This window comes from Ciconia boyciana, chromosome 3, assembly GCF_034638445.1.
Source record: "Ciconia boyciana chromosome 3, ASM3463844v1, whole genome shotgun sequence".
In the NCBI taxonomy this organism is placed as follows: domain Eukaryota; kingdom Metazoa; phylum Chordata; class Aves; order Ciconiiformes; family Ciconiidae; genus Ciconia; species Ciconia boyciana.
Genome location: NC_132936.1, coordinates 96,258,294 through 96,330,382, shown reverse-complemented (window position 1 = coordinate 96,330,382; position 72,089 = coordinate 96,258,294). Strand labels below are relative to the sequence as shown.

The 72,089-nt window shown below is 41.0% G+C and overlaps 1 protein-coding gene across 1 annotated transcript; it reads left to right on the top strand.

Annotated features, from left to right (window-relative positions):
- Positions 1 to 24,266: 24,266 nt before the first annotated feature.
- Positions 24,267 to 66,212, top strand: LRFN2 (leucine rich repeat and fibronectin type III domain containing 2). Its single transcript, XM_072858209.1, has 2 exons — positions 24,267 to 25,639; positions 65,294 to 66,212. The coding sequence occupies exons 1-2, from the start codon at positions 24,267 to 24,269 to the stop codon at positions 66,210 to 66,212; spliced, it is 2,292 nt and encodes a 763-aa protein (XP_072714310.1).
- Positions 66,213 to 72,089: the final 5,877 nt, after the last annotated feature.

Here is a 72,089-nt window from a genome sequence, read left to right as displayed (position 1 = left end):
CACAGGCATATTACTTCCTGCAGATCAGTGGAAGAGGTAATTTGAGACCTCCAGAACTACTTGAATGAAACTAGCCCAAAGATTAAAACCTCACTCCTGGAGAAAATTCTGTGCCTCCTCCTATACTGACCTAAGTGTTACTGTACTAACATTTATTTTAATGGATAAAGATTGTACTTCAGGGCAGCTGGCTGACATTTGCTCATCCTCTGGGGGAAAGTAGAGTCAATTATGAAGGATTTGGCCTTTTTCTACTTGTTTTATCTCCCAGTAGGGGATAGAGGATCCCTTTGCATCTGAAGTGGACAGTACTGTTGACTAACATTAGAGAGGAGCCACAGTTCTTTTCCCTAGTAACTTCAGGAGACTTAAATGTAAAGGTCAGAGCTTTCCTTTTATGTTGAATTTCTGTTGCTTTTCAGTGGACTCTTGAAGGATTCAGTGGCCAGTTCCTATTCGTTAATACTTAAGTCAAATATACACACCTCCTGCTTCTTTTCTCAAGGTCAGGCAGTTATATTCAGGGAGTTACACAAGGAAATTCTACAAAGCCCATTTTTATATTAGAACACTCTCCTGCAGCTGCTCTCTCTGTTCACTAAGCTCCCTGAAGCAGAAAGCCACTCCTAGTAAAGTTGTGGGCAACAGTATAAACACTTCAAATTAAAATTAATTTCAACTTTTGCAATTAAAACTGGCATGTGGACCTGCAACTTTTTAAGATGGAAGGTGAGGCAGGTAAAAAGCCACTATTAGTGTTGCTACTGTAAGAAAGTAAAAAATGTATATCCTGGGGAAATGCCTGTTTACCTTTTACTTCCCTTTACTAGGACAAAACAGTCAGATCTGGATTCATCCTGTCTAACTTCTGGCAGCTGAGAGCATAGTAGTCACTTGAGCCTACATCTGTTGTCAAAGGATGGAGATAAACAACTCCACATGATAATTCAGTTTTGAGGTATGATGAAAAGACGATCTCATTCCACTGACCGCTGAGAGTGACCTTAGACTTACCGTACGCTCAACCTGACTTCCTCAAAAAAGTCCCAAGAGTTAGATGGAGTTATACAGGTTAAAGTCAACTGAAGTTTCACCTGGTGACAAGTTTAAAACAAATTGTTTTGTTTCTAGATATGCAGTTGCTTTGAGTAAATGAGCTGGGGGAAAGATAAGAGAATGTTTTAGTTCTGAACATGAATTCCAGTCTTCCGTTTGCATTAGAGATGCTCCCCATTATCTGCACTTGAAAAATAGGATGGGTGGGGAGAAAAAGAGAAAGAGAAACCAAACATTTAAACAAAAACACGCAGGAAGTTGGATTTGGAATAAAATGTAAAGGAAAACCATTGTGAACTTTCACTGAATTACTGAAAACTGATAAACAAACCATTATTTTTATTAAAAGTATTATGATTCTTCCAGTCAGACAGCTATGTTTTATTTAAAACTGCAGGAACAGAGCTGACCAATCTTTAAAAAAGGTGAGAACTCATAAAGTAAAGAACTAATAATAATAAAGGCCTGGTGTTCAGTAATCTGAAACCACAACACAAATACTAATTTTTGAGATGTTGCAATACATCAGTCAGTCAGAATCAATACTGGTGGCATATGAGGACAAAACAAATGTAGCTGCAGGTCCATCACAGGAGGAATGAAGAGATGGTTTGTGAAAGTGGGAAACTGAGGAGGTGATGTATTTTAGGCAGGTATCAGATGTGCTGGGGATTAGAGCTATGGAGAGATGGCAGATACTGTGAGGCACTGCCGTGGGACTGGTGTCTGCCCCTTCTGTCAGACTCAGTGATAACGTGGAGCAATGCTGGTCCTAGTGTACCAACAAGCGGTGACAATGTCCAGTCTGTCTAGGGAGAGGACAGGGTGTTTTCCTGACCCTTTGCCCCCACCATGACCACTAGAAACGTGGCACTGTCCACGTCAGAGACTGCTGCCAGACCCTGAAATAGGCCAGCAAAGCTCTCACAGTGCCTGCAGGCTCAAGAGGACTGTTACGGCTCACACTTCTGTATTTACCATGTCCTCCTTTCTTTTAAAAGCTATGAAGTCATATCCGAGATGATGTACTTTCATGCTAGGTGGCTTATGGATGTGAAAGCCCATATCAAATAGAATTGATCGAAGTAACTGGAGAAACCAAACCTGGCAGCAGCTTGTCTCTTGGGTGCATTTTGTCATCAAGTGCTCACAGAGAGTTACACACTTAGCTGGCCCCACCTAAGAGAGAGGCTTTGCGAGGTATTCTGTCATGCAGTGATAGAGACGGTGGTAAATAGCATTAATGGTGAGTGACAGTCATGCCCTATTTTCTCCATATCACCCAGCTGTGAGTCGGTTGCCTTCATTAGGTGAAAGTTTCTTTGGACTTTGCATAAGGCTGAATTTTGGACTGAATTATGCGGTGCATAGTCAGGGGGCAGGGATCTATACCTGTTGAGGCAAATGGACTGGAAATTTTGGGTTATGCACATACACAGAAAAGAACAAAAATAAAAGGAATGAGCATCTGTGCAATCTGGCACACACAGGATTCATACAACTAGACATAATCCATAGAACAACTGCGAGGGGAAGGGTATACTTCAGTAAATAAGCTACTTTGTTAAAAATGTAAATGACACTAGAGCTATAGAATGAGTGCCAGCATTCCAGCTTAGTCGGGACGATGACAGGAAAGTATGATTGACAATTCTTTTTCTGCAGTTTAAATTATTTTTTCAATATCCAAAATATAAAGCCCTGGGCTGTAGAAAGTGTTTATTAAACCTAAAAATGAGCAATTCAAACATTTGCATGAGCCATAGTACAGTGATAAATGAGGAAGAATTGAAATAAAAGCAGTACCAGTGGTGGTAGTAGTATTTTCAGAAAGGCTGAAAAAGGGCATTGCTTCTATGATCTTAAATATAGGGATTGTTATGATAGATAAACACTTGAAAAGTCATAGTGTGAAAGTGTAGGTGGTAGAGCTGACAGGATTAAATCAGTATTTGACCCTGGACCTATGAGATATACCATAGAAAGTCTAAATAACTGATGTGATTCTTCTATGTGTGTACATAACTGTGGGTGCAATTCCCTGTGCAAATAGCTTACAAATGCTTTGAGATATTCCATGATTACTGCCACTAAATAATGTGAGCTGTGATCATTATTAATCATTATTGTATTACTGTTGTAATAAAGCTCTAGAAATAGACACATCAGATGTAAATCAGCACAGCTCTGTTGACTTTTAATTTGGTCATGCCAATGTGCATCACTGAGGAGTAGTTCAGTATTTGGACATAGATATAAGGGCAGCCTCCTACACATAGAGGAAATGTGTTTATCTTTTACCTGAGATATATTAGTATATCACCTTTTCCCTCACCATTTTTAAAATGTGTACAATGAAAAAGATATTTACCAGTAAAATACCAAGCATTAAGTTAATATAAACTCAAAAATTAACAGGTGGTAAAAGTGAATTCAGAGTAATCCTGGTGGTTTTTCATTAGATTTCATCATATCAGCTTTTCCTGCCTGATGAGTTGGTGCTCTGTAAAGCTAAGATAACTGAAGCATGAGATTCTTCTTTGTTACATGAAAAAGCAGTTTTGATTTTCCATGTGAGTGATGTGGTTTGTGCTGTGGTTTTGAGATCATTGATCAGACCTGGTCAGAGAGTTGCTCCTCCTCATATGGGAAGCCTTGCAGGGAGAGGGGTGCTGCGCCAGGAGGGCACTGCCTGGATGGCAGGTGGGACCCCCATGCGCACCAGGGCTGAGCCAGAGCCCCTGAAAGGCTCCGGGGCACCTCCTGCAACAGCATGGCTGTTTCTTTGGTGAGCCCAAGACACCTTCTGAAAGGGTAGAGCTCACAGCTTCCATTTTCTAGCGAATTACAGCTCATCTGTTCGCTTTTTGCTCTACTGAAATTCTCCATGTAGTTTCCGTAACACAAGGTGCTCCCCCAGCTGTAAAGATATGGGGCATTTTGGGTGTTGAGCCCCCACAGGAACAACCACATGTCAGTAAGGGGGCTCAAAGTTATTATTCCTGCATACACAGTATATGCACTGCCTGGGGATCCAGTTCTTCTGGATGAAAAGAGCTATAAATGTAAGGTATTATTAGCACATGGCTTTGTAGTGAGCCACCCTCAGGCCACATTAAGGTTTTTGATGTTTCTCGGTTGCAGCCTCTACAGGGATCTTAACATGATTTCAGAAAATGAAAGAAGAAAAATAAAGAACCTTCAATCTCTTTTTAAATTTCAAATAAAAATGAAAACGCTTGTATTTTGATTTTGATTTCTGTTTGGAGCTGATGTTTTGTTAAGATGCAGGCTGAACATCTTGATTATTCTCTTTTAAAAGTGACCTTGATCTTTTAAAAATGTAAATTAAAACAAAAGATCTGGTGACCTTTTTATTGAGGTCTCCAAAGAGCTGAGAGGAGCCATCCCTGTCTCCTAGTGTTGCAGGAATACCTCCTGCTAGGGAACACAATATCAGACTGCGTTAAAAATGCCCTGTGGGCCATATTGATGAGGGGAAACTCACTCTCCACGGCCTTTTTAACATTCAGCAACAGCGTAACTTGTTTGTTTCCTCTGTGTTGGAAATGTCAACAAATGTCACCCAAGTTCTTTGCTGTCTTTCTTATCTTTTGACATATTATTTGATATGTGTGTGAGAGTGTAGAGTATATTAATAAAGGAGCTTTATTCTCCAGTGAATTGAGTGAGTGTAAGGCTGTACTGAAGAAAGGTTTCTTCTATTAGTTTTGCCATTAGGAAAAAAATAATGCTCTACAAAAGACTCACTGAAGAGAGAGATCCAAAGAAGACCTGTTAGCTCATAGTGGCCTATCCTTCTTTAGCATGGGGTCTCTGTTCATTACTCTAGGATTTTCCTTGCGACAGATTTTGAGTGCTTTGTCCAGACCATTTAAATATGCTTTTTAGCAATGCAACTCCCATTGCGTTCCTGGGAGACTATTTCACAGCCAAGACTTCTGGGATCAAAATTTCGGAAGTCCCTAACTGTCCTTCATACCTAAATAAAAAGTTCATAGATTACTTAGTTCCCCAAAAGTGAGATTCCGAAAGGTTCTCGATGATACCAAGAGCCTGTAGGTGCCTTGGTCGCTTTTGGAAATATGTCTGCAGTTCCTAAACCACTAAGATTCTTTGAAATTGTAGCTTTTGCCTTTAATGAGGCGGCTGATATTCACATTAAATTATCCCTTGAAAACAGTAATTTATTATACACTATAGCACTAGGTACATAATATAATTAGAATAGGTAGAATATGACATTTAACATTTATAAGGCACTTTTTGTACTAGTATAATTATTTAATTAGGGCAGTGCTGAGAGGCCCCCAAAGCAATTGGGTTTATAATTTGCACATACTATGTGAATGCATAGAAAGAAACAATTTCAGCCTAAACTACTTTCAAGTGTGTTGACAGGACAGAAAAACAATGACGGGTGAAAGTCTTTGCTTTCATTGTAAGGACAGAGAAGTCACATAGAAGAATATTAAGAGACTTTCCAAAGGACAAACACCAGTTTTCTGTGACAAAGCAGTGAAATTAAGTTCCTGTGCATGACAAGATCATCTTTCCTTCTCGTCTTCATCTGTTTTATACACACTAAATTCCGATGATTTATATACCTCTGCAATGTGTTAAACAATTCTTTTTCATCTTTAACAGTCAGATGTTTCAACTATTTGTAGACAGTTAGTCATTGCTATATATATTTCATTTTTGTTTTGTTTTTTTAATCCAATCTGTCGTCCTAAAAAAAAATAAATAGTTCTGTTAAAACACCCTGGATCCATCTGCAAAATTGTACCCTGTAAATATTTAAAGACTATGTACCAATGATGTGCTGTCTCCTTAGTGAAATGTGCTCTGACTGCAGTTTTCAGCAGCCAGGGTATGACATGATGGCAAGGTGAAGCTCCAGGCATGCAGCCATGCCACTGGCAGCAGTCCCCAGTCTCCTGCCTTTCTTCCAATTTCCAGCCATGGAAATTTCCATGAAAACCTCACAAAAGCAAGGCTATGAAACGTCAAATACATACCTCATCACTCCAGGATTCCTAATATCAGGTATCAGGAATCTCCTGAAATAAATCAATTCCTGAAGCAGTATAATTTTAAACAATCACTATTATGAGAGGGTGAAAAAACCTCCCAGGAAAAACAGCAAGTCTTGAATAATTCTTCTATGTTCTATTAATTTGTGAACACTTTAAACCACCCTGTTAAAGCCCCATAGTTAACTTTCTCCTTCCTTTTGTACTACAGGAAGGAAAAACTGTTTAAAACTTTATATATGATTGGGAGACTCAGAAAGGGAATCTCATCTGACCTTAATTCCAATGACCAAACTTTGTTAAACTGGTGGAACCAGTACGCATTTTTTTTTTACTGATTATTTTAAATGTAGAACGATGAACAAGTGGTTAAATGCCCAAGACTTAACTCATCCCAGTTACAGCACACCTGCAACTGAGGTATAACTAGAGTCAAGGAGTCCCCAGTTCATTGCAATTTTTTCTCCATGTTTGCTCTGTCAAACCTCTCGTTCAGCTCATTTCTGTACAAAGAGAGTGGAGGCCAGCTTGGTAAAATCAGCCCTGTCATTAAAGAATATTCTCCCCATGCCAACAATCTCTTGCAGAAATGACAACTTCTTACAAGGAACCAATACAAAGATAGTGATCTGGAAATGCTGGAAAACAGTGAGTTAGGCACCTGAAATGAGATGGGACCTTTTGCATTTTCTCCCAGCTCTTTGTGCTTTGATTAATTGTTTGCTTGCATTTTGATAAGCAGCTGCACTGTGTGAGTGTATCCGAACCTTGAGATGCTTGTATTATTTCAGTATATGCATCATATGGGAAGGAGTTTCCAGATGCTTCCTGACTCATATTGGTAAAGAAGTAACTCACACTTTTACCGGATTTTAAGGATGGTAAATTCCTAGAAACCGAAGGCTCCTAAGCAATAGACACTTTATTAAGAGAAGTTAGATTTAATTCATGCTTCAACAAAACAGCTGTGGTTGTCATGTTATGAACAGTTTGACCGAAGAGTTATTTTGGCTGTAAGATGGCTTTGACACAGAGATGTAAGCTTTCTGTATTTGAGATGAAACATGTTGTAAACACTTTGGGCTTGTATGTCACTGCAGCACTGATGTACCCAGTTCCAGAGGTAGCAACAAAACTTGTTTTGCTTTCAGGTCCTCATGTACTGGAGAGCAGTAAAGCAATTCACAGGTATTCCTACAAGCTCCATTGCTGATTTAGGGTGTGCCTTTCTGTTTGCAGGTTTCCCCTGTGGCTCTCCTCTGTCATTTTTCATTACAGTGTCTGACTGTGTTCTTCAGCATGAGCTGTGGTCAAATGGAAGATATGATACTTGAGGGAAACATTTCCATATATCTGAGTATGTTCAGTCTGTTTTCTGAACATGTTTATGTCATCCCTGTATTCTGTGGCTCTTTACATTGTGCCAGACATGCATCTGTGTCTCTGGAGATGGAGCTTTTCTTTAAATGTTGGAATTCCTTAGATTGTATTCACAGGTATTTTATATTCAGTACTTTTTCTGGAAAGACATTAGTTCCAAATGATCTTTACTCTTCACCTATCACCAGAGAAAATGTGCATGTTCAGGCAAGGGGCATTGCTGCAATGAACCACATGCACTGAACCATCAGGCCAGGAGAGACGTGAAGTCGGAACAAGCCAGAGAGATTGAACTGCTTACTTTTCATTCATCTCCGTGCCATAACAAAGCCTTTATCACTGTTCTCTTTCCCTCCTTAGAGTGATGAGCACAAGTCTCCTTTCCTTCTCCTCCCCACCCATTGCACTCCCACTCCTATGACAGGCTTAGGAAAAAGTGAGATGATGACTTCATTTGCTGCCACAATTTATCTAAACTGAAAAAAAAAGAAAAGAGAAAGAAAAAAAAGTAAAATTGTGCAATTTAAGTTGATTTCCAAAGTGGGCAATAATCTCAAAAGAGGGAGTCTAGGATCCTTGCTTCCCTGACCATCATTTGGTTGTAATCATTCTCAGTCATTTTAACAAAGGATTGATTTCTAGCAATGGCTTTTCCATAATTTATCAACCAGTGCAATCTGACCCCTTCTTTGTGTCTGGAATATTGATCCATGAAAGCTGACTCTTCTCAGCTCTGCTTCGTACCTGAACCAGGACTACAAAGTGTGATGGATGGGGGAAATTGTTAGCTTGCCTTCTGGAGAGAGGTATTTGCTATAATAAAAGCTAGTTTGACAGAATCATCTTCACTAGAAATTAATTTCCTTATGAACAGAGTTCATTATTGTAGAATCCACTAGTCTAGTTACTGATCTCAATCATGTTCAAAGTTGTGTATGAAAGAGGTAATGTTGCAGATAGCACAAGGGCAGAAGCTGTTCTGGCTCTGCACTGAGATCAGGAATACCCTTTAGATAAGTAGCATAAAAATATGCAACCAGTTTACACCACAGAATCACAGAATAGTTGAGCTTGGAAGGCACCCCTGGAGATCATTTAGTCCACCCGCCTGCTCAAAGCAGGCTCAAGTAGGACAGGTTGACCAGGACTGTGTCCAGTCAGGTTTTGAACATATCCTAGGATGGAGAGTTCTCAACTTATCTGGACATCGCATTCCAATGTTCAATCACCCTCATGGTAAAAATTTTTTTTCTTATGTTTAAATGAAATTTCCTGTATTTCAGTTTGTGCCTATTCCCTCCTACCCTGTCACTGGATACCACTGAGAAGACTCTGGCTCCATCTTCTTTATTCCCCCCTCATCAGGTATTTGCACACACTGTACACCCCCTGAGCCTTCTCTTCTCCAGGCTGAACAGTCCCAGCTCTCTCACCCTTTCCTCATAGGAGAGATGCTCCAGTCCTTTAATCATCTTCATGGCCCTCCTCTGAACTCTCTCCAGTATGTCCACGTGTCTTTTGCCCTGGGGAGCCCAGGCTTGGACCCAGCACTCCAGAAGTGTCTCACCAGTTGAGTAGAGAGGAAGGAACACCTCCTTCGACCTGCTGGCAACACTCTGCCTACTGCAGCCCAGGGGGCTGTTGGTGTTCTTTGCCACAAAGGCACATTTCAGACTCATGTTCAACTTGGTGTCCACCAAGAATTCCAGGTCATTTTCTGCAAAGCTGCTTTCCAGATAGTTGGCCCTCCTTTGGCACAGCTGGGGGTTCAGGCTGTTGTACCTGCAGAGTCTTGGAGAAGATCTAGTTGATCTCTTTCTCACAATTTGTGATGCTGTGCAGTCTGCTGACCTTCTCAGCAGCTCCATTACCTGGTAAAGCAGACCCTTCACCAGCGTACACATGTGGGCACAGAGCCCATATCCCTTGGCCCCAGTCCCACCATGAGGTCTCAGGCACCCCTGCAGTCCCAGATGTGCAGAGCTGCATCCTCCCTTTGGAGCTCGGCCTGAGGTGAAGTGTCTGATTTACCAGTGGTAGTTGCTCCAGTGGGTGCTGGGACTGTGCCCTTCCATGTGTCACCACCATTGCAGAGCCCTCAGCAGAAGTTCTGGTCTCCCTCTGTGCAGAAACTGCTGTGTCTTTCGGCTGCTTCTGTTCATTGTGTTTGTGGTGCACACCAGCAAAAATGGGGCTTGCAGTTGAATTAACCATGAATTAACCTGTCTTTTTTCTATGTCCCAATATGTCATCACCAGCGTGTTATTAATCCCTTACACTGAACGTTATTTTTTGAGTCTCAGTGCTGTATATTGGGCAACATAATTTGCCTCTTCAGTTGTTGGGGAAAATAAGGCATAGAGGGGGATAGCAGCCAAACAGAGGTTACAGGCTAAATTATCAGCAAAGGAGATCAAACATCTTAACCCTTAGCTCAGTGTCTGCATTATGTTTCACTTCTATTTGCTCCAGTTTAATAACTGTTTGCTGTTACCAAGGAAATGAGAGACTCCTTGGCATCTAGCATGCCCACAGTGCATCCTTACTATTGGTGAGTAAGAAAGGGAGCATGAGTATACTCCAGTACATGTCAAAGATCCAAGAAAAAGCAAGCTATTGAAAAGAGAGAAAGTAAACAAGATTATCTGAATGAAATCAAGAAATACCTTCAGAGGAGGTTTCACTGCTGTGATCGTTTAGGGCTCTCCAGCCAACTCAGAGATTTATGATGATTCTTTGGGCAAATAAGTGTCAAATACTCACTGATGTCCTGGCAATGACACCCTGCAGAGGGCCTGCCACAGATGCTGTGTTATAGATCCCTATTATTATTGTCAGCAGGCACTACTGGGTCCCCCTGTACTGGGAGAACTGAGATGTCCTTCTGACACAGCTCCCAGTTAACATGATGGCGTACATTAGACAGGTTTTTTGCCATTTTCTGGTGCCTTTTTCAAGGAGTCTGTGGCTTAGAGGTCCGTGTCTTGAAATCCTTACTCACATTTTACTTGGGCAAACCTCCCACAGATTCTGAGAATGGAAACTTCAGAATTTAGGCCAGAAAAAGAAGGGGACAGATCAATCTCCAGAATTCAGACAGACAGAACATCCTCCATGAGCCAACACGCATGAGGCAGCATAAGTAGGGAAATATCAAGCAAGAACTGATCTCTGCAGGATGGACAATTCCTTCACCCTTCCCATTTTGAGTAGTTGTTACAAGGATGCGCGTGTGTTTGCAGACCTTGCTGTGAGGGAAATCAGAAGTGGGAGAATGAGTTGGGTGTGTGTTGGGCAGATAAGTTTCATCAGGAAGCCGGGTTGGGCTGGGGTGTTATAAAATATTTCTGAGACTGAAAGGTGTTACGCTGTGAGTTGCTTGGTTGAGGTAAGAGATGTGCTTCTTGTGTCATTTAAACATATGTGGGAAAATCAGTGGGAACTGTGAGACAGTAGGACAGATAATCCAAGAGTTATTTTTTATTTATTTCTGAATTATGATTATCTGATTGTTTTAATCTCTTCTTTTGTATGAACATCCATCTTCTGGGAAGAATTTCTGTGATTTCTCACACCATGGGGTTATAAGTATACAGATAGCATAAGGGAGGTGAGACTACTTTTTCCCTATATTTAAAATTAAAAACTCAACCCAAGCAAAAAATCTTCCATCGACATGAAAGGCAACAACTTGTGATGGTCATGGTGAGGAAGGAAGGACTGTCAAGATCTCTCTGGATTTCAGCACCTCTCACATTAAAGTCCAGGAGGCCAGCACCTCTTCTCTCACGGTAGCAGATATGTCATCCCAGTTTTAGCCTTCTGCTTGGGGGAATGGACGCTGTGGTCCTGAAGCAGCTCTGGGTTTATCCAGAGGCTCAGTTTCCTTGATACTTTCCAGTCAGGGTTAAGCATAACGGTTGTGCTGATCTTATTCAGGCTGTTAGCTTTTGGCAGCAGGCAAGGATAACGTGTTTGTGCTGGCCTACTTAGATCTGACATCATCCTTGGGTAGAACTGGACAAAGTGGATTGAGGCATCCATAGATCCTGTCAAGCACAGAGCTGTATTTAATTAGCTCAATCTAATTCAGAGAGACCTTTGCCACACCTTGTGCTCACTGAACACGCACAGCTCAGTGGCACAGTGTTGTTACTGAGCAGTTGTCACTGAGCTCTGCATTCTTCTGGATCTCCACTAACTGCAGACCTTAACTGCAGACCCTATGGAAACAATTAATAGCAGCAATCACCATGGACATTTTTTCCCCTTTTCTTGGCTGGAATATTGCAGTTTTCCATCCCTGGGGTAAAAAATGGTATTTCAGTTTTCCACAACTTTTTCTGCTGCAGATAGGAAGCTTGTACTGCTCTACTGAAGAATGCGGCTGTTTGTTTGCTTATACAGGGGAGTTTTTAATGTATATCAGACTGGTATTTTATAAACAGAGCTAGCTTCTACCCACTCTGGGTGCCATCAAGGCAGCGTGTTTTACTTTGTAAATGTTCTACAGGACTCTTGTTCTTTCTTGAAAGCACACATCTGCCTTTCTACCTCAAAGCTTGAAACATCTTTCTGATTATTTCCTGAATGGTGGATAACAGGAGGAGAATTTAGGAAGGGAAAGTCCAATAGTGTTGGATGTTGTTTTCATAACAGCTCAACAGAAATTAAATATACAGAACTTTGGGATGTGTTGCATTTTACTGAAAAATGCAATCTATTCTTTGAGGATGCTTATGAATAGTGAAGCAAGTGTGTCTGTTGTAGTATGAGAATACCTCTAATTGTTTCCCCTTGATTTTGTGTTAATGCATCTAGACCTAAGGGCAGGGAAGAGTGTATTGTATCCACTGGAAATAAATCAGTGCAATTAACTGCTGATATATGCAAACTGACCTTGAGAGCTAATACATGACTGCTTCTAATATCAGGAATCTAGTTTAGAACAGGCAGTACAGGGATCTGGCCCTGGATCAATGAAGGAAATGTCTTGAACAAATTGGGACCACAGAGGTCAGTCTTCTGAAAAACATAATTAAATTGGGCCTGAACTGGAAGACTCACACATCAAAGAACTGCAGTGATCAAATGATTAGGGGATGAAGGCAGGCAGGAGGGCAGCAGAAAGGGAGAAAGGAACAGCAAAGAGTGTATGAGACAGCAGCTTTAGAGATGGTGTTTGAGAAGCAGAGAGTGTTTAGAGGCATAAAAAAGGAAATTTAGTCAAAGGCAGATTAAGTAAAAAAACCAAAATGTTTGAAACAAATACCAGGATGTGTTGACACACACTAGAAAGCAAAGAACATGTAAGGAAATGAGGAACAATAAAGCATGCAGAAAGACAATATTAGGAATGCAATGAGAAAATCCTTGGGTAATGGAGCCTGTTGTTTGCAATATAAATTTAAATGCAGCGTAGAGCAGCTGGCCGCTCTTATCTGATAAGACTGTCATTCTGTGAGTAGTTGGTAAGCAGAAACTGCGAAGTGAAGCAGAATATATATTTGAAATATTTGAGGCTTATATGTTTTATTTTATCGCATGTTTTCCCTTCATTTTAATTTTAAGAGACTTGTTCTTTTTTGCTGACTTAGTGCCAGTGAAAGGTGCTATATGGAGAGCCCTGGTGACTGAAGGCTTTTGTTTTCTCATAAATAAATAGCAAGTGTAGCAGAAAAGCAGCAATCCTCTTCTTGCCTTCTACTCACCTTCCTCTAGCCTCACCTGGAAGACTTTCCATCTTTCCTGGGACAAGGACTGCAGACCAGTCAGTGTTTGACAGGAAAATAGCAGTACCTTGTATGGTTTCACGTTCAAAACCTTCAGCCTCATCAGTATGACTGAAGCGTCATGATATACTTGTGCTATTGTTATTTATAAAGTAATAGACTAGGGGTGCTTTTTGTTTACCTTCTATTTGCTTTCATGGTGATGTTTCCCTGTGTACTCATTTGCACTAGTCAAGTTTTCTCCACAGCCAGGAGAGTTAGAAATGTACTCCACTATATAAGAACTTACTGCAGGTGAAAGCTGAGACTCTGAGCTATGGTTAAGTCATTGAAGTAGAAGAATGTGAGATGTCAGGAAAGTGGGGAAAGCTGCTTTCAGGGGCTTCTGTGCTGCAGGTACTCAGGGCAGCAGACAGGGCACCTGGGACTAGAGTCACTTCAGCTGTGCACAGACATCCACAGCCTCTGACTTCTGTTGACTGCCAGCCTTGGGATGATAATGAACCAGTGACTGAGCTAGAGAAAGGGCTGTAAAAGCTGTCTCTTATCTGCAATCTCCCTTTCTGTGCCATGACAACAGACTTCCCCATAAACTGTCTTTACACACACGCACAGTCTCCAGGTACCTTGCAAACAACTGATTAGTAGAAGTCAATAGGTATATTTATCCTTATCTTACAGGGGAGAAGAAAGAAAATTCAAGTGAAACTCATCCAAGGCTAAGTATCAAGGCAGTGTAAAGTAATCCAGGAGTTAGCATTAAGGCCAGATTTCTTCCCCAGAGATGCAGGCTCACAGTCTCTCCTTTCAATGTAATTATGCAAACACAATCCACGGCACAAGATTTGTATTAACAAATTGTACAGTGACATGTCTTATGTGTGGAAACATCACTGTACAAAGAGAAGGTATGAGAGTCAAGAAAACTTGGTTTTCCAGGAGGGACTTGGTGAGTAACCTTGGGCAAGATATTTGAACCAAATTGTGCCTCTTCTTACTCACCTGTAAAAATTAGGTAGTAGTAGTAGTCTCTTCTGTAAAGGCCATTAAGAACCTGATATGAAAGAAGAGGTATTACTACCAAAAGTCCACACCTCCTTTCCCTTTTCTGGCTAGTGACACAGCAGTTTGGAAATATATAACTGTAAAACCAGATGTGACATGGTCTACAACTTTAAAAACCCAATATTCACACAGTAGAAATAATGGGAGTGTTAAGCCCTCCAGAGAAACAGTGAATTATCCTCCTGCATCAGAATTTGAAATTGAGAATGGCTAGAAAGAGAAGATTTAACTGACAAAATCTATTTCTGTCCAAACTAAGTGAAAAAACAAGACATTACAGTACAACATTTACCAGGCTGAAGAAAGAGCCCGGAGGCTGTGGAAGCTGTGTGTTGTGTCATGCAACAACATAGCAGGGGTCACAAGTTTCCTTCTCAGACCTCTACTGATTTCTTACCAAACCATAAGCCAACCACCATGAAAAACCGTTGGGGTTGTATTCCTTATAACAAGGGACCTCTGCTACAGAATGCCCATGCTAACATGTTTAGGAATCCTAATCTGGGACATTCAGCAAAGATTTTTTTTTTTTTAGTGTGGACTTCAGTTTGCCTTGCCCATGTTTCATTGCATCTCCAAATCTTTGCTCGTGACTTTCTGTGCCCAATTAAATTTATGAGAAACATCAGAAAAAGATCTTTTTGTATGTATGCCTTGTTTTTCCTACCAGTGCCTCTTTGAGTGTAGGTTGTACATGAAAGGAAAACTGCAGTCTGTATTGCAAATAAAGAATAATTCCTAAGGGATATTGGACAGCATTTGTCTCTAGGGCTAAATGAAGGGTCAATAAAGAAAAAGAAAGGTAACAAGCCCAGATAAAGAAGAGAATCCCAATTTTAATTATCCTCCTTTTCCTTTGATGTGGAAGGAAATAAGAATATATAAAGGCTTTTATAAGAATTAGGATAAGCTAAGGATAAAGAGCTACCTGAGGAGTTGCTATTATGGCTCAGAGCCAAGGGGAATTTGGATTCAGATGATAAGAACAGGCCTTCAATTGTATTTGCAGAAAGCAATAGGGTCTGTTGATGGACATTTATGTTTTACACTGTAGGTAATATCTCTGAGAGAGCTGCTCCTTAGCACCTGTGCAGCTTCCCTATGTGTTCAAATGAATAAGAGACGGAATAACCAGTAACTTCTCTATTGTGCTGATAAAGCAAAATGCAGGATTGCTGTAAAGACCCAGATAAATAAGTGAACTGGATGGCTAAAAATAGCAAAGGGGCTTGGCTTAGCTGAGTCATGAGTTTGTACATGAAATCTGATGGAGATGGCACGCAGCATTAAAATAAGAGGCAAAGGTAAATGTCGGGGGGCATTAAATAAACAAACAAAAATGAATGGACCTGCAACTCGTCTGGGGGAAAAAAAACAAACCAACCCAAGCCATTTCTAATTAGTGCTGTTGAAAACGCTGTTCTGCATTTCCTGTGTCCCTCTCATTGGGAAATCACCATGCTCCACAGATGTGGCTGCACTGGAAAGCTCTAAGAAACAGGCCAAATAGACCTGTCATTGATGCAACACATCTCCATGCCTAGGGAACGGATTATTTCTTCCCCTGGGCAGAAACCACCAGATAACTGCTGAGCTGCTTTGGGGATTCTCTTACTCCCCACCTGCAGTTTCTCATCAGTTGGCTCAGGCAATTCAGGGACAGTGTCCTGCCCCTGAAGAAAAGTGTTACTGCATGCAGCTGAAGTAAATACAGATGCACATGCACGTATCAAGTGGTGTTACCTAATTCTGTCTGTTTACCAAATGTCTACACTTTGATTTTCTAAATGGCCTTTTTCTCTTCAGTTTGTTTTTGTATGCTTACAATGCTTACAAACTGTCTGCATGTTTAAATTTTGTGCATATTAAAAAACCACACAGGTTGGAAAGCAGTTTTTTGTCCCAACAAATCAGGCAGTTAAAGCCTATGCTTTCCAGTCAGTGAAGGTAGAATAATGAAGTGCATCTATTTTCAAAGGTAAAATCACACTTGTCAACAAAATCTGGCTATGATTATTAAGGTTATAATGTGCCACGCACAAGTTCTGGCTAGAGCTAGATAATTTTTTCTATTTGGCCAGAAGTTTTACCCACTGATATGTATTAGTCCATGGTGACAAAACCTGTTTGTGAGATTATTCAGGTTTCATGAGACCACTTTAGGAAAGGTATTAAATGAAGTATTCAAAATATTTGTTTCTAGTGTTTTTGAGATGTAATGTTTTCATTTTGAAATGATGTGTTTTGTGTAGGTATTTGCCTAAAGTAGCACGATTTTTAATGAACGAGTAAATCAAACATGCCTATTGGATTTACTCCACAGGACTGAATTAATTTAGTTACCACAATCAGCATTCAGGAATTAAAAATTGAACCATAAGCTTCAGGACAGATACAAATGAAACTGACCTTGGCATTGAAAGTAAACATCGTTCTAGAGTAAAAATTTCCATCTTCTGCAGCACAAGAGATTTAGGCTAATTGCTAAGTGAAATTTTAAGCCCATGTTTCTTTTGCTTTATTCTCTGTGTGTGCATGAAGGCTTTTCAGTCCAAGCTTCAAGCGGCATGATGCCAGATCAGACAAGGTCTAGAGATTAGTTATAACGAAGTAGTGGCACCTGTACCCTTTGGGTGGAAACTCTCTTATTTTGTTCGCTAGATCACTAAATAATACTCAGATTTGCACAGTGTGTTTGCAGAAACAGCAGCCCCCACTGTAACAGCAGTGTAGCTATTTTCACAAAACAGTGTTACTCTCTATTGCCAGTTCTTTAAAAAACATCTCAGGAACATGGACCTTCAAGGAGCATTGAAGTGAACTGGAATGGGGCATCCAGGTTCCCTGAACAGTTTCCGAGGTCTGCATCCTCACCAGCTTTTACATCCCTGAGCTGTCTGGAATGCATTTTTCTGTGGAAACTAGTAGAAAGTCTGGCTTCCAAAGGATGTGTGTCCCTGACTGATCTACTCCTGAATTATATTAAGACTGCAGAGTGAGCTTACTGCTTATTAGACACCGGAGAACCTGTACAGCTCAGACCACCTTAACAGCAGAGTGGATTTCCTCTTGTCTAAAAAGGCTGAACTCAGGTTAAAGCCTTTTCAGCAGCCAGGATATTAATAATGTCTCTCTTCCATGTGGATTCTCCGATGCCCAACAAGAGGTGGACTTATGATGCATTATTTTCTTTGCAGGAGTCTAATAACGCTAATGAAGTCTCCCTCCTCTGCTTTCATGAAACTTTATATTCTTGAAATGTGTGAGTAATAAATATTTCTGCATTTCAGATTTTATCTGAAGTGATGAAAATGTCCCAAATGTATTGTGGGGAAGGGCCAGACAGGCAGATGCTCAGAAGTACACAGAATGTGTTCACTAAGTTTTATTTTCTCACAAAATGAATCTCAAAATGTTGACTAATTTTGCACACTTCTTAAAATCGAATGGCTTATAATGATGTCTTCATTTCAGCAAAGCACTAGTAAAAATGAGGTGGGATATAACAGACTTACACTTGGTTTCCTCTTGACTTAAGATCTCTTGCTGCATTTCCTAGGAACTAGGATGTAAGCACATCCTAAGATGTAAGTGGTCTAGGGTCACTAAGGTTATTACACACACATTCTGTCCAGCAACCAGGGGTCCATATGTTTGGCAGAGAAGCTACAAATATATTATGTTTCTCCTGGATCAAAACCACTGTGAAAAATGAAAATCCTCGTGCACACACATATGTGAGCACATACACTTTTCCATTAGTGCTTAAAATGACCTTTCCAAGTGATGTCTATATACTGCAAAAAAGTTACTCTAGGAAGGGAATTTGTTCCATGTATTTCAAGAGCTCACCTAAAGAGCACTTGCTAGTAGTTTAACTATGTCAAACAGAAACAAGGTGCTGATATTTTTGACTGACTCTGAAATTTGTCTGATAAGATTTGGGGTTACTATTGTCTTTCAAGTATTACAGATGTTACACCTTCATATAAGCATCCAATGTTCTTTTTTTGGCCTAAGTAACCTGAAATGTGAAGAGGTGACTAATTCAGGTGTTAACTGTGCTGGAACATTAGCATATGGACTTGTTCTTTTAGGGTGTCTGGGAAGTACTGCTTTTAATGGAAGAAATGAGGTGCCTTAGTAAACTAGGAGACATGAAAGGATGAAAGCACTTACCTGTATTAAAACTGTGAGGCTCCTATGCCAGACACCATCAGTGTTACAGTCCTCTACTTCAGCAGAAAAGCCGCTGTGAGGTCAGAGCTTCCCCTACTAAAATCCCGCAGTGAATAGAGGTTTGCAGTGTGTAAAGTAATGTATGTTCCACCACGCTCATAGCCTGGTGATGCAAGGATGCTCAGGTTGTAAGTGAATCACATCTGACCTGCCTCTGCACCTGACTAGCTACATTGATAATTTGGGCTTTTGATAAATGCATTGTTTCAGTCTTGGGAATGGTAAAGGAACTGGGTAAAGTTAGTACTTTAAAAAAGAAATAACATGACTAGTGTCAGGGAAAGATCAGGAAAGAATTATGAAAAATAAAGAAAAGCTTCCCAAAAATGCACACAAACAGACACAAGTTTTGCCAATGAAAGACTGAAAGAGAGCAGTATCTTCCTGTGTGAGATAGCCCTGCCTAAGAAAATATTAGGTTATTTCCTTAGGGATCTGTTGGATGTATTAAATCAGCCTTCACAGAGTGAGGCCTCTTAAAATTGCCTTTTATGGATTATCTTTACCTCTGTTCTGGATCCAGTTACGACCAGTTCTTTAAAGACTGCAACCATAACAGAAATGTTCTTACATTTAAGACCATTCTATGAGTCAATTTCATTTGGAGGCATACACTTCTTTAGCATAGCTCTTCCTAAATACTACCAAACTAGGACTGCTTCCAGGGCTGGGGAGCACAGAGCAGGTAGGACCCTCAACTGCTTGGAAAGGTGAAGACAAGGGAACAGCACTCAAGTGAAGCAAACTGCATAAATGAACCTCATTATGGTACTGGGATAGTAAAATATTTTTGGTTGCAACCTTGCTATGGCTTCAGTATTCAAGAAAAAGTTGTACAAAGGGCAATAAATTGATTATAATTCACCCAGAGTTCCTTTTTTTTCTCTTACTGTGGAAGCAATATCAGTCAAATTAATATGAGTGAAGCTTAGTAAAGACAGACACAAATACCTGAAGAAGTGTATGCTTGTAAATGTTCCCCCTCTGTGATTTATAAAATGTAAGGTAGCTGGAGAAAGCAAGCACTTCACGTTAGAGCTATTAATTCTTTTCAATAAAACTTGCTCCTAAAAAGGCCTAGCCAAAATCTAAGTTGCACTGTACTTATGCACACCTGATGACAAGCCACTTTACCCCCAAGGAGCGCAGCAACCTAGCAAACACAAAAGACAAAAGCTAAACAAAAGTAGTGTTAGTTATCTTGCGTTGGAGCCTGTAAGCACATAGGTATATAACTGACTTTAAACACCTGAATGGTCTCACAGATGCCTACAAAGCTAGCACTGGCTTAACACCCAACCCATGTTTCAATGTATGTAGTACTGAGGACAGCTTCAGATGCAGAGACATTTATATTCCTTACTGCCATAGTCATTCCTTGGTGAGTTAGGCATAAACTACCTGCACAGATCAGGGAGTACACGAGACCTACCTTTCCCACACAATTTTTGGCAATGCAAGGGATTAAGGAGTATTTTTTGTCCTGACAGGGTCCCATCTCCTTTTGCATATTGTAGATCAAACTGCTTCAGAGAATATACATGAAACTTCACCCATCACTGCAGTCCTTCAAGCTTTGTAACTGGGGGTTAGATTTCCTAGTCATAGAGGTTCACTGAAAACAGAGATAAGAGAAGGTTAAGAAAAGGAAAAGGGAAGCTCCCAGAAAAGAAAATCCAATTCCTCCACAGCACCTGCAAAGCTGAAGAAAAGTACACGAACTCACCCATACAGTCCCTGGAAGTTGGGTCCCAGGGCACTTGGAGACAGTAGAATCAGAGCCGCTATCCATCCACCTCTCCTTTTTTTTGTCTTTCTTTTTTTTTCCCAGCCTGTATGCTGAAGCTACAGCTTATTTGTCTGGCAGTTACCTTGTACTTGGTGCTGTGGTACGCAAAGGTTATTGGAATTTATATGCAAAGCTCAATGAATATAGAATTAAAAAATGCCTCAGAGACATTCCTGAAATGAGATGCCAAATCTCAGAAGCTGTATCTTTATGAGGAAAATTTGAATACAAAACACGAAGGTTTATGACTCTTGCACATATTAATTCATACCAATCCATATTATAAGAGGACTAAAGGGGCTATTTTTAATCTTGGGCTGAGATAGGAACTCTGCCAGATTTACTGACTTGCTGTAGGAAATCTACTTTATCTGGCTGATAGATACCTTCAAAATATAAATCAGAATGGTGAGGTTATCACAAGACTACCATTAGTAGCCCATAAAATGCTTGGTGTTGCAGGTCACAAGAGATTTTGGGAACAAAGTGAGCAAAATGGTCAGCAAAATCAGTCCCTAAACTTGACACTTTATTTTCTGTCTTATATTAAAGTTACCAGGACTAAAATCAAAACATTTTTTATTATACATCCATCCCCTTGGCAACTAGCAATTACCATGACTTTGTGGGAGAGTCTAGATTTTAGAAGATACTATTATAATTGTGCAGACTTGAATTCTTACCTCATCTGTGGCCCAGGTTCTTTGTCTGTCTGGAGAGAAAAAGGAAAAACAGCTGCCCTATGAAAACCCCAGATATTCTCCTTAAGGAGCCCTGCCCACCTCTGTTCTCTCCAATGTCCTGTAGGTAGCCCTATGGGTTTGTACCGTATTTGCTGTGTTATGAACTAGTCACTTCAGGACTACTTTGTAGAGAAACCCAAGGCTCAGAAGCTTGAAATACCAATGCTGGCAACAGACCACAAAGGCTAGAAATTTCCTCTGCAAACAACCAATATTTACATTAATACTTCCAAATGCGTTCAGTAACTGGAATGACAGCTGCCATGGTATTTCCATCCTAGTACGGTTGTTACTGATTTGTCCTCCTGCTGGTAAAAGCACATACTGCGCTTGCTGTGTCTCTTTCATGCACACATGCAAGCACACACAGGCAGATGATGTGCTTTCAAGCCATCCACAGATGGTTTCCCCATCAGGGTTTACTTTGCCATTTAGATCTCCTGCTTCACAGCCTCCTCTCAGTGTTGCAGTCCCTATTTTCTGTAATTAACTTCTGTTCCTCCCCCCATTTTTTTTTTACAAATGCTTTTCACTCTGATGCTTAGAGTCAACTGTCTCCCCAAAGCACTGTGATATTTAACAGCATCCGGAAAAAATGTGGTTAGAGAATTGGGACACTTAAAGGAGACGCTGCTCTTGTAAGTGTGCATTCATATTTTTGAATAGATATTCAGAGGGTGGGAATGTAGATGAGGGAAAAGCTATGAAAGAGCTTATTACTAATTAACTGTATCTATTTCTCCCCCTTTTAAACTGCTTTTTGTTTATCATTTCAGCTGGTAGGGCAATACACTAAATTAAGGCTGCAGAACACAATTATAATTAAGGTTCAGAAAGCCAATTGCCTGTTAGTAAACTACCAATTGATAATAATGTAAAGGATATTTATAGCTCTTTGCTAAGTATGCCGCAGATTTGCATCAATAACATACTTGCTAATTTCCAAACATTTTATTCAGTAGCCTTTTATTTACTATTGAAGGTAAGATTACTCTTCTCAAGTCATCCTTTCTGAAAGCATCTAGCTTTCACGTTGTTTGCAGAGTTCAGCAAACACAGGTGCTTCAAACCTCTCCTCTCCTATGAAATAGTAATAACAGTATATAATTACTAACCACACCATGCAGAAAACCTTACCATAAAGAACATACTATACATAGTTCAGCACTCATAACATCTTGCACTTCTACAGCTCCTTCTTTCTGAGTCACCTCACATATTCTATGAAGGGGAAACCAAACCACCTTACACGGGAGAGGAATTGGCCACCTTTGGGCAGAGCCCCAAACATAGCGCCCTTGTTTCCATTCCTTTCACAGGGAGGTGGAGCAAGACCTGTTTAAAGAGTTTAAAAAAATCACTGAAGTGATATATTTTGTTTTGTGTTTGGTGTGTGTTACTGGGGGCTTAATAACTAACCTTTATGATTTCTTTTAATTATTATAAAACATCTGTGTAACTGTCATTTCAGCTCTGTGATGAAGTGTAAATAATTGCGATGTGACTTTTTTGTGAAATATGTTTCTTGCGTCATATGTTTGCTAAAGTTTGAGTGGCCTCATAGTACTAATTATTGGAGTCATTATGAGATGCTGTGTATTATCCCATCATATGTACAGTAGTAAGAGAACCAGCTTGGGCACAGGTGACTGTCTGCTATCCACTGCGTAGGCACTGGAGGGGCAATTGATGAAGTGTGAGGCTGTCTCATCTCTTCTTGTGCCATGACTGCTCTTGAAATACGGATGCCAAAAGCTGCTAAGTGTATAAGCACCTGCATGATTAAGAAGGGATATGGTGTATACCAAGGACTGAGGACAGTGATGCAAAGTTACATGGTGGGATGATGTAGGTTAAATTGAGGCAAAATGGCCATGTTGGAAATTATAGCCTGAATTGTGCCTGTAGCTACTGTCACAAGTGAGGGGCTTGGAGACTAGGGCACGCCATTTTGGCAAAAAAGCCTGGCAGATCCCTCACAAAAATACAGCTCTTTGTCAGCCTGCCCCTTTCCTCAAAGGGAGAATGAGGGTTAGAAATCAATGATCTGCCCATTCCTCGGCCCTTCTTGATAGCAGGGTCTGGGCAAGGCAGAAACAGAAAGAAAACAATTTTATACATATCCTGCACGTGTGGAAAGAAGGTCAGCGAACTTATGTAAGAAGATATTCCCAAACCTGAAGCAGGGCTGCAACTTCTCCCAGCCACAATTGGCCTTCCGAGTCAGCCTGTAAAGACATTTTGTTTATTCTTCAAAGACACATACCTTACAGCTCAAGCTGGAAAAGCATGTGAGAGCTGAAAAACAAAGGGAGACAATGGTGCAAAGAGAAATAGGCAGGATGCAAGGGAGGACCGCGGACGCAGGTGAGAACCCCACTGTCACTACAACAGAAAGGATTGCAGCGTGTGAGCATGGGGGCATCAGAAAGCTTACCATGAGCCTAAGGTAATACAGGTCTCCCCTGCATCTCTTCTCTTCGGAGCTAGACGATGTCATCCTTCCCATAGGTTGGCTGAGCGCAGGGTGAATCCAGGTGATGATTATGCAAGTGATTTCTGCTTCCTGTGCTGCCTATCATGAATTTTATTACGGGTGGGCAAGTGAACTGACTTGCCCCAGGGCTGGCCAGATAATTACATGGTCATTACTAACCACATTACTGAAGGGTAAATATGCAGTTATTTTTATCCATAAAATCAGCTCTTTCAACCCTAAGACTAATTCCACAGTATTATGCAGCAGTATATAATTACTATAAGACAGCCTTTACCCTCAAAGAAGCAGGCACTATTCCAAATGAAATCTTTCAGAGTTTTAAGTAAGCCATGCAATCTGACCGCAGGATTTGTACTCTACCAGCTACCCAATAAAAATTATAAAACTGTAATGAGAAAATAGGTAGTCACAAGACCCTATTACCAGGCGTAAGCACTAACAATTCCCATCCCATTCAGATTTGGAAAGAAAACCACTTTTTTTTAGAAAGAAATGCATTATGTGGGGAAAGATGTTGCTATAAGACTTAACGTTCCCATCCCAGAATGCTGATCACATCAGGTGTGACTCCTGAGAGGAGACACTGCAAAGTCTCTCTGGAGGTAGATGTTAGGTAAAACATAAGAGGAAAGGTACCTATATCATAACTGCTGATGTTCCTTGTAACTCTTTTCATTTGTTGCAGGTACTGTTGCGTGATTTACCATGGAAAAGTTGCTCTGCAGCATCCTGGTGTTTGGAATGGCTGTCATGGTCAACGCTTGTCCCAAATATTGTGTCTGTCAGAACCTGTCTGAGTCACTGGGGACTTTGTGTCCCTCCAAGGGTCTCCTGTTTGTACCCCTAGACATAGATCGAAGGACTGTGGAACTCCGACTTGGGGGCAACTTTATTATTAATATCAGCCGACAGGATTTTGCCAATATGTCTGGACTTGTTGACCTCACTTTGTCCAGAAACACCATCAGTTACATACAGCCCTACTCTTTCACTGACTTGGAGAGCCTTCGGTCTTTACATCTGGACAGTAACAGGCTGCCTGACATTGGAGAGGATATTTTGAGAGGCTTAATTAACCTTCAGCATTTGATTTTAAACAACAACCAGCTAAGAAGCATCTCTGATGAAGCCTTTGAGGATTTTTTGCTGACATTGGAAGACTTAGACCTTTCCTACAATAACCTTCGAAGCATTCCCTGGGAATCTATAAGGAAGATGATAAACTTGCACCAGCTCAGTTTGGATCATAACCTGATAGATTATATTACAGAGGGGACGTTTGCAGATCTTCAGAAATTGGCCAGATTGGATCTAACATCCAACAGACTTCAGAAGCTCCCCCCCGACCCTATATTTGCCAGATCTCAAGTAATTCCATTAGCCGTTACCCCATTTTCTCCACCTTTGTCTCTCAGCTTTGGGGGCAACCCGCTGCATTGCAACTGTGAGCTACTGTGGTTAAGGCGACTTGACAGAGATGACGATATGGAAACTTGTGCTTCTCCTCCAGGTCTAAAGGGAAGGTACTTCTGGTATGTACGGGAGGAAGAATTTGTTTGTGAGCCTCCTCTTATTACACAACATACTCACAAGTTGCTGGTTTTAGAAGGGCAAACTGCCACACTGAAATGCAAAGCCATTGGGGATCCCACCCCCATAATTCACTGGGTGGCCCCTGATGACCGCCTCATTGGGAACTCTTCGAGGACAGCCGTCTATGACAATGGCACCTTAGATATCCTTATCACCACCTCCAAGGATTACGGGACTTTCACATGCATAGCAGCCAATGCTGCCGGAGAGTCCACCGCAACGATTGAACTCTCAATTGTTCAGCTCCCCCATCTCAGCAACAGCACAGGCCGAGCAGCCCCACCGAAATCCAGGCTTTCGGACATCACCAGCTCCAGCAAGTCTAATCGAGGGGAAACAAAAGGCCCACCAGAAAGGGCTGTCTTGGTGTCAGATGTGACCACTACCTCAGCTTTGGTCAAGTGGACGGTGAGCAAGTCGGCCCCTCGGGTAAAAATGTATCAGCTGCAGTATAATTGCTCGGATGATGAAGTCCTGATCTACAGGTAAATGCAATTGCTATTTTGTCCTCTGATAGTGGCAGTGGGAGGACTCTGATAGTGGCAGGGGGAGGAAAGCAGGATATGAAGTCTTCTACTCTTAGGTCACTGATTTGACTTTGAACTGAGGTAGCACTGCCACTGCCACAGGTAGCATTAGTGGTGTCTGATAAATTTGCATTGTGTCTGTCAGTTTATCTGTTGGTCTGTTCATCACTTTTCTGTCTAAGTCATGCGTTACAAATCTCTGTACTATTCATTCTCTAACAACAACTGTTTTCAGTAAAATTTCCAATTTAGGAAAAAATAGTACCACAGTTGGTAGCCTCCTTACTAGGCTTAACAAAGAAAGAAAAACTTGACAGGCTAGAAGTCAGAAGTTTCCCTTTCCACTTCCTGTAGGTGGGACTGAAACAAACTACTGAGAGAGGAAGCGACGTGGGAGGAAGTTTGTGCTGTCTACCCATAACACAGGCTCTAATTATTCTGCGAGTTGAGATTCGGGGTTGTTAACAAGAGATTTTTCACCTATATAAAAGAGCTCATTTCTTACTTCACTAACATCTGTTTTACACAACTGTAATGGCTGACAACTTTGGAGCATTTAATGTTTTATACTATATTAAATGCAAGAAGAGATTGAGATAATATCAAAAGCAAGCCCTGAATGTTCATTATGCTCCTCCAGTTCCACAACTCCTCCAGCTTTTAATGATGTAAAAAATGAGGCGCTGTTGCAGTGATCCTAACTATAAAAAAGAAAGAAGCAATACATTTTAGGGATTAAAAATGGGTAGGAAAATGCTTAACAGAACAGGAAAACAGTATTACTGCTTTTTCTCTCTATCCTGGAAGAATGATTGATGTACTATGTTCATGCTAATGATGAATCCCTAGAAACCACCCTTTCCTGCCTTTTTATTGCAGAGGCAGCAGTATCAGATGCATTGAGCTGAAGTCTGTCTTTGGATATATGTGAGCTACCAGCAGAAGTTAGAATCTCGGTGAAAAGTAGAATCAAACACATAAACTCCCATAGCTTTACAAGAATCCTGAAGCCAGCGAAGAAAAATTGGATCTGGTAGAAGAATAATGGTATTTGGGTTTTGACTATAATTTGAGAGCAATCTGGCCAAAACATAGTCAAAGCCATTGATTTCCTCGGTAGGCTTGGGGTTACTATCTGCCGGCCTGCAAACTACTCTGTCCTTCTCCTGCTGCCTGCAGAGAGAGCTGAGGCACCAGTCAAGTCATGGTACTCAGCCTCTAGATCCCAGAACAGACCTTGCTATTTTCTTCTTTACCATAGCATAGTTTTCTTTAACCTGAGAAAGTCAAAATGAGAGGTAGTAAATGCTCCTGTGATGTTTTTCACTCACCCTTCTCCTACCATGAAATCTAATTTTAAAGGTGTTTTCAGAACTGAATGTTTAGTTGGCATGGACAAAATTTTGTGCCAGAAATACTTTTAACTCAATCAGTTGTAGAAATAATAAAGTGATTTATTTAACTGCTCCAAACTTAGCCACTCTTTGCCAAAAGAAGAAATATTGACAAGCAAGTCCAAAGAACATTTTTTTAAAAGGATATTTATTCAAATACTGAAAAAATCTAGGGAAATTCAGTTCTATTCACTTCCATTCCTCAATGATAAAAATATGTTGAAATAATCAAATCAATTAGCAGGTGCAAATTATTTGCCTTGCTCTGGCTAATGTACTGTGGAACTGATGTGTTAGCTTTGGGACTTGCAACTGTGTGGAGTTAAGTAGAATGAAAGGATAAGATAAAATTAAGTAATGATAGAGTAATAGGAATACAATGAAAGAAAATATACTAGTGTCAGTTTTTCCTGAGGCTTTTGGCAAAAAACTCAACAATATTTAAGATCTTGAGCCCAGTGGAAGTCTGAAAAAATACTCTGAAGGATGTGTATAGTCATATGACACCATATAGTGAATTTGGTCCAGTGAACAGGAATATCCCTGCAACCAGAAAGAGACATTAGTGGAGGTTGTCAGGTGTTGGAAGTGACTGGATGTGTCCATTTGCTGAGGAGGAGGATGGCCAGGGTAAATAAAAAATGCAGAAGCAAAGATATGCAATCTAGTAGCTGGAGGGGTAAGAATCGGGTGGCGTGGGCAGAAATGAGTGAAAGATGCCACCTTGCCAGCCTGGTCTGGAGGAACAAGTGGCTGTCAAGGTGTCAGGCAACCCTAAATTCTTATCCTGTCCCCACTGCTGCCTCTTAGTGAGGTTTTGGCCCTTTGTTCCTTTACTTGGTTGCGGCTCAGTTTTCCAGAAGCACAGTGAGGACACTGCTATTTCCATAAATCTCCCATTGGGGCTTTTTGAGGATTCATTGATGATGCATAGCTCTTTTCATTCACAGCTCTCAAAAGCACTTCACCAAAGAAAACAAATTTTATTTCTCTACATTTTGCACCAGGGAAAAATGAAGCATAGGAAGATGAAGTGAATTGTCCAGCATCTCAGAGTTAATCAGTGGCACTCATAATATCAAAACCAGCTCTTGTGACTTTCAGCCAGGGAACCACTCAGTCCCTTAGAGTTAATTAACTAAAGCTGTTCTGCTTTAATTGGTCAGATGCATGTCACTGCAATGAGCTTGTAGAAGAACCTAAGGGAAAAGGATTTCTACAGCGTTCTGCTCTATAAAATGCTGTGTATGTGCTAAATGGGATGTGATACTGCTTAGCTGCTAAAATGATGGGCACTTAATATACCTTAAGATACATTGCTATGCCAGGACTGAGGCACACTGGCTGTGCTCAGCTTGAAGGAATCCTGCCTCACTAGTAAGAAATGTTGCGTGCACAAAAGACAAAAGTTTGCTGCGTTCTCTGCTAAGAATTTTTCATGGACAGTGTACTCATAGTGAAAGAGTGAAAGCAGAAGTTCTTCCCTCCCCATTGATATTAACATCTCTCCTGATCATTACCCAGGACACCAGTCCCATTCTCGCTTCCATTCCAGCTGTGGTCTTCCACTTGCAGGAGATGCAGATGGTGCAAAGTGGACCACGATGGGGTGCAAAGGCCCCAGGAAAATTCAAAGGTGTGGGAGATAGTGGCAAGTGTTGTCTGTTGGGCCTCCTGATTTCACTGAGTTGAAATGGTATCAGAATCTGAAGTTTGTCTCTGGATACACCAGTGCCATCATAATGAGGATTAGCAGGAGGAGCACTGTTTGTCTGCTTCCCCCATCTGACCTTCCCTTGTATTTGCTGTCTTAGGGCCATTGCTGAAGCTAGCAGCAGGTTTTTATCTCCTTCAGTGGATTCAGGATGCATGTTTCTGATACTGATGTAATGAGCGTGGTCCTGGATCAGCACTCTGTTTCACACGGTTTCCCAGAGTGAGAAGGAGAAGCTGAAGGGAAGGGAGTGATAGCTTGTGTAAATGTTTCAAACAGGCAGCTTGGTCAATGTCAACTTGCAAAGACGATGACTGCCCCTAACACTGGCAACAAATCAATAACCTGAGGCTGCTCAGAGGTGACATATTACATCATCTTTTCCACATCATTGGCAGAAGGGAATGTTCCCTCTTTAATGGCACATGCACTTAACTCTTAGTGGTATCTCAGAGCTTCCTTTTTGTGCCTTGATCTGTGCTCATACTGAAAAAGATCCTACAACACGGGCCTGTGCTGGAGTCATGTGTCACAGGCGAACACCACTGCTTTACTAATCTCTGTGTTTTCCCAATGAGCTCCTTCTCTCTCTCTGACTTGTCTTTGCACTGTTTTTAGTAATCCTGCTGTCAAGATAATGACATTGTTTCACATGGAACAGAACCAGGATTCCTCTCTTCCTAGGCAAAGTGAGAGGAAAACTTTTTGTTTGTTTGTTCGTTTTTTTAATTATTATTTGCTTTTCTCGTTTTTTTTTCTTGTTTTGTATTTTTTCCCTTTCCTGATTTATGTTGCTTATTCACTCTAACTTTTCCTTCCTCTTTGCTCTCCTTAACTCTCCTATTCATCTTTGTGCCATTCAAACCCATGCTACCCTGAATGGAGAAAAAGGAAATTGTTAGTAATTTTATGAAGCCACATCATGGCCAGCAGGTGCCACAGAGAGAAGATAATAGATTGCTATCTGTATCTTCTGTTCATATACACAGGTTATGAGAGCAGGTCCTTTCAAAGTGGAAATTAATATTTCTCTGAGAACCTCAAGCAATTTTTTTCAACTACTGTCACATAATAAGGTCCCTTGGCTGGCACATGTAGCCATGGTTCATGCTGCTCTGATCCAGAAAACTGGATGTACATGGCCACTGATGGGATGCGCCCATGAGTGCTGAGCGATCTGGCTTGATGTCAGTGCAAGGCCATTAACTTTGAATGATCATGGCACTTGGGAAAGACACCTGAGGGCTGCAGGAAACCAAATATCACTCTTATCTTCAAAACAGCCAAGAAGGAGGACCCAGGGAACTACAGGCCAGTCAGCCTCACCTCAATCCTTGGGAAGGTGATGGAGCAACTAATCCTGGGAATAATTTCCAGGAACATGATGGACAAGAAGGTGATTGGGATTCATCAGCATGGGTTCACAAAGTCATGCTTGACAAACATGATAACTTTTTACGATGAAATAACTAGGTTGGTAGACAAGGCGAGAGCAGTAGATGTCTCTAAGGCTTTCGACACTGTCTCATAAGATTCTTGTAGAGAAGCTGATGAATTATGGGCTGGATGAGCAGTGAGGTGGATTTAAAACTAGCCAAATGGCTTAGCCGGGAGGGTTGTGATCAGTGGCATGAAGCCTAGTTGGAGACCAGTAACTAGCAATATACCCCAAGAGTCAACACTGGTCCACAACATATTTAACATCCGATCCTATTTAAAATCTTCATTAATGACCAGTATGATGGCGCAGAATGTACCCTCAGCAATTTTGCTGATGACACAAAACTGTGAGGAGTGACTGATAAACCAGTGTCATGCTGTCATCCAGAGGGACCTTGACAGGCTGGAGAAATGGGCTGAGAGGAACCCCATGATATTCAACAAAAGGAAATCTCAAGTCTTGCCCCTGAGGAGGAATAATGCCACGCACCTGATATGCTGGGGCCACCTGGCTGGAAAGCAGCTTTGCAGAAAACAACCTGGGGCTCCTGGTGGACACGAGATTGAACAAAAGCCATCAATGTGCCCTTGCCATAGAGAAGGCTAATGGTATCCTGGGCTGCATTAGGAAGAGTGTTGCCAGAAGGTTGAGGAAGGTGATCCTTCCCCTCTACTCAGCACTGGTGAGGCCACACCTGAAGTACGGTGTCCAGTTCTGGCTCCTCAGTACAAGCGAGACATGGGCATACTGGAGAAAGTCCAGCAAAGAGCCACTAAGATGATTAAAGAACAGGAGCACCTCACATATGAGGAAAGGCTGAGAGACCTGTGACTGTTCAGCCTGGAGAAGAGAAAGCTCAGGGGGGAAACTCATCAATGTGTACAAATATCTGAAGGGAGGGTGTAGGAAGACAGGGTGAGGCTTTTTTCAGTGGTGCCCAGTGCCAGGAGAAGAGGCACCATCTGAAGGTGCACAGGAGGTTACATCTGAACATCAGGAAATAGTTTTTTACTGTGATGGTGACTGAGCATTGGCACAGGTGACCCAGAGAGGTGGTGAGTCTCCATTCTTGGAGATATTCAAAAGCCTGGCCATGGTCCTGGGAAACTGGGTCTAAGTGGCCCTGCTTGAGCAGGGAGATGACCTCTTGTCATCTTGAGGTTCCTTATAACCTCAACCATTCTGTGATTCTGTAATCCTGAGTGCCACTCAGGTGAGCACTTCCTTTGACACTGTGAGCTAATCAGTGAAGAAAACATATTTGTAACTGTCCCTCTAGAAAAGTACAATACAATTTGCAAAGCCCAGAGCCAAGTGAATTTGGGTATGTTTAGACAGTTGTGTGGGTTTTAATGCAGCAGCTTTCCCATTCTTTCATCCTTTTCTGTAATATAAATCACCCTTAAACACACACCAATGACAGTAAATGTGTATTGTACCCATCACTTTTAGCCAAGACCAGAAGTTTGTTACAAAATGCACAACTGAATATCACTTCTTATTTGAAGGAAAAGCATGCAGGAAGAGTAAACAATGTCCAACAGAGAAAGGGAAGGAAGAAGACCAGAGGTCTGCAAAGCAACGTCTGCCCTTAGACTCAAGGTTAAAGGAGCAAACACTAGGAGACCTGCTCTATCATAGAAATCCTATCTGCTCCTTGGAAAGTTAAGACTACATTTTTCTCAGTCTAGACTCTCCTTTCAAAAGTGTTTTAGACATTTAAGAGCATCAGACTTATGATCAGTGCAACTTAGGCAGTGGCATACTTAATTCATTTTGAATAAGGGTTTGAACTGAAATATAAAAATCTGGAAACCAGTATCTTTGGGCCTCAGTTTCCTGTCTGTAACCTGGGGTGACAGCACTGCCTTGCCTCATAGGGATAAACACATTAGAAAATATTGTGGAACCAGGAGCCCACATAAATGAATAGGGAGACTGTTGCTTTGAAGTAATTGTGTGGTCTGCAGCAACAGGGATAGTCATGAATGATTAAGATGGAGCATTACATAACTGCAACACTTGAATTCCAGTAAGGCATCTGGGGACAGAGATTGTGTCTTTTTAATGTGTAGAGCACCCTACATGATGTGGGACCAAATTTCAGTTTTGGCCATCGGGCATTGGTGTAATATATAAATTCACCACTATTTCAAAAGATGAATAAATCTGCAAGTGTTTTGTAGAACTTCCCAGGTCATACTGAGCCTGCTGGCTGTGTTTTGAATTAAAGCAATGATGCAGCCACTTAAAAATGTGCATGTGAAGTGCGACACTGCCATTAGATTTATGAGAGATTTAGGTCTGGTTTATTTTGTGGTATTTCATACTAAGAGTGATAAAAACAACTGTACAAATTAAGAATTACTGTAGCACTATAGTCTCCCTAGCTTATAAATTCAGCACTGGAAAAAAAAGTATTTTATATATCTCTGAAAGCTTATTTTTTCTATATATATTTTATGTAGCAGGCAGTCTAAGCATTAAAATATGAATAAATGACTCCACATCTCTGGTCTATTGAAACAATGGAGCCATGGATTTGATTACTTAAACAATATAATAATGATTTACATTTACACAGCTCCTTTGACTGCAAGTGCTTTACAGACTGGCTGAACAGAGATCACTCCACCAACCACTGCTATCCTGTCTCCTCTCAGTTAAGTATTAGCTGCAGTTTGGCAGTCAGGTGATAGTGCAAGTCCATTTTATGAGCAAAAAATAACTTCAGCATTTGCAGTTACGGATAATTTAACCTAGGTAGGAAGTAATTAACTGAGTTTGAATTTCCCACAGCATAGTGGGATAAATATACCCATGCACTCTTCTAATCAATTGCATGTCAATAAGAAAATGCTTTATGACTAAGGTGCTGCAAACTTCAGAAATATCTAAGTCGTGTAAGGATGTTCTCTCAAACAGCAGTGCCACACTGAACAGCAGGTCATGCATCAGAGGAGATGTTGCTGTCTAGATTGCTAATGCTTCTTGCAACGAAAGCCTATTGTGTGGAGGTCTACCAGCTAAAGTCTGAAAACAGAGGAAGCCCTGCCCTGTTGCTGTTAGGGCAAATAATCTCAACATCCTGATGCTGTAGTAAAGCATGATTACATTATTTTCTCTCTGAGGAAAGTTAGAAATGCATAGTTCTGCTAATTTTAGAAAAGGCAGAGGATTAATTTGTTCTGGAAGGCCCGAATATCTATCCTTACTCGTGATTTCAACAGTGGGTTCATACAGATGAAGATTTATGGGGAAATGCCTGCCGCACTTCTACCCCTTTTTCACTTCCACCCTTGTCTCCAACCTGGCTAGGCACTGACCTTCCTCCATGGCTCACAGCTGGTGCAAAAACCCCTCCTCACCCTCAACACATGAGCTGAGCTATTCTAGTTGCATTGTATCCAGGATACAAAAGTTGATTTGGTCAAAGCTTTTATATATTTAAACACTGAATAAGACAAGTATTGGGAGGAAGGACATCACATGAAGACATTAATCATCATGTATTAATCATTTGTATTTGACAGGTTGAGACAGCAACTGTATAAAAATAAAAATGTGCAGTCACAGCCCCCCAAAAAAAAGGTGCAGTCACAGGAAAGCAAAATTTATATAAACAGAGCAGGGGAAAGTTTGACTTAGACTTTTGGTACTTCAGGTCACTTGAGAGTGGTTTACAGCAGTAGTGTGCATTGACTTCTAGAGGACCCTTAGCAAGTGCAGGCTTGCTGAAAGGCATCAGACATAATGAAGAAGATACTTCACAGAAGTACGTATTCTGGGACTGTGGGGCTTTATTTGCTTCTGCTGAAAAAATTTTAATCTGGCCTTTTCTTTTTATTTTTTCTCTCTTAATGGGAGAAGTACAGGGATAAGGGTATTTTAGGGTTGGGGGGTTTTTTTTGTTTGTTTGCTTGTGTTTGTTTTTTTCTTCTTTCTTCTCCCCTTTGCAATATGAGAAGTCTTTGAAAAATAAGAAAGAAAATGCAGTGAAAATGACAAAAATTACATGTATTGCCAGATAATGAAGTAGAAAATAGAAATATAAATTATGAAATAAATATAAATATAATAAAAATATAAAGATATAAAAATAAGCAAGAATTAAAGAAAAGTAGATGTACATCTTAGTATTGTCACTAAAGTTGTCTTAGATTGTTCTGACAACCTGTCATCCACCGGATGCTTGTACAGAAATTGATGAGAAATCCATTGGTCAGAGCCAGTCTAGTCCATCATGAGCAGAGGCAGACCATGCAAACACTACCCAGACCAATATTTGCTTGCTTGATAACTGCCACAGAAAGGCAAAATACTAAACATCCACTTATCCCTACAGGAGATATGTCCCTTTATGTGAGTATATGAGAAGTATGTGAGGACATGTGAGAGGACACTTGGATTACTGCTGCCCAAGCCACACTGCCCCAGCAGAGCAGAGAAGGGCAAGCAGAGAAGGGCAGGACAGCACCTTTTGCTGGCTTGGAGGCATTCCCATTTCCTTCAAAGTTTAACAACTGTCAAATAACATTTAGTGAGGTATGTGGAGAGGTCATATGCTACAGCTCTGCCCCTGAGCTCTGCCTCAGGAGCTGAATACAAAGGCAAAGAGCCTGATTCTCATCTCAGCCCCTGTTGGGAAGTAACCCCACCACAGCCAAGGGTGTTGCACAGGGTGGAAAGGAAATCAGAATCGGTTTTCAGCATAAGACAGCAGTACTCCCATTTTCTCTCTGCTGCTAATTATTTATTTAGCTCATCAAAGGCTCAGAATTTTTACTTGAGGGGAATTTGGGATGAGCTAATGCTTGCCCATAACATCTGCCACATCCTCTCTCTCAGCTGCTCTGAACCCAAATGCCAGGAGCTGTCCCCACCCGTCACTGCAATAATGAGCTACACATCTGATGCCAAAACGAACTATTGAAATAAGATTTTGATTAAGCTTCAGGTGAGTCAACAATTTGATGTCTAAATGAAAAGTTTTAACATATTCAGATTCATACCATTCCTGAATATTAAGAAGCCAGCTCACAGCTGCACAGTTAAAACTATCTTTCCTATTTCAAATGTAGGACAGATTTATAGCAGTTGAGGTGCTGCTTTGTGCAAAAAAACCCTGTTGCCACTTGCTGACTGCTTAACAGTAACAACCTCCCATGTCATTCATAGTGATGCAAAGTAATAATAGTTAGCACTGATAGTTACAAATGTTAACTGATCAAATGCTTGACTGAAGGCTTGACTCAAAGCCCTCAGAAATGAGTAGCCACCACTGACTCTGATGGGCTTTGGTTCAGCCTGAAAATCTTGCCTTTTAGGGATTACCATTATTTTCTAGAGAGGCAGATGGAGGAAGAAGGATGTTAAATATTTTGCTCAAGGTAATTCGGTAAGCCAGTGGAAGAAACAACATGCCTACAGAATCACAGCTGGAAGTAGTTCTGATTTAGCTTTCAATGTGTTCCTAATAAAGTCCTTCCTCACATTTCAAATCTGATAATTTCCCCTCATAATGTCATGATTTGGGGAGAAAATATAGCATTCTTGGTATTGCTACCATTGTTAAATATAGGTTATAAATCTGTTTGACTTGGGAAAGGCATCTTCAATAGTATCAAACTCAGGATCAGGGCTTCACTGTAAGCACGTACCTATACAACAGAAGTGTGTTGTCTCCTTAAAGGAATAGTGAAAACAATGAGGCTTGATTTCCTCCATAGTTTATACATGTAATGCACATTTAAGCACCTAAGATGCTCCACTTGATGTCCAAGTTTTCACTTCTTCAGGTGGTGCCTGCAGCAGGTTCCAAATACTCCTGGTCTCTCCAGTGCTGATCCGTTGAGTTCCAGGTGGTGTCAGAGATCCACTCTACTTCCTTCCTCATTTTGGGTCACAGCTACTGACATCTGGGTTCTTTTAGGAGACATAGAAAAAGTATTAGTGACCACAGAGCATGATAACTACTCCTACCCTTTCTAAATCTGTATCTGAGAACTTCCTCCCTCCCCTCACTTTACCCTTCTTTTTAACTGGGACACCAGCAATCCAGGTAATCTCCAGACTACTAAGAAATCTCCTTCAACAGTGATGACCCTATAGTAAAAGTAGTGGCTGAAAACTACCTGCTTGAAGGAGAGGATGATTTATTTTATCCACAGGTGTTTTGCAAGAGAGTTACAAATAAAAAAGAAAAGCTTAAAAGCATATTGTATTCCTAAAACATATTGAGTTCCTAAAATTTGCCTTGCCAGTTTGAGATCATTCTGCTGAACTTAGCTCCCACTTGATCACGCGCAGGATCCAGGCTGTGGGTAGGTGAAACAGGGTGCCTTGACAGCTCCTGCCTCCCCAGCCATCTGACACCCTACCCGGTACAGCCCCCCTCTGAAGTCACAGGAAGCCTTTTTACCCATTTCAAAGCTGTCTTTGTTTTAGATTTTTGGTAGGAGGTACTTGGAGGAGGGCACCTGCTCCTCCTGCAGCAGGTTCCTAATACTCCTTGTCTCTCCAGCGCTGACCAGTTGAGTTCTGCCTGCAGGCATTGTTTTGGGGTTCGTGCAAGAAATGATGTTTAATTTTTTATGCAGGACTCTTTCCTCTATCAAATAAATGAGACAGGACAAGGAGGATGGCAGGGGGAGAATAACTCAAAGTTACAAACACAGACAAAACCTAGTGCCTTATTTCACTGCCATATCTGCAGACTCCCCTATCTAATTGCTTGTTCCGAATTTCCTATTATACCCTCTCTCTTCCATACCAAGATTTCTGCTTGTATGCTCAGGTTGTTTTCAGAAAAACTGTACTTTTTTGTACAATGATTGCATTGGTTAACCCTGACATATGATAGCAATGATACAGTTTTCTTCCTTAGAGAAATGATTTAAGACTCATCATTTGAACAATATAGAACTGAAAAAGACACAGCACTGGAAAAATAAAAAAGAAGAATATACTGGACTAAATAAAATATATTACAAAGTCTTAATTAGCTTTAGGTCTTATAAGTCTGGTTATTTTTGGATTTGCCTATAATAGGCACATTTTCTGAGCAAAATATATGCACTCAGAGTGAGCCAAAATAATTCTTTTCAGGTGATCCAGTACAAGGTGAATGCAACATTTGTTTCTCATTTAAAGCTATTTTGAGGCTTTAATTGAGATGTTGATGGTAAGTAGCCTTTGTATTAATGCTCTGGTCAGGGAAGGATGAAAGAGGAGGATTTCAGACAAGCTGAGGAACTTAAAACTTGAGGCAGAAATCAGATTCATACTCCATGTAATTTTTTGAGTGTTGTAGGTTTTCAATGAAGGCTTGTACTACAAGGAAGTCATTTATCCTTTCTTTGTTCTTAAAAGAGCACGGGAGAAAGGTAGTTCAAATTTTCAATGGTAAAGAAAGAAAATGTAAAGGTAATGGATGTCTTTGAAAACATGATATGGGTTATTTCATTGTCATATTACCCTTTTTCCCCCAAACTTGTCTTGTTTTACAGTCTAATATGAGGGCAGTACACACATGTACCCTGTAATCCATAATAACCTGTAAACCAAAGGTAAATAATAATAATCTGGGCCAAGCACAAAGGTAATCCAGTCCTAGCTGAGGATAGCAAACTAGTACTTCAATCTAAAGAAATATTGAAACTATAATGCCATTGAGAAATTTCTATGTTTAAAATGAAATGTTCTGATTTTCATAGCAGGGAAAAAGCAGCCCAGCCAGCAGGTTGGTCTGCCCTATTGCCGCAGGCCTGCTGATGTCTCAGAGTCACAGCATGATCACATTAGGTCCCAGAGCATTTGACAAGAATCCCATAAAGTGACGCTGCCCAGAAAGGAAATGGGAATTGGCTTCAGCCTTTGACGGAGGGCACTGTAGAGTGGAAGCAAAATCACCTGTGTGCCACAGCAACAGAGAGCGGTGCACTGGTGCTGGGCAAGAGAGACAGATACCTAGCCTGGCATCCTCAGATGGGAAAGAGCTCGTCCACTAGAGGCTACAGCCATGCTTTAGGGTGGCTGAAAAATCCCTGTAGACAGCAAGGTAAGGCTATACCATAACCTCCTTCTGTTCAGCTGCTCCTGGCTTACAGATTAGTTTATCTGCAGAGATGAACATTTTGAGACAGTCAGCACTACGTGTGAATTTGTGCTGAATTTGCCCATCTGTCCTCCCTCCCCTTCCCCTTGCATCAGTTTGAATTTGCCTAGGTTTAAATTTTGTAATATATTTATTACCTCATAATTTACTTCATTTTGACAAGAAAACAAATAAAAGACCTGTTTGCTCAACCCATAACTTTTTTTATTATTACTATCTATTTGTTTATTTAATCAGCTTGGATTGTGGAAATTGGTTCTTATGTAGATATCCCAAACCATTCTCTGAATTTTTCTCAGAGTGGGGATTGCACAGACAGGAGCTGCCTGATAGACATATGGACAGCTGACAGCATCAAGGCACCCCACCAGCAGCTTTGTCGTCTGGCAGATTGCCTCAGAGAGTCAGGCTTGATGAATCAGTCCTTCTGCCGGTGCTGGGAGGGTGGGGGACGCCTGCACCTCTTCTCCAGAAGGCTGCTGCAGAATGAGAAAGATACACGACAGTGATTGCTGAGCCTCCCTGCGTGTTGTACTGCAGAGTTGGAATGGCAGCATGCCAGTGAACTTGAATCTTGCTAATTTGAGTATGTAGAGGCAGAATTTCAGCTTGATAACTCTGGGGCAAGGATAAGTCACTAGCCTGGTGCCCGCTCTTCTCTCTGCTGCATGCAGAGGTTCATGGCCTGGGAGTGCCACGGAGAAGAATTTGACAGTACTGCCAAGGTTGGGCAATGGGAGAGGGGAAGAGAAATGAAGGTGATTGGCTTGAAACGCCCTGTCTCTCTGTGCCTCTCCCTTTCATCCCTAAAAGGGAGCCAGATGTTCACGTAAGCTGAGCAGGCAATAGAGCCAAGGGGACCTCTGCTTCTCTCCTCCACCTCTTGATCCTTGCAGCCTCCTCTGGTTGCTGTTTCAGTCAATGACATGACAGTGCCTTGCTCTCTGAGCAGGCGGAAGGAGGAACGGCCACCATGGAAGGAGTCACCTTCAGAACAGGGCTCCTCTTGTCCAGGGCATCGTGGCACGCGGGGTGGCTGCTGTCACAGGCTGCTGGCTGAGCAGAGGGCAGTGACAGCTTCATCTTCTCTGGGTAGTGTCAGACAAACTTCCTGCATCCTCAGTGGTACTAGCAATGCTGCAATCTCTCTGCTAGAAAAACAGTGCAGAAGTACCTCTGATAGACGCTTGGTTCTTGTATGATTTCCTGAGGGAGATGAGCCACATCGAGGACACAAGGCTATATGTATGGCTAGTAGTTTAAATTCTATTTTCTTTCTCCAGGGACACTAACGCCTTTTATGAGGTGAAGGACCGTTTGCAAGGGAAAGGATGAAATAAACACTATGAGCAGGATTCACGCTTGTGAAGAGTGTTAACAAAAGCCTGAGGGACTGCAACAGTCCCATTTCATGGCTCAGTACTGCGCCTTTGTACAACACACACAAGTCTATGGGGCCAGATGGGATCCACCCAAGGGTACTGAGGGAGCTGGCAAGGTGCTCACCAAGCCACTTTGAATCCTTTATCAGCAGTCCTGGCTAACCAGGAAGGTCCCAGTTGACTGAAGGTTAGCAAATGTGATGCCCATCTACAAGAAGGGCTGGAAGGAGGATCTGGGGAACTACAGGCCTGTCAGTCTAACCTCGGTGCCGGGGAAGCTGATGGAGTACATCATCTTGAGTGCCATCACGTGGCATGTACAGGACAACCAGATGATCAAGCCCAGTCAGCATGGGTTTATGAAAGGCAGGTCCCGCTTAGCTAACCTGTTCTCCTGCTATGACAAAGTGACCCACTTAGTGGATGAGGGAAAGGCTGTGGATGTTGTCTACCTACACTTTAGTAAAGCCTTTGACACGGTTTCCCACAGCATTCTCCTGGAGAAACTGGCTGCTCAGGGCTTGGACGGGTGTACTCTTCGCTGGGTAAAAAACTGGCTGGATGGCTGGGCCCAAAGAGTGGTGGTGAATGGACTTAAATCCAGTTGGCGGCCAGTCACAAGTGATGTTCCCCAGGGCTCAGTAATGGGGCCGGTTCTGTTTAATATCTTTATCAACGATCTGGACAAGGGGATCGAGTGCACCCTCAGTAAGTTTGCAGATGACACCAAGCTGGGTAGGACGGTTGATCTGCTTGAGGGTAGGAAGGTTCTACAGAGGGATCTGGACAGGCTGGATCGATGGGCCAAGGCAAATTTTATGAGGTTCAACAAGGCTAAGTGCCAGGTCCTGTACTTGGGTCACAACAACCCCATGCAACACTACAGGCTTGGGGAAGAGTGGCTGGAAAGCTGCCTGGCAGAAAAGGACCTGGGGGTGTTGGTTGACAGCCGCCTGAATATGAGCCAGCAGTGTGCCCAGGTGGCCAAGAAAGCCAACAGCATCCTGGCTTGTATCAGGAATAGTGTGGCCAGCAGGACTAGGGAAGTGATCGTGCCCCTGTACTCGGCACTAGTGAGGCTGCACCTCAAATACTGTGTTCAGTTTTGGGCCCCTCACTACAAGAAGGACATTGAGTTTGTGGAGCGCGTCCAAAGAAGAGCAACGAAGCTGGTGAAGGCTCTGGAGAACAGGTCTTCTGAGGAGCGGCTGAGGGAGCTGGGGTTGTTTAGCCTGGAGAAAAGGAGGCTTGGGAGACCTTATCACTCTCTACAACTACCTGAAAGGAGGTTGTAGCAAGGTGGGTGTCGGTCTCTTCTCCCAAGTAACAAGTGATAGGACGAGAGGAAATGGCCTCAAGTTGCACCAGGGAATGTTTAGATTGGCTATTAGGAAAAATTTCTTTACTGAAAGGGGTGTCAAGCATAGGAACAGGCTGCCCAGGGAAGTGGTTGAGTCACCATCCCTGAAAGTGTTTAAAGGACATGTAGATGTGGTGCTTAGGGACATGGTTTAGTGGTGGCCTTGGCAGTGCTAAGTTAACGGTTGGACTTGATGATCTTAAAGGTCTTTTCCAACATAAACAATTATATCATTCTATGATTCTATGAACACCAGGTTGGAGTGTGATGAAGAGGTGGCGAGGCCTTGTGCTATACAAACTCTGCCTAATGGAAACATATGAGGTTTTAGCTGTTTGGGGTTTTTTCCCCACTAAAACATAGTATTATTGTTTGTTTCACCTTTTCTCTTTGTTTTCTCCATCCAGGCTCTCTCATGGTAGATAATTATATTTGCTGTAGTTTAATTAGCTAATTGTGCCAGAGCTGGAGTATTTTTCAGAGTAAATCCTTCTATTTAGTTGTTCTTAAGCAGCTTCCATTTTGTATTTTATTGTGTGGTAACACAGGTGTTTATAACTGGTTTCATTGGGGTTTATGAATATGCTGGTTATCCAAGTGGAGTGAAGGGAATAGCACTTTGGAGGGTAGAGGTGATGTACTCCTGGGAGTAGCACACTGACATAAAACTTCCTCCAAAATTTAGTTGAAAATTTAAATTTAAATTTAAAAAGCCAAATTTAAATTTTGGCTTTAGAGTAGAAAATAATATTATAACTTTACTCCAGAAAAAGTGATTTTAACCTTCATATTTACACCTTTAAAGGACACATTTTATCTAGCAAGTATAAGGCTTTTTGAATTGGGCCTTTGCATCTCCAAACAAAAAAAAAATTCCCTTTTCCTTAGCAGGCTTAGTTTGTCAGTATATAAATCTTGCTCCTGTTGCTAGCTGTACTGTAGGCAAAGATTTAGGTGCTCACTGAGGTAGTGAACTAGAGGTTACAGGTGAATGGAATCAAAGCTGTCTGGTCTTTCTGCTGCAACATAGAATTGTAACGTGTGGTTTTTCCAGTGGTGCCTAACTATGGCAAAGTCCTACAACTTCCTGTCCAAATCCATATAACCTTGTAGAGGTGATGGCCATTCACACTTCTCCATTCCTTGCTATTTCATAGCTGTCCATTTAGAGTCACTAGATGTTGTTCAATTACCAAAGGCGGTATTGAGAAAGTCTTAGTAAGACTTTTTGCTGTCTCACTGTTTTCACTGTGTGTATGTGGGATTGTGCTGTAGACAATTTTCTTCTTTCATCTTTCTTGGCACCCCTTGGATGTGGCTAGTCACAGTAACAATGCCAGGGCTTTGATGAAACATTTAGGAACCTGCATTTATTATGAACTTAATCAGGATTGCGCTCTAGCTCAAGGAGGCGAAGCTGTGACCTTACAGCTGCACGTGGCTGAGAAGTTTCCAGCTTTGCTAGTCATGGGAAACCACGTCCTGACAGTTTTCTGGTCCCCATACCTCCCCAGTTAAGACTGGATTAACACACTTGCCGAGCTTCATGTCCATTAGTTAGTTAAACTGTATATGTCTGCACTAGGTTAAAACCTGTTTTCTACCCCTTTTAATGTGATTTCAGTCCAGAAACTTTCCATGTTTTTAGGGTAGCAAAGGGAGTTCAGGAAAAGCCATAGAAGCAGAGTCCTTCTTCCTACTTAGAGAAAGTCCCTGAGGACTGTTTTCCTGGCTTCTGCCATTTTCCTCTCTTCTGCTTAACCCTGGTTAAGCTTGTTGATGACAGGGAGGCATATACTCAAAAGAGCTACAGACTGCTTTTCAAATCAGGTCACATTTACTAGTTCCCAAACAAGAGGTGTTATCTTGGGGAAGTTTTGAAGCTAGTGCCTCAGTTTACCCAAAGCAAACCTTAAACTGCCGCGTAATGGGACAGAACCACAAAGTAATTGATTACTCCTTACGTTGAACAAGGAGCAGATTTAAAAACTAATTAGAAAAAAAGAAAAAGATCCACACTAGTTGGTCTCACAGTCATTGTAGCAGTGTGCAACATCTGTCTAGCACACCTTCCAACCACCTGCCTCTGCAATGGCTATGAAGAAGCAAACCATATATCAGCTCAGTTTTATTTTCTAGCCCTATTTAAAATGGAACAAACCCTGGAATATCTGTCCCATGGGAAATTCCAATATTGCAACATCTGTTTCTGTCAAGAATCAGGCTGAAAATTCTCAATAACAGTTGCTTTGTTTGTTTATGGAAAGAAAACTTTAAAAGTATTTCATTTGGAAATGTGGAAATGTTGCTATCAATCTCTCTGTGGATGTTACAGCTTTGGGAGTGACAGCCCCATTCCCACCATACATCATGCCCCTTGGGGAGTTGTTGTCCTGGAAGCAAAGCTCCCTAAATTAATCACATTTACTTTGCTTTCTCTCTCCCCTTACCACAGAGGTCTTCCTTCCCTGCATATTGTCCCTGCTTTCAGCCCCTGCAGCAGCAAAGGGATGGTCTGGAGGTACAAGGAGAAAGGCTGGCTGGCTGTGGGGGAGTGGGAAAGGAACAGAGGACGTGATGGAGGAACAGAGCAAGGGCTGGAATCAGAGCATCCCTCACAGGTGCCAGGGAGAGGAAGAGCATTGTGGCTCCCCACAGCTATAGCTTGCATTTTAATTTTTCTGACAAGAGACAAGAAAAAACTGGATCTAGCAGAAACCCCTATTTTAACACTAAAAATGTGTTTCATTTGAGGTATCCGAACAGCTTTGCCATCAGAATACCAAGGTTTTGCTAGATGTATCTACTGTTAGTGCCTGTAAGAGCTTTGAACACGTGGTCTGAGAGACATCCAACTAATGCAAAATACTTGTGCACTTTACTCTAGCTCCCTCAGGGAGGGAATGATTTGGCGTGAGTAATGAATCCCTCTGCCAGACAGAAACCGAACGGTTCTGCCTTACACAGCCGCAGCTGCAGGAGCCGAAAACCTCCGACTGAAGTTCGTGTCCTGGGAGCCATCACATTTTTCAGTTGTTCTCCAACACTGGCAATAGATACCACACTTGTCCCATCCCAGCTGCACCTTCCCCACTAAGGTTTGCACTTAGGTGAAACAATAAGCCCCTCTTACATTTTCAGATGTTTTGCTCAATTTTGAGTGTATGATGTTTTGTCTTTTTCCTTGCAGTGACAGCACAACTTACCAGGTGACACGCATTGCTGTTTATCTGCAGTGCTGTCTCTTACATGTTGTTTTAAAGACACTTGAAAAAGGTAGTGAGCTGCACAACATTTAGCTAAAGGCAGAGGAATGAAGATGGAAGATACAATATGAAAAGGGTGACATGTGAACACATAAAAAGGTACATGAAGGCAGAGGGATCAGTTTGGGGGAAAAAAAAAATCTTTATTTTTTCCTCCCCCTTTCCGTTCCCAAATATGAATTACATGTAACATTGCTTAATGCAATCCTTATTTCTTTTCATTTTGTTCCCCTATGGATTTTTCTACAAATCAAGAGCTGAGTAGAGATTTTCTACAAATCAAGCCACAACAGACCACTTGTCAGGACTGGATCCTCTTTTTCCACTTGTGATTTAATCCATGACCAGACTGAGATTTCTTCAGCTTTATTTTCTATTCAGAATTATCACACTGGAGGTTTTGTGAGACTTTTTGCTAACTAGTGTAATTATGAGAGCTATGACTTTTGACTTTTCTGTGCAGAGATTTTTTTCTTTACATGTTTCTGCTAGGTAAATCCTTTGGGACTGTGTTTTATGATTTGACTGGCTGTTTATCCTTATGTTCTCTCTTCTCACCCCACTATTTTGAGATACCTTTTATGGTAACCAGTATTTTACTAAGCACAGGTAGATGAATATATACTTAGGACACAGTTTCATCAGTCAACATAAGATGTTCCTGATACATGTATCTATCATATACATAATGGCAACTACACTTGAGATAATCACAGGTGGAGGCAACCTGCCATGAGGACTCAGAGATAAGAAATGCAATATTGCTTCCAAGGATGGTTTAACACATACAGTTCTCTAAAAATTCAGTATTTTCTCTACTCCAGCACAAGGGTTACATGAGGTGCTTTCTTTTGCTGTAGAGCAGGCCAGGAATGGAAACAGAACAACCTTTTCTGTGGGTTCCAGTCTTATTTTGCATCCTCAGAAGCTATGGAAATTTCACTGCTGTTCAGTCAGATTTCGATAAGCACCAAAACTTTACAGAGGCTGACTATTCAAAGAAATATTCAAGCTTTTCTTAATTAGGCCATTGCTAATTTTAAATGTCTATAGGTAGAACACAGAAAATTGTAGATCTTTTTCTCCCAAGATGAAAAGTGAAATTACACAACATGTAAGAAAAATATGTAGGAAATAATACTCTATTCCATTAAAATTTTAAAGGTTTTCACTGAAAAACAAGCAGTAAAAAAGAGCTTCCTAAGTTCTGCTTTGGAAATGGATAGCTGAAAAAGCTAAATTTTTTTTCTTGAACTTGTGAACGCTCTTATTAAAAATAAAAGATGCAAATAAAACTACTTCATTTTAATATATTTTTTTTTTAAATAAACCACAGCTTCTGAGAACTATGGAAGACTTTTCTGTTATGACTCCAGACAAGCTCTGTTAAACTTCAAAGCAGAACTTTACGGTGTGTAGCTGAGAGTTCCTACAGTTGGCATTTTGGCAAACTCCTATGCCTTCTGTTTTGTTTATGAAAAAGTTGAGTGTAGTTGACAACCTACACAAACAGACTGCCTGGCTCCCCAGGAGAGGTTTCTGTACCACCTAGCTCCAGCATCTAGTTTAGACAGTGACTGCAGAGGCAGCTCAAGGAGGGTTGCCCTTCCTCCTCTCGCCAGCTCCAGCACACAGAGTGGAGTGACAGCCGCTCTCCCTTTCCCTGGGGCTCGTGTCTCAGATGGACCCATCAGCTGGACTCGCCACAGCCCCAGGCAGCAGGGCTGGCCTCCCACGTTGCCAGGATGGGGGCAAGACTGTCTCTCCATAGTGGTAGGTTTTGAGCTCAGGCCAGCCAGGAGGGTGGAGCTTTTAGTGGCTGAGCCATTTGTAGACAATGCACTAGCCTAAACATAGTCCAGCTCTCTCTGATACATGAATTTGTTCTACAGAGCTATCAGAAATAAAAATTTTCGGTGGCTAAAATCAGCAGATATATCTCCAGATGACGTGACTGATACACTACTCCCACAGGCAGTCCTTTTGAAGCCTGGTTCGTGATGTTATTATAGAGCTGCTTTTGGGATAAGTCATGTGCTTCAGAATGCGCTTCCCAGCACAACTGCAAATGAAACGACTGCTGCAGATGTAGATACTGTGGATAATAAGTGATGTCTGCCTGTCTAACATTTTCTTCCTGCAAAGTGAACAACAGAGAACAGAGTATAGAAAGTGACAATAACCAGCCTTAACTTACTTCTCTGATTTCTCCTTTTGGTGATCTGGTTTCCCCCCTCTTGTGATACATGCACATATTAATCTGAAAACTATAGCCTGACTTGTGAAGAAACTCCTAGAGAGCTGGCATTTTTTTGTTGGCTTGGAAGGATTTATGGATTTATCTGTTCCAGGGATGTTCCATGATTCTCAAATGCTGAAGCTTTGAGTGAGTTATGGCCCTGAGGAGAGTGAAATGCAACTATTAATCATTGGCAGCAATGGGATATCCTCCATGGGCATCATGTGCCATTGTCAGTAAATCACAGAACTGCTGTTGACCTTGAATGGAGAAAAGTAAAGGATAAAGGTCATCTTTATTTCATCTACACAACAAAAGTTTTGAAAATGGCTTGTCATGAAAGCATTAAAGATCTGCTGCACAAAACCCTTGGGCTGAACGCTACTGGCTTCCCTCACAGACTTTCTGATGATCAAAGTGATAGTAGAGGCACCTTAGAACTGAGTAGTACTTTAAAAACTGTAACTAACATGCTAAGCTGAAAGGACCCTGGTTTTACATTCTTCTGTGTTCATGTGGTCCTGTGACCTTCAAAAAAAGCTTCTAAATGTTTGGGTTTTTTTCCTATGTCTCTTTTATTAGTGATAATAACACAGAGAAGTACCTCACAGTCATAAGCATGTTTCAAGTGGAAATGGCTGGATACAAAACAAATGACCTATCTCTGGACACTCCAGAGCTAGCTTTAAATACCTGGGACAACCTTCTTTTTCCTTTTACACATGAAATGTCATAGTCTTCCTTTTTCCATGGTGTCTTTGCATCCCCTTCAATTTCAACTAGTTGTCCTAGGTCTTTTCCCATAAATAAACTCTGGATACTTGTCTTCATGTTTATCATGGCCTTGGGCAGATTGCCTGTGGCCACCTGGGCTTTCTCAAGCTTATCCCTCAACCATTTTATGAGGAGCCATTGACTATTTAGCCAGTCATCTTGGCCAATAACAGCCCATCCATCACCCATGACATTATTCTTTATATTCCAAATCTCCACAACCCCTGCCCTCCTCCCCCAAGTACAGAAGCTCATACCACCCTCTGACTCTTCCAAAAGCAAAATTCACAACTTTAATAATTCACAACAGCTTTAAATATGCTGACTTTGTCTCCATCCTGCCTCAAAGTCTGTCCTTTGCTTATTGGTTTGTCTTTATATGCAGCTGTGTAAACCTTTCTTTATATTTCTCCGGCTGAAGTGAAGACCTATGCATTCAAATTGGAAATGAGTTCTGACATTTTAACCTTGTGGTATGAACCAGTAGGAGGAGGTGGAGTCACCAACTCCTTATCCCCTGAGAAATCCTTAAGACCATATGTCCAGTAAACAGCTGTGCTGGGGCTCAGTGGAACAATCTCTGAATAAATTCCTCAGCCTATGCTGGACTCTGCTGTCCAGAAGGTCAGACTAGATGATCGTGACTACCTGTACTGCTCTTAACATTTGGGAACCAACCCCCTACAAAGGCAAGAATGTAAAAGCAGTCAAACTGTCAATCAAAGTATTCTGGTAAAGTCAACAGGTTCAATAAAAGTGAACACCTCTGTGTACACTAATGCTACAATTGTATGCATTAAGATTTCAATTGCCTTAACTTTTGTGAGTATGAATAGTCATTACTTTAACTGGCAGTCATGTCACAGCAGTCGTATGCTGAACGGATCTTCTTAGGCTGTATCAAAAATAGGTATTACATGGCCTCATCTTCCTTGAGAACTAAGAAGAGCCTTTTTTAACTGACATGGTAGAAGGCTGTCAAGCTTTCAGTCAGTGCTTGTCTCCAAGTACCAACCCTCCCCTTACAGTCCTGAAAGTAAGGCTGATGGAAAAAACAGACACTGATCATTTCAGAGACTCCTGGTCTAGAACTCTGATAGAAAACCTACCAAACCTTAAGCAATGTCCACAACTGCAGAAAGCACATGGCAGGATCAAAGTCTCTCTCGATCGTTGTTTATTCCCTGGGTAAGCTATTAAGCTACAATCCATTAAGTCTCTCTCATCCTGTTCCTCTGGAATCTTGTTAATGGATTTTATCTCTGCAAGGTCCAGCTTGCAAGAAACATTTGTACTTGTGAGTAAACTGAGAAGAGGGTATTATACTTTGCACTGGGCTGCAACTGAGAGGGAAAAATATGAAAATATATACTTCCTTCTTGGTCTACTGCAGGGATGCTCTTTGCTAGCCAGTCCCTTGGACAGTTGTGCCCAAGGGTATTTTGAGCACTGCAGACACGTCTCTGCCTTTCAGCCTGCCTTCTGTGCTGTTAGTTATTGTGGAAAAGGTTTGGTCTAGATCTGTCTTTTTGGGTGTATTCTTGTCTGGGATGGTTAGTGGTCACCGGAGTAATTCATCAGTGTCTTCCTCTTTGCTGCTTCTGCTGGTGTTATTGATATGCCTGTGTCAGGGCTCAAGTACCGCAATGCCAGCAGGGCTGCAGTTGAGAGATTGCAGTATTAGGTTTCTCTTAAGAAATAATCACAGACTCAGTCCAGTGGCGCAGGTTTGGCCAGGTTTAGTGAGCACAAGCACAGCCTTAAAACACTTCTGCTGATACTCACTGAAGGAGAAGAGTTAAGGCATAGTGTGCTGGTGGCTGGGTGAACAGTCTCAGTACCAAAAGGCTCCCTAGGACCTCTGCGCTCATCCCCATGACTCTACTCAGATTTAAACCAAGATGAAACCAGCTGATGCATTTGCATTTTTGCTGTATCATCTTTTATGGCCGTACTGTCCCATATACTTCCAATTCACCTTTATCTGAGTCATCCTGCATCCATGGTAAACTCTTCTTTCTCCCATCCTTAAAAGCGTGCACTCCTGACACCAGCCAGCATCGAACTTGCAATTTCTGTAAGGGGTTTGTGTTTCAGTCAGGTTTCCTAGCTAGGTCCACTTTTGTCATGCCTTAGTAAACTTGTATGTGGGCAACTGCAGTAGCCATTGCTCTACCAAGCCTTAAATCTATTTTAGCCAATGCACAGAAACATCAGAGGAGCCAACTCCACCTGTACAGGATTTTCTTATAGCCGAGAATAGAGCCACGTGTTCCTTCAACTCAGAGTAGCTGTCTCTTGAATTTTATAAAGGGTTTACTTTAGAGAATATTCTAGTTAGATACTTTTGGATATTGGTTAAAGCATTCTGAAGTCCTCAAAGTATTTGTCTAGAACTGTAGTGAATTCCTGTGAAATAATGACCCTTTGCTTTCATCACGTGGGTGTCTCTGAAGATGTTTATAGGTTCTTGAGGGACACAAACCTTGTACTCTGAGAAGATTGCTTTGGGATAAAATATCATACTAACATCTTCTCTCTCAAACTCGGAGCAGCATAGAAATTTATAACTTTGAAAATCTGTCTTTTCACATGACTACAGGTTGTTCTCTTCAGAGGCAAAAAATTGTGGCATAATGTCACCAAATACTCCAGAATCTGAATTTCATTCTTATGGGGAATGAATCTAGATAAATCTAGGATGATGAACACAGAAAAGAGAATAATTTTTGTATATTTGTTTTTGCATCTTATGCAACTAGTCTCTGGCAGTAGAGAAGATCCAAGTTTGCTGAGCAATACGTAAAAAGCTAGTTGTAACGGGAGTGGGCTCTTCTCTCTCGAGGAATCATTAGCACATTGGAGAGCAGTAGACAGAAAAATGCTGAACATGAGGACTTTGAGAAACAAAAAAGAGATGCTATCTCCTAAATCCTCCATTGGGAAATGTGTGATAAGTGATCCATACAGATACACTCCTACAAGATACCCCTTTTTTAGGCTGTACCATATGTTCAGGAGCAGCAATGACATTTGTCTTTGTGCTGGAGGGAGGGTGGAGTGATTCATTCCAGAGCAAGGTAAAAAAAAGTAAAAATCCACAGAGCAGTGGATTCAGAAATATGTCTATGATGTTCTGGGACACTTCAGAGGATAGAGAGGCCACTATCTGCAGGCAAACCCAGAGTGCACATGAGAAAACAAGACCTAGGTGAAACCTGTGGCAGGCCACCGTGTATTTACACTATGGAGTGAGAAATTGCACTGGTGGTTACAAAAATATTTCCATCTATCCACCTTTTCTATGGCACTGCAAAAAGTTGCCAGCATGGTCATTAAAAAGCAAGTAATTTTCTGAAAAATAGTTATGAAGTTTAGTCATGACAGAATAAATTTTTTTCTGCTGCTGAGGTGTTAAAACCAATTAAGCATTCTTCAATATTTCATTGAAATTTAATCACTGTGAGTCAGAGTTATACCTTCATTAGGCGCATAGCCACATCAATTTAGGACAAGACTATCTTTGACTTGTGGTTTATAGTCAGGCTAATGTGGAAGAGAGAAACACATGTATTGTGCGGAATCGTTTGGCTCTGTCTGTAGTTTCTGTTGGCTGAGATAAGTTAATTTTAATCTGCCCACGAGGCACAGAAGATAGTAACTTCTCCAAGTTATGTAAAAGGCAGCAGCTCGTAGAAGATTTCTGCAGTGCCACAGCTATCTCCACTTCATCCCTGAATGTAGCACTTGTCAATCACCAAATAATGATTTGTGGCACCATCACAGTAGGGCCAATATTTCCCAAGTCAGGTCTAGGAAAAAGATTTGCACCTGAATGTGGGGGGATAGTACAAATACACACCTGCAAAGACAGTGTGCAGATGGCCAGGAAAGGATTACACCCTAAACGTCTTTTCTGAAAGCAATCCTGAATTTTAAAGTAGATAAAAAGCCCTTGAGGTACTTGGACACAGGATTTTTCTTACCTTTATGATCTGCTGGGAGAGGCATAAGGAATGAAACAGGGGTATGTTCTGCTTGAGATGTCTCCAGGGATTGTGGAAAGAAAGGCAGATCCAAAGCAGACTTTAAGGACAAAAGACAGCTCTTGTTAGACCATTCCCATTTTGCTTCTTTTGCTACATCTTTTGGGGGAAACGTGGGCATTCCTCTTATAGACTCCTGGGTACAGGCCACGTCCTCCCCTCTTGTTTAGTCAGACTTGCTGTTCAGCAGGTTTGCAGCTTCATTTCTTCCACTGGTGACTCTCCCTCCTGTCATTTTGGTGAGGCAGAGAAGTAAGGAAGGAAATTAAACTTTAAAAAAAAAAAATAAATCCCTTCTCTCCAAAGCTGGCTGACTTCCCCTGCAAGAGAGTAGGAAAGGTCATCTCATCAGTCAAGATGCTCAAGTCTAGCCCTCATTCTCTCCTCAGTCAAAAAGACAGACATTGTGCCTTGCTGAAGTCTTGCCACAGACTGATGGCATTGCCTACCCAAATACCACACGTCACGTGGACAGCACTGTCTTGGTGCAACCTAGAAAGGGGACTCAATCATCATTTAGAGAAGGGAACGTGGAGCCCAGCAGCTGTGTATCAAGTGGTGCAGAGGCAAGTTTAGGGCTCTCCCCAACCCAGCCCACTGCAGAGAAGCCAAAATCAGCAGTTCTGCTAGTGGAGCACAGCTTTGCAGGACTTCATAAGGGAGTAAAGTTCTTGCCTACTTTATTCCCCTGCTCATACACTCTGAGCTGCACTCCAATACTTCTGGGGTGACCATTTATTGAGAAAAGAAGGGAAAATGCTTTACTGAGGGCAACAGATTTTGTTCTTTCTTGACTGCAGATGTAAGGAACTCTCCCAGCCCATATAGTGGTTAGGGAGGGACATGCTTAAGTTTCCTCTGAAGGATTACATTGGCTATTAGAAATGTTAATTTGAATATCCTTATTGATAATACTCTTGATAAATACATGTATGGGTAAACAGAGTCATAGAACTAATGTACCCTAGAATGCAGTGCTGGCTGCACTTTCCAAGAAGCCTGGAATCTTACACTTCTATGCAATGATTTTTTTAGAGTATTTATTTTACCTTCCTTTCTAGGAATGATAGAGTCTGGCTTTTCACTCCTTAGTCTTTTCAGAGGGGTCACAGTGAGGTTTTGATGCTGCTTGATGTTATGAATCTATGTTCAGCTCATCTTTTTTCCTCCTAAATATCAATGAACATTTGGCAAATTTCTACTACTGCTCCTTTTGACAGGATGAGGACAGCACTCCCTTGTCTTATAGTAGAGGTGACAAATGATTCTATATTCTCCAAGCAGGCAAAAATTGTGGGTTTAGTATCATTGTGTATTTGATTAGCATTTTATTCCATGCTCTCCTTTTTTAGCTCTCAGGGTCATTTTTGCATGTCCTGCTTACTTATGCTACCTGGAGTTACAGCAGGAAAGCTCAGAGAAGATTTTACCCAGTGAAGAAGAGACAGTTTTGCACACTTTACACTTGAAACTCTGCAGAGCAGAGCAATCTGCCAGTCTGTTCCTTCATTGCTCACTGCTTTGAATGTTTTTCAAGCAAAGAAAAAGAAAAATCCATTATTTCATTTCACTTTCAACAGTACAGGCCACTCTTACACATATGATTCCACAGTATTTATAGAATTTTTCATTGACATTTTTCACAAGCTGTTTTCTGTTATTTGTAATGACCTCATATGGATGCCTATAACATCTAGAAGCTTTTGTTCTACTGGTGGACAATGAAATATCCATGACTACAAAAACCTTCACATATGATGACTAATAATTAATCATGGTAAAGAAGTAATAAATTTAGCAGATCTGGATGTGACTATATCAACAGACTGATGGCATACATAGCATTTGTTGTAGTTGGTTTTCATGTGAAAGCTTATTAACATGCTGATCAGCTGTTCATTGTCTGAATCTATTTGATCCTAAAACCATATTCAGCAAAACCGCGTAACTTAAGCTTTAAGTGGGTAAATCTCAGGAGCCAGGTAAAGATTTAATAAATTGGAGAAGTTGAAACAGGAGAAGAAATTCTAGTCTCTTAATGTTACACCATCAAACCTAAACAAATCAGTTGTGGTTCTCTGAAATAAAAGGCAGACATCAAATTTGAGCACTTATATTTGTAAACCCATTTAATAGGTAACCTTGCTTAAAAGTAGGATTTAATTCCTTTCCAAGTACTTCCAAACTTTCTGTGTACTTTCTGTGAGTGAGAAATAACATGAGGAGGGCCAAATATGTATTTGCAAGGTATATGGCTAGTACTTGGAAGAAGAAAATCCAATAAACACTGCTCATGCTTTCCTCTTTGCAATGGGTTCACTATTGGGATGCACAGCCTGGGATTCTGGACTGCTTACATTCAGTTTTTGCGTCATTCCATTAGCCTATCAGATGACTCATGTCAGTTTCCTTCAGTTTTCTGGGTCTCATTTGTAACACATAAGGAACTAGTAGATTACTTTTTAGTGCACTTTGTTCATGTACTAGAAATCTGTGACACTTGCCTAAGATACTTTAGCAGAGGAACATATTTCTAGGTGATAATATCATGCTACTATTGAAATCTATCACTGACTTCTCCTTTTCTTCCTCCTGGGGTCATTATAAATTAAAACTTGTTTTCTTACTGGGTGGATTTTACTTTCCTTTTCAGTAATGTATTTGTCACTCTTCACACAGTGTGGTTTCAGTCCAGGCTCAGCTTTGAAAGAAGCAGGGTGTCTCTGGTTACTGAGAAATGCTTTTATCTAATTTTGGTATCACAAACTGAAAAGATGTAACTGTGTTCTGTGCTTTTGTAGAGCATTCTGAAATTCAACGTCTCCATGTCTTTTTAGCCTATCTAGTCCTTCTAGCCGTCCTTTTCCTTTGTTTTATATGCAATACCCAGAAAGTCGCAAAATGTCAAACCTCTGCCTTAGGAAATGCTTTTATTACGTACCTATGCTGCTTTTTTTTTCTTCTGCTTACGCCACCCCACCCCCCTAGGAGACAATGCTTTTGACCATTACTGATTTTTGCACCCCGTGTTCTCATTATGCAATTGAAAAAACCACTTTTTTTTCCCAATGTTATTGCAAAAGTCACCCTGAATCATCTTGGTTCTCTTTACCTTGTGCAGTGTTGTGCGTGTTTCACAGAGATTTTTGTTACAGAAGATTTTCTCCCTCTCCTAACTCAGAAACTAAAAGCTTGATAATTGATACTAAAAGTTTGTTATTCAAACTTTCCCTTATTGTTTTTCAATAAGTTTTCTTAATTCACAAGAAGCAAGCAATTCTACTGTATCCATTTTAGATAGCAAGAGGTTTTTCCAGTGTTTTCTGAGAGGCTAGAGGGTTGGGTCCTCAATCTTACAGTTTTTCTGCTTGCTTTTCAATCTGCCTGTGATGGCAAAAATCTCTCCAAATAAACACCTTTTCATGTTTCTAAATCATGGCTATGTTCTTCTCTGAATATAGGTATAGTCTGGCTGTATCTTTGGTGAGTTGATATGTCTTTAGCTCATTTTTGGAGAATTGGTAAATGCAGTTCTCCCTTTCTCTCCACTGGGAATTAAACTTATTTTTTCAACTTCATAATGAGAGGGATGCTCGAGATTCTGGCAGATAACCACTCCTGATCTCTTGAGACTATCCACAACAAGTTCAGTCACTGAGGTGGGGGAACACTTACATGATATGTGATTAAACTTTTTAATAACTCATAAATTGTGTCTTAAACTGATGTTGAAAAACTTTTTTATCCAGACTGATATATCAGTGTATACACAGTTTCTATGGGTAACAAGACCTCCAATTCACTTGATAAGACTCTTTCTTTTGGTTGGAATAGTTAGAATAGTCCTGTCAGCTGTTACCTGGCACCACACTTCTCCCACCAGTGCACAAATATTTTGTGACAGAAGAGCCTGAAACAGCATACTGGAGTTTGCTTTGACCAGTCAATTACAAAACACAGTGAACATAACTTCAAGCAGTGCCTGGAGTTTTTGTCATTCCAGCACAACCTTCCAGACATAAAATTAGCCTGTGTGATAGGTCACAGAGTTTCTGCAAGACATATGAGTTGCTACCTAGCATAAGTGCTCTGTGTAGGAAGCATGAATGAAATTGCTAGTAAGTCACTGAAGATCCTCCTCTTCACCTCAGCTCACAGGAGCTCTTACAGAAAAAGGGGATGGGCAGCTGTCAACCACTATAGGATCCCAGTCAGCTCTCTTTGATCCTATCATTATAATTTGCACAGATTTCACTGCCTAGAAAAAAGTGGAAAGCCCCACTTGTAACTCTCAAGAAAGGACAGCATATAGATTAATCTCACAGCTGTGTTCTGCCAGGAAAATAGCAGAATCCCTTTTGCAAATTGATTTCCTCTGAGCTCCTAAATGTGCTTATTAATTCTAATGTTGCTTCTCTTCTGAAAACCTCTATTGGTACGGTAGGATGACTTTTCTGGTGTAAAAAGTATTTTTCTGGTGACTCTGCATAAAAGAGTTCAAAAACACTTGAGTCAGAGAGAATAAGCATAACACTTCAGCCAAGTGGATGGGCCATTTGGCTGTAAAAAACTGGGAATAGTGTCCCAGGTCCCACACTCTGCTTAATGACTTGAACACACCTTTCTTGGATAACTTTTATCTCTTCCCATCTTTAGAAATGGGGTAGTTGTAACATGTTGTTGTGACTACCAGTAGAATAACTTACTGACTTTAGATATTTTTTTATTAATTTCAGATTTACTGTCTGGCTTTTTGAAACATTGCTGTGAATTATGATAGCTTTCTAACTCTACATTAACATGATACAGAGTGAATTTATTAGTATGGCTATGCATTCTTTCCGTAAATACTTCAGCTTCACATTTACTAACAGAAATATTGTGTGGGCTTTCAATTACTCTGCTAATGAGCTTAAATATGTTTTAGTTGGTTTTGAATTAGTGTGAGGATTTTTTTTCCGAGGCAGTTAGTATCTCAGCTATGTTGAGGTGAAAGGTGTTCTGCGTGTAGTTGAATAGCTTGGGTGTGACTGGATTTATCTTTTGTGCTGTCAAATGTTCCTACGGTATGCCTGCATTCCCTTTAAAGACAAAATTTAATGATCAGGGCACTAAATGCCTGCTGCTGTCATGTCCACGTGAAATAAATTATAGCATAGATCAGGGAGCTTGAAAGTCTAATTTTGTATTGTCATACCGACATTAACCAAAATGAGGTTGTCCCAGTGCAGTAGCTTGCAGCTGGACAGCTGAACTGAGCACCTGCATTGATTCAGGCCATTATGGGATGGTGCTGGTGGTCTTCATTCATCCAGAAGTGCCTCACCAGTTCTGCCTGCCTGTGGTTCCCTATTGTTTGCAAGAATCTGGTTGGGAATAATAGAGAGAAGACCATTTCCTCCTAGAGCAATGGCTAATGGAGGGGAACAGAATACCTTATACCAAGGTTCCCCTTTCTCAACCTGGTGCAGTAATGTCCCCTAGAAGCCTATGCTTTGTTCTGTCACCTGCTGAATGACTTCAGTGCATTCCCAGGGGACACCATTCAGCAGCCTATCAGATATCACCAGAAATTTATATTCTCTGAGCTAGTAGTTTAATTTACTGCTTGGTTTTTTTCCTTTCCCATGTAGCACAGGGGATATATTCATTATCAGTATCTCCCTGTCTCACCATCTTGTGACAGACATATCAATTGCTTTTGGCTCTGTTTTCTCTTCCCCACCTCCCACCCCACTTTTCCAAATGATCAAAAAAGAGCATAAGCAAATTAGGAAATAATAATGAAATGAAATGTACTATGCGTATTTGACAAGATAGATTCTCTGAAGGGCAGCTGGATGCACGAGTGATGAGGAGACAAGATTCAGAAAAGCAGGAAGGGATTTGTGTTTAATAATAAATGTTCCATCTGAAGGCAAAATTATGATTGTAAGTCATAAACCCCCCAAAAACTAATAAAATAAAAAATGCAGGAAATTATTCATGCTGGGTTGAGTTAGTGTTTACTGAACAAGTCTGGCTACCTCCTAGTATTATCTGACATTTCCTTATGTTGACATGACTGACAGAAGAATTACGCCCTGTTGCTAATACTAACAACTATCTTTTTTCCTGGAACACCAGAAATACAACTGTCATTTTTTCGAGATGCAGGTCACAGTAGGTCTCTGTCTTTCTCAGATTCTTAGATTAAAAAATCTTGAATCAGGCACCAGAAGACTGTGAGATCTCACACAGTAATATACTTCATACTTTGTATTTGTTTTTTGATTCCTGAGGCTTTAGGATGATCTGAAGATATATATTCAAGGGCTTTTCTGGAAATTTGAAGGGTCAGAAATTAATCTCCATTGTTAGCTTACTTAATTTTTAATAACATTTTAGATTCTACTTTCATTCCATGACTGCAGAAACTGGGGCTTTCTGGGATAAAAACACAGCAAAAAAAATGACAACAGTATATACCATAAAACTTTCAAGGAAATTACAAAAGTTGGCAGCAGAGAAGAATGCCAGCTGTGCAGTCCACTTTCTCTTGCTCCCAAGCAATACATCACGTGTGACATTTTCACTGCAATTTAGATCCCTCTAGTCTTCCTCTGATCTTTTTTTGCCCTTTTCTCCAGCCTTCTTAATCTCTGTCTATCATCTAAACTCTTTGCACTGCCTTGGTTCACTTCACTATCTTTCTAATTGTCTTGTTTTTGCTGAAAGATCTTCACCTATGTTTGATTGCACTCAACCATATATTGAACTGTTTTTGTGATCTTGGTCCCCATTTGGTGGCCACCTGGACTTCCATCATTTTGATGGTAGCCACGTACCTGATAGTGTCCTGCCAATGGCTGCTATGTACCCGTTTGTCTTTCTATCATTTTCTGCTGCTCTGACACTGCCAGAACCACCAATGTTCATTATCCTAATTTCTTCTTGCATTCTCCCTCACTTCAGCCTTCTCTTCCTTCTTCTTTCCTTACCTGTGCTCAATGAAATAACACCTCATTACTATCTCTGTCTGATAAGAAGCAAGATCTGTGTGCCATTGAGCTACATCCACCAGGCTTTAAAGGATACTTTATGTGGTCCTTCTTCAGGCAATGAACTCCATCCTCTGATTGCCCACTCTTTTTACATGCTCTTTAGCCAGTCTTTCTCCAGTATGTCACCACTGATACTTTCCCTCTCCTCTTTCTCTACCATCCCACTTTAATCCCACTGGGACTGAAGGTGGACATTCCAGCTGAAAAGTTGGGCTCTATCAGACCCTTCTACAATACTTTAAAGGAAGATTAGCTGGAGTCATCATTTTTTTCAGAATTACCTGTGAAACTGGAACAAAGGAAAAAAACCAAAGATTTTAAAATAAGGGACAAACTTATTGATTAAATAAATGAACATTTTTGACTTGAGATTTTCACTGAAAAATGAAAATTGGTCAGATTCCAGTGTTAAGCTTTTCTGGATCGATTGCTGGTTCTGAGAGCAATCAGAGTAATATTTTGCACTTATGTGAATTCAACTTTGTGTAAGAGGAAGCTTAAGAATAGAAATGTACAGTGAGATTGATATTTTCACACTAAGGCATTACTATACAGGAAAGTTAGTGTGCTAACTAACTTTTACCTTGGCACCTAATTCACCTTGGCACCCCTCTTCCTCTTCCTTTTCCCATCTTCATTACAAGCTATAGTGCATAGTGACAATGTTTAGCACTACTGTTTAGCAGTTGCTTCATAATTAGTGTATAGGCTACAGCTGTGCTCATAAATTAATGAGGGCATAGAAACATTCCCATGCACCAGAACCCCATCATCTATACTGTTAATGTCTTGGTCCAGTTCCTTGCATACTTTTTCCAGCATGGTTCAGGAGTTAATATTCCAAGGGCTATTTTGGATATACAGCTTTCTGAAGTCACTCTGGAAGTAAAGAGAATTTACCAGCAGAGACATGAACCATTTCTTGTGAGGTGTCTGCCCTGGGACATGGCATGTAGACATAGAAAGTTACAGGAAGAGTTTGGGTTGAGCAGCTTAGGCACAGAAAATTCACACCCAAATTATTTTTTTTTCTCAGACACAAGCATTTAATAAATAAGCGTGACTTCCCATTTTAAACTCCCAGCATTCGCTTCAAAAGGAGAAATCGTATTGCAATATAGATAGTATATAGCCCTGGATAATACAAAAAAAGGACCATGACAAAAGCAACATAGTCTACCAGGTCAGTATAAAAGTCTTGGGAGTTGCAAGTGCCTTCCCAAAGGAATTGCCTTAACAGCTCCCTGCAAGTTCTGTGATTAAAGCAGTTTCAGGCTAAAACTAGATGGTATCATACCCCTCTTGGGATGGAGAAAAGGAACAGAATTGCCTAGCCAATTATCCTAATCTGTATTCCTCTAATTCATCTGTTTTGCATAACCACAGTATTAACCAGCAGTTCACTCCTGCTAATCCCTAGTGCTACAAAGAAGAAAAGAACCCGTTTGTATATTACAGTGTAATCATAATATCTACTAATTTCCTTCCATACACTACAGGCCTCTTTTGAAAGGAGATTGCTGGCATTATCCCCATTTTATAAATGAGGAGACTTACAGTACAGCAAAATGATTTCTCAGGAACTGAGAGTTACTGATAAAGTAGAGCCTGATATCAGTGTAACTGGTAAAGTAGAGAATAAAACTCAGGTCTCCTAAATTCTCAGCACAGTTCACTCCCTGCAAGCTTCAGTGCTCACTTGCATCTGGGATTATGAGTGAAGTCTACATCAAACCTTTTTCTCCTGCATTTCTAAGTAATTTATTTTCTAATTTTCTTAATATCACCACACACTGAATAGAGTGATTACAAAATTGCTTGCTTGCTGTATGTTGTGTCTACAAGGACATAACAAGGACTTTTTAGTGGTGGCGGTAGAAAATAAGGTTGACTTTAAAGAAGGGTGCTAGCACTGTCCTTCCTTTTTTTAAAAAGGGTCTCATGGTCTCATTTTGGTGTTTTCACAAAAAGAGACGTAAATCTCCATGGATTGAAGGGAATGTATTGTTTGCAAAAGCCCTGTAAGCTTTCATCTCAGCTTCATAGCTCTTCATCACACAAAAACTCTCATCGGAGCCTCTGTCTATTGCTGTTCTATTTCAGACGCTTATGCCATGCCCCAGTCCTAGCCATAGATCTTCTCCTCTTCCAATAAGCGATGCTATTGTGCCAAAGAGTGAGAGAAAAGGGCTTTTTTGTAAATTAAGAAGGTCAGTTGTAAGACCTTTATGCTCATTTCATTCCATAGAGACAAGATTTTCAGAGACATCAGAAGCATGTTCTTATATGAATAGTTTTCCTTGGGGTATTTTGATCTTCAGATAGTATTCAGAAACTAGTTTAAGAACCAGGTAACAAAATCCTGACACCAATGTGGAGGAGATTTGCCTGCTCCTCCTACACCAAGGAAAATAAACCAGAGGAGAAAGACAGAAATTACTGTGTCTTACATATCTGGACAGTGAAATTTCCGTAAGGAGATTTTCAAATTTCTTGTTGTCTTAGCTAGGACTACATTTACACTTACACTGTTAACATATTTGAGTATTCATTTGCTTTCCCAGTCCTCACTGTTCCAGGGCTCCTTAAACTGTACACATTAAAAGCTATCATAACCTACCATTAGTTTAAAAATAAACAAGTGTTTTGCAAGTTAATCTCCTCTTGCAGTTAGTCAACTGCTATTCTTTTTTCCCCTAAAGAAAGGATAGTATCAAATTTAGATCTTTATTCCTCTTTGTGATAAGAAGCATCTCTGCAAGATCACACTGTCCTGAAGAGCAAGTGGACAATATCAGGCTCCTTGCCTCGAGATACTGCTGCAATTAAGTATATTTGCTATCTGAGGGCTAACAAGTGAGCACTAGGATCTTCTGAGTTTCAAAAGCTAACAACTTTCAAAAGCTGTTTTTGATCTCCAGTGAACCAGGTTATAGATTCTTGCTACCTGGACCAATTTTCTGTGTTTAGCTGATGAGTTGACTAAACAAAGCCTTGCAGGATCTCTGCCTAGACACAGTTTTAGTCACCCCTTTTAGTTTTGTGGCAGCTCCTAGCTATTGAGTCCCAATGGCAGGGCACAGTGGTCCGTGATTAATGGTGCTAGCTGTACAGAACAGCCATGAAGAGACTCCCCCTGTTAGGCAGCAAAGCAACGACTGAAGTGGCATCTTGCAGCTACCCGTGTTGGGGATGATCAAAGAGTCATCAATATCCTAGAGTGCAAATGTGTCTGCATTGATTGTAGGTGTGGGGAACGTTAAGAGATGTCATCCATCATAGCTGACTGGCAGTATGTTTGGGGAGGGTGGGCTAAAGCATGGAGAAATGCCAAAATACTCTTACAGTTTGGCAACTTCATGAAAACAAGATTGTCTTCCCTGCAAGCAAGAAAACTGAGTCTGAGATTAATTACTTAACTCCTAGTACTCTTGAACTCGGTGCTTATCCCTATGCTCAGCTGTTCTTTTACAATAACATTAATTTGAATATTTTACAAGAAAATTTGAAGTTTATTTACGGAAACATCCAGAATTCTTCATTTTAGATGTATATGGAGAGTTGATTGCTTTTTCCATAATTGGGATTGCATGTGTGATCTTTTATAAAGATATTATTAGTCCCAATATTATCACAGCTGTAGCTTCCAAGACTGATTGAGTTTAGAAATGACTCAATTTCTTTTAAAGGCTAAGATGAGCTTTTATGGCAAGTTTTACTACAGTTAACCTGGCCAAGCTTTAGGACTGGTTGTGGACTCACTGCTGTACAATTAAAAATGGGCTGGCTTTACATTTCATGCCACTATCGCTACCTGCCAGTCCTTGAAATATTCCAGGCACTTACATTTCCTTGGAAGTTTGTGTGTAATTGTATTTGAAGAAAACAAGTTGTAAACTGTTGAAGTTATCAGTGTTCACTCTATATAAATTGGCATAGTGTGTTAGGCTGAAAAACTGTATTTCTATATGTGGAAGATATGTGCAAAGCTATATACGATGTAAACACAGTTGTTTGCTTGGAAAGAATATAGAGGTCTCTCTGTGTTTCACCAGTGCAAAGCAAAAGGAACCACTGTAACAGATGATGCTATAAGCTCTGTTTTTTGAGAGTTATGACCCAAGTCCAAGACCCAGTTTATAGGGCTGACTATTCTTTCTGCTAACAGTACTACTTGTTTGTAATGGGGTTTCACAGTGAAATAATTTCTGAAGGACTTATGCACTGTAAAATTTTTTAAGCACGTGGCTGGGAGTGATGGTGGAAAGTGGAGTATAGCAGTAGGGGATACAGAAGGAGATATGAAGCAATTGGTGAAACTGTTCAAGAGTTTGAAGATCATACGTGTCCTGGTTTCAGCTGAAATAGAGTTAATTTTCTTTATAGTGGCTGGTATGTGGCTATGTTTTGCATTTGTACTGAAAACAGTGTTGATAATACAGAGATGTTTTAGTTGTTGCTGCACTGGTCAAGGACTTTTCAGCTTCCCATGCTCTGCCAGGTGCAGGAGAAGCTGGGAGGGGGCACAGCCAGGACAGCTGACCCCAACTGGCCAAAGGGCTATTCCATACCACATGACGTCATGCTCAGTATATAAAGATGGGGAAGAAGAAGGAAGGGGGGACATTTGGAGTGATGGCGTTTCTCTTCCCAAGTAACTGTTACGTGTGATGGAGCCCTGCTTTCCTGGAGATGGCTGAACACCTGCCTGCCGATGGGAAGTAGTGAATGAATTCCTTGCTTTGCTTTGCTTGCATGCGCGGCTTTTGCTTTACCTATTAAACTGTCTTTATCTCAACCCACGAGTTCTCTCACTTTTACTCTTCTGATTCTCTCCCCCATCCCAGTGAGGGGGGAGTGAGCGAGCGGCTGTGTGGGGCTTAGTTGCCAGCTGGGGCTAAACCATGACAATACGTTTGAAGATCAATAATATTCTGTTATTCCATATATCATCCTTGGTGCGTGCATATGAAATCCTTGAACAATTCAATAGAGTGAAGGCATTGCCCCAGCTGCTGTGGCCGGTGGTGTGTTGTTCTCAGAGCCCCAGGGAGAGGAGAGCAGTTAGAAATAACTTGAGACCAACCATTTTGACTATTAGAAACCATTTTAGCAACTGTATCTGGAGTTTTCCAGGAGGGCTGCTTTATGACCTCTCGGCTCATTCTGATTAGCTCATCTATGTCTGTGCAGAACACCTCCATTAGGATGATAAATGTGCCAAGAATCTCAAATATAACATTGAGTAAACCTGACAGGTGATGTTTATATTTCAGGTGTCTCTCACCGATATTTCTTTTCCTTACAGAATTTTTTTGTGTGTTTGTCTGCTTTTTAAAAAGGGAGACACATCCTGGCCTGTGGCCAGACTGAAAGGCTGTGTAAGTGGCGTGAATGCATAAATGCAAAGATGATCAGAAGCTCATCTTTGCAGTGCCTTGACGTTGCTGCTTCTCTGTGCAGGCCTGTTCCCTCCCACTGCACAGAAGGGCCTCTGCAGAGCTGCAATTTATGCTAGCTGTGATGACGATTTGAGGCTAAGAAAGCCTGGCTCTCCCACAAGGAGCATACCTTTTTCCTCTGGCCAGGCCTTACCGTCCCAATTACAGTCACACCAGCTTGCTGTGTGGTGTAAGTGCCTGTAGGGCTCCCTTGTTGCTGGTGCTGAAGATCTGCAGCTCTAAATCAGAATGGGCTGGTTTTAATTTCAGCTTTTTACTCTCACTCAAGCCTGTTATGTGGAAGTAAAAAGAAACATGCATGGGGTATCTCTTTGGTTTTATTCTTGGCTACCCACCAGGCACTGAATCTGGGATTCTCCACTGTATTCCACTAACGTGCTGCCATTTTCACCAGTTTGAAGTGGGGGTAGACCACATTCATTCCCATCTGCTAATTTTGAATGCTCGTGATGCTCTAATATTGCATGAGTTCAAATGACTGCTTAAGTTTTGTGGCAGCAAAGAATAATATCCAAACTTGGAGCACAGCTTGGGCCTAGCTATTTGTTTTTTTAAAATGGATTTGTATTTGAGTAGAATTTTTTATGTTAAAGAGACCTTCTTGTTTCCATCCCTGCATCTGCCTACCTCTCCTCACATTTCCACAGCCCATACTGCCAATGGCAGTATTTCTTTTTCACTCACACAGAGGAAGGTGGTTGCTGGGAGAAATTTCTGGCAAAGAAGACGATAGCTGCATTTCTAGCAGATATTTTCCACAGTGGGGAGTAGGAGGATGGGGAAACAAGGTAGGGGAGTGGAGAAAGAGAGGGAAGTGGCTGTCTTCCTTGCATTCTCAGGGAATGAGAAAACTAAATGTAGCCCCTTGTCTTCACAAGGTAAGCAACCTGCTGATGTTACACAGTAAATGTTCAGGCACCCGCGAAGCAATGTGACAACTGCCAGGTTCAGACTCAGCAGGTGCAAGGGTCTTTTGCACACTCAGAAAGAACTGCTCTTTCTAGGCACATATTGCACATAATCTTTTTCTGAGTTATTTGTTCAGGTTTGAATATATTTAGGATTAGGACAGATGCAAGTGAGGAGGAAAAAAAAACCCAAGAATAGTGTGGTCTGCTTTTTCTTATTCTCTTTATTGCACATTTGAGAGATGGCCCGCAAAACTTGTGTGTTACTGAATGCTGGGATGTTGGACCCACAGGAGATGGGAAGCTTGAATGCTTGTTTAAATTTTATGGCTCTGACTCCTCTCTGCCAGTGCCCCGAACCAGAACAGTAAACACCACACTGTTCTTATGTCTGTTCTCCTCTCTTTTCCCTTAGCATCAAGAGTAACCAATTTTTTTCTTTTTTTTTTTTTTTCTTTTTCTTAAAGGATGATTCCAGCTACAAACAAAGCCTTTGTTGTAAACAACCTTGTTTCTGGAACAGGCTATGACCTCTGTGTCCTGGCAATGTGGGATGACACAGCCACAACCCTTACTGCCACCAATATTGTGGGATGCGCCCAGTTCTTCACCAAAGAAGACTACCCTCAGTGCCAGTCGATGCACAGCCAGTTCCTGGGTGGGACCATGATTTTGATCATTGGAGGCATCATTGTGGCAACTCTGTTGGTATTCATTGTAATACTCATGGTCCGCTATAAGGTCTGCAACAATTCCCAGGGGAAGATGTCTAACGTCAGCAATGTCTACTCACAGACAAATGGAGCACAACCAGTTCAAAATGGAGTCTTGCCCCAAGTCAACCCCAAAGTGGTGGTAAGAAACGAACTTATGGAGTTTAACTGTCAGTCTGCGCGGAGCAGCATCTCCTCTTCCTCCAGCTCTGCAAATAGCCATGACTGTGATGACTATAGCCTCCAAAGTGAACAGGGCACATTGTCCAGTAAGTGGAGGCCTCCTTCCAGGTCAAAACACAATATTGACCGGCTAATGGGAGCTTTTGCCTCCCTGGAACTGAAATGTCAGAAAAAGGAGGAGATGACAGACTCCAGAACTTCCACAGTGGCCCGCCACTCGGACAAAGAGCCACTGCTGGGCCAGCCGGAGTCCAAATTTCGCAGCCTCCTCATGTTGCCTCTGGAAGGCAAAACTAAACGTAGCCATTCTTTTGACATGGGGGACTTTGCTACATCTCAATGTTGCACCTACCCAAAAAAGATAACAAACATTTGGACAAAGAGGAGCCTCTCGGTGAATGGCATGCTTTTGCAGTACGATGACAATGACCTAACAGGGGCAAAAGGGACTTTTGGGAGCTCAGAGTGGGTGATGGAAAGCACAGTGTAAATATCAGTGTCTCCCCCCTCTTCTTCTCCCCTCGTGTTATAAAGCGTGGTTTGCTGCAGGGCCATGCATTGGAAAGAGTGGGGAGGAAACGTTTTCAGTTGTACTGGCCAAAAAGATAGGTAAACAAATAAGTAACAGGGATACTAAAAGAGAAAGAAGGTCATGAAATGTTAATAGGCACGTATGGCACCATTCTTGTCTGGCCCCAACTAAACCATGTGTGAATGTTTCAAGGAATTTGCCAGTTGTATTTAGCATTGCTTTCCAAAAGTTACTGAGACTCTTGGTGAACCGTCACACAAGATTAAACAAGGAGGATGAGAAGGGGTTTAACAGCGCAAATTTAATTTTAAGAGGTTTGGATTTTTGTTTGGGTTTTTTTTTTTTTTTTTAAAGGGCACCTCTTTCTTCTCTTTTAACCACAGAAATACACTTCTGTGGATATAAGACTGGTGCTAGGATATAACTGTCACTGCAGGTGACTTTCTCAGAAGTGCAGGCAGGGCATCCACAGGGACAGATCAGAGCAAATTGTTCAGCATAATCTCATGGTGTTAACTGTGACATTTGGGAGAACAATACTTGTTGAGTTGGCTTTTGGTTGGGATCTAATGAGTTCTGTTCTGTTTTGCCTTGTTACTGCTTTTGAGTTGTTTATTCCCTACAGCAGAAAGTACATTTTTATGCATTTTTTGTTTTTCTTTTCAGTCTCGCCCCCCAGACGAAAAGGAGGATGTTTTATGTACAAAAGTCAAATTTCTGATGTACTGTATAACTCACCTCCAATACTACCCCTTTATGTCCTAGGTAAAACTAAATCTAGGGGCTAATAAATTTTAAAAAAATCATCCTCTTTCTTCCATCTTCTTCATAGTCTCTGCTTGTCTATGCTCAAGGCAGATTGCAGCAGCTATTGATATTTGTAGGGGTGTTGCTATCAAAGATGGGAAAAATAATAATGAAGATTTCCTATTAAAGGATAAAGAAAGGGAAAACCAAAGTAGCTCCCATGAACTCTCCACATTATGAATACCAATGGCTTCTGGCAAAGGTCACACCGTCACTCCCTTCAGCTGACAAAGAAAACACAGACTTTCACCCTATTGTGACAAAAGCTCTTTGTACAGTTGCCATGACATGGCTTGACTGTATCAGTAGCATCACAGGAAATGTAAGTTGTTGTGTATTTCAGGGGATTGGATATGTTCCCAACTAGCCACGGAAACCGAGTTAAATTTGGTTGTCTCAGAGCAGGGGGTCTCCCATGTGTCCCCTCCATTACAGATAGCTCTTTCCCAGTGCCCGGTGTACTCCTGCCCCCTTGTCTCTCACCCTCACTAAGGCACTTGCTAACTAAGAACAGGAGCTCTTTAGGGCTTGTAAACTGATTCTCAGTTTTGTTTTTGGGGAGCATTGTTGTGGTTGTGGAAATGCACATGGCCCACCCAGCTGACTTCATTGTCCTTAACGACTTTACTGTGATTTCCAGCATTCTGGTGGCTACTGCAACTGTCCTTTCATTTGTTTATTTATTTGTTGGCTTCCAATGATCAGCTGCTGGGAACCATTCTGAAATTGCACATTGTTGCTACGATTTTGTAAAAGACATGTGGAGAAAGGGTGCAAGGCACAGAGAAAATAACACATGAAAAAACTCTATGTATATTTTTTTTAAAGGTGCAGAGATATATTGTGACATGGCTGTGTACTTGATCTTGTATTCGTCACGTTTCCTACTTGGAGTTTTAGAAAATGACATCCCTGTGATCAGAATATTTTTTCCTTTATTTTCTTTTTTTTGCTACAAAATGTACAGTAAAAAACATTCTTGGGGAAAAGAAAAGTACCTGCTTTTCATTTATTTGCTGTTCTGTGGTCTACTTTAAAACTTAAGTAAGGAACAGTAATTGTTTTTTAAGTTATTGTGAAAATTTAGATGTTTGCTTTCTCTTTCCCTCAAACTATCTTTGACTTCAGGATTTTAGGTATAAAGTAGGAATCAAAAAATACAGACCTTCTTGGAATGCATGAGAAAAGATCTTGTAAAAAGGCATTTCACCTCTTTTTCAGTGGTTACATTTACACAGATCTATATCACTAACGTATTTTAAACTCTGATCCAAAATCCACAGAAATAAAAGGAAGCCTTTTTAGGCTTAGGACCTGACTTTGTAGGTATTTGCTCAGATTATTGCTCACATCCAACATTAATATATTCAAAAGAGATCCAGTCAAACTTTTTTTCCAACATCTTTCCAAGTTTCTGGTTTTCTTATGGTTTCCAAGAGGAATGACACCTCTAGTGCCAGCATCTACATCATCCAACTGTCCAGATGGCACCTTCGTATTAACGATTAATGACATTTACATTTATGTTGTACTGAAGAGTCTTAAACACATTCATGTAATTATTTTCTTTTCCTTGTTACGTTGTGGTGCGGTTAGACTTTTTTATTATGTTGCTGCTTCACTTTGAACATGACATCTGGGTTGTTTTCAATTTAGCTGTTGAGTTCATCATCAATATTAGTAGCACATGCAGCTGTGAATTTTCAAAAACAATATCCTATACTATTTTCTTTATTAAAAACAAAACCAACTCTTTCACGTTCTCATACAAGATTAGAGGAAGTAAGCCAACAGATGCTGTTTTAAAATAATGGATAGTTGCCAAAGAACCCAGATAATAAAGTCCACAATGACAGCTGCATTTATTACTGTTAACCATGATTTTAATTCATTTAGCTTTAATGAATGAGGCTCAATCCACATCAGCAAATTTGCAAATACTGAGTAAAATGAAACGAGCGCCCAACAATCACCTTTGGTGCTCACAGCATGTGGGAGAAAGAGGACTCAGGGATTCATAGGTGAGGCAAGGAGCCCCACGGTGAATCAGCAAGTGGTCAACCCTGAGAGAGGGATGGAGCCAGCCCAGCATGGTGGTGCCAGTGCCTGGGCACCTGCTGGGTTGTGATCATCCTTCAGGTGTCACCAGCCACTGCCCTGCTTACACAGCCAGCCAAGCAGAGGTCTGAAATTGTCCTGTGACTTCTCCTTTACCACTTTGAGATCTGCTGAAGACATCTCTGTCTTTTGGGTTACATCTTGAATCCATGCCCTAATTGTTAACGCACAAGTGTCACCCCAGGGTCCTCCACACACAGTCTGACCAATCTCTACCTTGCCTTTGTTTTGCTTCCATTTTCATGTGTGCACCTCACTCAGCATCTCTGGATTTGATTATTTTCTCGTAGTGCTGCTGCGTGGTAGGGATTCTTCCTTGCTTCTCTTCTGAGCGCAACTGCATGTCGGTGGCTGGTGAAACGATGTATAGATATCTGCTTACCTGGGTGTAATAAATATTTTCACACATCATTGAGGAGCTGAGCTAGCTCCAATGGCCTAGTCCCCTGTTCTCACAACCCTACACTAAAAAATTTATACAGGCCTCAAGTAACTGTGCTGTCTCATAAATTAACATGTGGTAATGTGACATGCAGCTGCACCAACTATGCTTTAGATACAAGTGTCAGGTAGAGCAGATAGTAAGGAGGACAACAGAGATCAACAAGAGCCTTCTGAAAAAGGAGCCTGAGAAATTAAAGGTGCTACAGAATTTAAAGTGAAGCCTGTGGGAATAATTAAAGACAACTGCATATGAGTATGTAACCCCTGTAAATTAATTTTTTTGACATCTTTTATAATAGGCTTTTTTTGCTTTTGAAATAAGCTTTTTTTGCTAAAAATATGATATGCCATTTACTTGAAAGAACAGGATATGATTCCACTGTGAATTTCTGCACACAGTTAGTCCTGCTAAAAAAATCAACCCAAATCCCCAAAATATCATCCTGGAGACTATTAAACAAGATGACAAAGTGGAAATTTCTGAAATTAGTGATGATGTGGATTTCATTTGATATCTGCCAGGAACCAAATGGTTGTATGAAATTAAAATGAAAGTGTGTGTGCATGTGTATGTCTGCGTATGTACATAGGCGTAGCAAAGCAGACCATACTATTTGCTTACAATTTATATCCTCCTTACAGATTCCATGAATTGGAATATATTTCTGGTTTCAAACATCTTTTCAGAGTTTGTCAGCTCTAGAGAACAGCAACCCATTTGCTTTCCTCTTATTACCCTTAGGGGAAGATAAATTTTTATATGTCTCCAAACTATACCCAGTACTTAGTAACAATTTGGATTAATTCACTTATAAAGCAACACATAACAACAAAGCAACGAAAGGTACCTCTGCTCTGCATGATGCATGACTGAAAAGGTGGTAGCTTTCCCTTTGCTAAACCTGTTATATCCCACACCATGGGATTGATTCTCTCTGGAAAGAGAAGAAAATAGTATTCCCAAAGACTCTGCTTGTTTCATTCTCACTCTTCACCCAGCAAAGGGTTGCAAAGATGGATGACCAAAAAGAGCCCTTGGAGGTGTCTGAGCAAGTGCAATAAACGCAGCAACGACGATTTAAGCATTTTCTAACCTGGAGGCCAATGAATAATTCTGCCTGATAACCAAGAAAACATTTTAGTCTTTGAATAGCTTGAATATCACATCTGTTTGCAATGCTTTGTACCCATTAACCCATGGGTAACACACAGCACACCATATGGTGCATGCAGCACCCCCTTCTACCCCTTGAGCCTATTTCTCTGGAACCTTTTCTCAGTGACTCTCTCCTCTGTGTTCAGTGTTTGCAATTCGATACTGGATGTGTAATAATATTCTGGATGTGGACTTAACAAGTGACATTATTAACATCTTACATGTTTCACCTTTAAATTCCCCTAAACGTGACAAGGGGATCCCTCCGATTACACTAGGTTTGGTTTTAGGCTGTAGGCCAGATGAAAACTAAATCAAAGAGTAACTTGAAACTCTTGCTTTTAATATAGGAATTTTATGTTCTGCAGTATGTTTTCCTTGTCTTAATTAATTACTCCTTAATCCCCAAAGGTACAGCATTCCCTAGCATCAGCTGTCAAAAGGCCCTGCTATACGAAACAGTGCCAGATGCTTATTCCCAGTATTACACTCCCAACAGATGGCAAATGCCAGAGATATAAATATATACCCAGCTATAGATATATCAGCAAGTGCCTGCATTTGTATTCATGCATACATGTCCATGTGAACACATGCACACATGTACATGTTGTGCACTTTAACTGTATGGTTTGTGATGTACAGATTTCCTAGTTTGGTAATAAAGGAACATTTACATATTTTATGAAACACTAATAGGAGAAAAAGAGAGAGAACAGAAACCTCCTCTTTCTAGGAAGCAGATTAGTTGATAATCTGCATTGCATTCCAGCTGGGAGAGTTCAGTGCTTCAAATGAACTTAACTGGAGGTGAAAGGATTCATTCGTTTCATACAACCACAGCGAAGGCTCAACTGCTACATTAGGGCATTTATTCACCTGATTCTCCCATCACATGCTGCAGATAAGTCTCCTGTCAATGAGGACTCATGTGTTTCAGGGAGGCAAGCAGCCATCGGGAGCTACTCTTCTGCATTCACTGCCCCTGTTTGTGCTCTTAAATGTGCTGACAATGTTGTGTTTTAGTTTGCTAGTTGGTTTGGTTTTTGGGAGAGGGTGGCATTTCATGTTATACTCAGTCATATGAGGAGTCTGGACACAAGGCTAGAGAAACTGGTGGGAAACAGAAACATTGAAAATCAATGGCCTGTACTAGGAGAAAGTAAATCCTTACTTTAAAATCCATAAATCTTAGTTTAGAAATAGGAGAGGAGAATGCTCCATTAGTTACCTGCACAGTTACAGAGGTGGGCATCAACTTATTGTTAAAGGTGCTCAGCCATATTTGCCCATAATATTTTTCATGCAAT

Coding starts and splice junctions, on each gene's coding strand:
- LRFN2 (XM_072858209.1), top strand. CDS start 24,267: ATGGAAAAGTTGCTCTGCAGCATCCTGGTGTTTGGAATGGCTGTCATG. Junction 25,640..65,293: donor GATGAAGTCCTGATCTACAG/GTAAATGCAATT, acceptor TTTTTCTTAAAG/GATGATTCCAGCTACAAACA.